Genomic DNA, 71,230 nt, shown 5'->3' on the forward strand with positions numbered 1-71,230 from the left:
AGCACAAATCACAGAGTCTCTTTGATCAGGCCCAATGGGAACCCACTCTCCCGATGGTGACTAAGTGTCCAACGGGGAATCTTCCCAGGAAGAACCCAGGCTGTGGGAGTGGCTGCGGGAGCGCCCGCCCCTTGATGAACTTCGGGCCCTCCCTGCACACTCAGGGAAGCAGCCACTCAAAAATGCAATCAGCATAAACCCATCTGTGAACTTGGACAGCGTGGCCTGCCGCGGAAGCTCCATGTGTTCAAATGAAGAAGGTGACGTCGCACAAGTGCAGACAGATGGATGGAAGGAACTGACAGCTGATCGGGGCACAGAGCTCACATGTTGGGAGGGCCGTCCAGGGTACAAAGGAGTGTGCATCTGGCAGTGCAAATATTTAATCACTAGCAAGGCCTGTGCTGCAGTGGCTCGGGCTCCGCTCACGCCCTGGGCTTTACGTCTGTTTAGCCAACCAATGATTTGTTTGCTTTTCCAGGAGCCCAGAGTGGCCCTTCTCAGAGGGCGGACCTAAGCGTCTGGTCACTCTAAAGGGGTCTTCTTCAATGACAACTGATGGATTGAATTCCCAGGACACATTACAAGCACATAAGCATGACTGGTGGGACCCAAGTTCCCAGACACTGGTCACTTCCAGGCGCCCTGCCCTGGGAGGGTTTCGGACCAGCTCAGCCTTGAACAGTGACAGTCCCATCAGGTACAGCCCCGTGGAGGCCCGGCCAGAACACTAGCCTGCTTGCTTCTACAGCCTCCCACTGCTCTTGTTTTATTCTAGTATATTTTTACTGATTTCAGATTGAAGGGGCGGGGAAGAGAGAGGGAGAGAGAGAGAAACATCAATGATGAGAGGGAATCATTGATCAGCTGCCTCCTGCACGCCCCTACTGGGGATTGAGCCGAAACCTGGCATGTGCCCTTGACCGGAATCAAACCCGGGACCCTTCAGTCCACAGGCCGATGCTCTATCCACTGAGCCAAACCGGCTAGGACCCACTGCTCTTAATAAGGGAATTTCCAACACGTTTCATTTGCCTAAAAAACCATCTGATTGCTTCTAATCTATGATGTAAAAAGTTGCAAAGGCATTAGGAGGGGTGCTGAGCAAATCCAAGAAATCCTGGGAATTGACTCCACGGAGACTGTCCTTGGCTAGGTAGACCTAGGGTACGGGTGGGGTTGGGGGTGGAAGGATAGCATCTCAGCTGTGGAAAGTGAGGGCTGTCAGCAGCTGAAAACCCTATTCGCAGGCTGGGTTTCTCCCATCTTATGAAGGTTGAGAGACTTACCTGATTTAGGAATAACTGACCATGTTCAGCTCAGCTCTCCCCTGTACCTCCTGGGGGCCAGCAGCACAGATAGCCTGTTCTGCAGGGAGCTGGGCCACCTGCTAAGGGCTGGTGGGAGGGGGCATGTGGACGTAGCACCCACATCTCGGTAGCCAAGCTCAACTGTTTGATGCACACAGTCACCCTGCCCAAGCCCCACCCATTGCCCCCACACCCCAGACCCCAGCTCCCCTGTCCTGGCCCCAGGTGTCACTGGGGAGATTACCTTGCTGCAGCGGTCGCTTCCAGGTGACACTACCAGCGAATTATTCCAATCTCCAGTCTGGAAGACAGAAGCACCAGGCTCAGTTCACATGGTTGATGAGGGAGACGGGGTAGCAAACACACTTAGAATATTGTGTGTCGGGGGGAGGGAGTGGGGGAGACACATCACTGATGGTGTGGTCACAAGCACCTGAGCGAAGGCTTCTGCAAGGAGCCCAGGGGACAGAGGTGCTGGGGCCCAAGCTCTCGGGTGCCCTGTCAGCGAGACCTGCCGCAGGGATGGCTGGCACAGCTGTAGCTCACCAATTAGTCAGCTGAAGCCAGGGCTGTTTATCTGCATCTCCAGGGTTAGAGTGAGACCATACAGCAGCGGTTCTCAACCTGTGGGTCTCGACCCCTTTGGCGATCGAACGACCCTTTCACAGGGGTTGCCTAAGACCATCCTGCATATCAGATATTTACATTACGATTCATAACAGTAGCAACATTACAGTTATGAAGTAGCGACGAAAATAATTTTATGGTTGGGTCACAACATGAGGCACTGTATTTAAAGGGCCAGAAGGTTGAGAACCACTGCCATACAGGCATCACCACTGGGTGGCTAATTGAAGATGGAGAGCCTCGTGGGTCTCACGTGTGTTTGATGTATCCTATTCGGTGCTTCACGTGCTCATGCATATTTAGTGTGAATCATGAATATTCAGTGCCTACTCAGTTCCTCTCCCTTCCTATGTTAACACACATGGTTCACTCTGTCTCACATCTTTCAAGCCATTTGCTTCACTTCATTTTATCTATCCTCCTTATTCATTTGTTTCTCTTATTTCTGAGCAGAACAATATATTCTCAAATAATCCAGCAAACACACATGACGTCAGTTCTGTTGCTAGAACAGTAACCCCCAATGGCGAACCCCACTTTACAATTTGCAAAGCTCCTTCACATTCATGATCTTACTTAATCGTGGCCAGCTTCCTGTGAGGCAGGAGTCACCATCCCCAATCAGAAGAGGACACACTGACACAGGGAGAGGTTCACTGACTTTCCCAGGGCCGCACAATCACACTCCCAGTGGGTGGCAGAGGGGCCGGAAGCGCAAGGCATCCAGCTTCAGGTCAAGTGTGTTTCCCATTTCACCAGCCCACCCCTGGATCAGGTTCACCCCATTAAAACCCGAAGCTCTCACAGCAGAACTTGCAGAATTCAGACGTCGCCTCACTGCCCGGCACAGCCTGACCTGAAGAAACCCGCATGCTGAAAGGCTGGGTGTCAGACACACACACACACACACACACACACACACACACACACACAGACACGTGCACGCACGCACACATTCTACAGAGAAAGGATATGCTGCAATGAGCCGGCCTGAACAATCTCATAGGACCATTTCTAGGCAAAACCTTCAAACCTCACTGCATGTTCACCATCTAATGGAGTCCCCAGAAGGCCTCCCTGCAGCTCGCTCCCTCCAGGAGCTCACCCACCAGCAGAGGCAGCGGTGGTTTCAGGGGAGACCCGTGTGCACCCCAGGAACACCAGATCCTTTCAGCTGAACACTCCCCACTCCCCACCCCACCCCACCCCACCACCACCACCAAGGCTAAGGCCACTCTAACAACCTCTGACTTCTCCCTTCTCAAGGCAGCCCGAGACCAGGAAAAGAATGTTCTGTGTCACCCAGAACTGCACCCAGGGAACCCCGGCCACAGACACAGGAGTGAGGCTCAGCTCACAGGCCAGCCTTGTAGCGGAGCCTGAACCGGGGCCAGGTCCTCAAGGGTGTGCGATACCTACCGAGGGTGACAGAGTGGAAAGGTGGTCTGGGGGCCCACAGCCCGGTCCTCGGGCTCCGCTGGAGCACGTGCTACTGCCCGAGGCTGTGAGGCCTCCGCAGGCTGCCTCTCCTGTTACTGCTGTCGAACAAATCGGTCTGCGCTGGGCGAGCAGAATGCCAAGCTCGGTGAAGCGCCCTCTGGGGGGAGACTTGGTGTGTGGCCAATGAGAAGTCAAAACAAAGACAATGATCATTTTGATCATTTTATTCAGCCAGAATGAAAATGAGCCTGGGAAATGAGTCCTTTGTACCAAAGCCCTAAAATAGATGTTTTCCAAACAGAAGTGAAACGTGTGTTTCAGGCATCAGAGCCCTGTGGCCTCTGGTTGGCTCTGGTTCGGGCGCCACCAGCTTCTCCGCCGATAGAGGTCTGGGCCGTGCGGCGTGGGCCTCCTGTGGGTCAGTGTGGCTGTCCCGGGGAACAGCAGGCCGCAGCGGAGCGGGCTCTGCACTGAGCGGCTGGCGTGTGATCACACGTGATCCGCACGGTTTCCGCTGGACCACAGACATGCACGTTGGAGACTTGCCAGCGGTGACTTACACTCGTAAACGGACTCAAGCAGGCTTCTCTTTTATAAGACCACGCTGTGTTCCTGGCAAATTGATCTCCAGCCAGAGACAGATTTATAAGTTCTACAGTCCAATCTCCTCCACTGCGCACATAACCTTCTTAAATAGTTGAGTTGAGAAGTGAGGGAACTGATCTGAGAGCCCATGAACAGCTTTTCGGGAGAAGGGAAAACACCCAGGCTCCCTGGCAAGGCGAGGCCTGCTCCTTCCACCACCTGCTGCCTCGTGGGGCTGCAGCCCGGCCTCGTGGTCTTGTACAAGCAGGAGGAGTTGTGCACGCGGAGGCTCAGGAGGGGCACGAGGACTTAACAAACAGCCCCCACCTCGGTCTGGGTCTGCCCCAGGGTGAGCCACCCCCCACTGCTCACAGAGCTTTCACTGTCACAACCTGAGAGCAACATCTTGATCCAATTGGTTAATCCTTCTGGGAGGAAGAATCCTGACTCCGTCAGAGAAAATGACGCCCAGGTCCCTGGAGTGTCAGGATATGAAGCCCATTCAGAGAGAGTCTGGTAAGCTTTTCAATGGTGGTTTCATGGGGAAACCGTGGCTTCTGCAACATCAGATGATTTGTTTGTAACGGGAAGTCCCATGTCTCTGTAATGCTTTCACTTGGCCATGCAAACAGATACTGACGTTTCAAATGACAGGATTCACCGTTCATTCATTCAATAAATCCCACCTGTGAGTGAGGCGCTAAGCTAGGTGCTGGGGTACAAGAGTGAGTGGGCTGGGTGCAGATGTATCCCTCAAGGAGGTGCATTCAAAACGGGGCTTTAGAAACAAATACACTGCATAATATAAAGAACAGCGCATCAATGTAAAACTAAGCAGAAAAAAAGAGGCAAGGAAAGTGAGTCTGTGTGGGGCTGAAGCTGGCCTTTGAGCTGAGTGGGGCTGGCAGGACACCAATCAGCCCAGGTTCACCAGGCTGGGGGCTGAAGCTGTCATCCTCAGCCCAGCCCCCTGGGAGGAGCCCTTCTGTGGGGCTAGAGCACCACCTGGTGGTGGCACAGCCTCAGCACATGCCACAAATACCGAAAGGAAGGTGCACTCATTGAGTACACTGCCAAATGCCAGAATGAAATCCTGTGTTGTCATCTGATGCTCCCCTTGTGAGGGCAGTGCTGTCCTCACTATTCACCCTCATGACCACCCTGGGGCTCTGGTGAGTAAACCTTCTGCTGCTTCTGAGGTTCAAGTGAGCAGAGGGCAAGGTCCCTTGTCTAACTGAAGATGAGCTTTATTAACAAGATGGTCAGTTTCTCAGAGGTCCCTGGAGCTGGGTCCCTGACACTGGAGACTAGGACAGCCCTCCTGGGGTCACACTTCAAGGAGTGGCTCGTTCAGAGAGGAGACGTGTAGGAAGAAGAGGAAAGTCAAAACGGAGTATGACTACGCTGCTGTAAAAAGGAAGTAACTGCTACCATTTGCAACAGCATGGATGGAACTGGAGAGCGTTATGCTAAGTGAAATAAGCCAGTCAGAGAAAGATAAATATCACATGATCTCACTCATTTGTGGAATATAATGAACAACATAAACTGATGAACAAAAACAGATCCAGAGACAGAGAAGCATCGATCAGATGCTCAAACCTCAGAGGGAAGGTAGGGGAGGGCGGGGGTAAAGGGGAGAGATCAACCAAAGGACTTGTATGCATGCGTATACTAGTAAGCATAACCAATGGACACAGACATCAGGAGGTGAGGGCATGAGTGGCGGTGGGGGGAGGGAGGCAATGGGAGGATAAGGACACATATGTAATGCCTTAATCAATAAAGAAAAAAAAAGTCAATTCAAAAAGCAAAAAAATGGAGTATGAAACCACGTGTGTTCCAGAAATGCATTTCCTAGGAGTGACCATACTCTTTAAAACAAAAATAAGTAAGAAGAGTTGTTTAAAAAATACTATGCTGCCCAATTGAGTGCCTACAACGTGTTGGCATTATTTAACCTTCACGGTGACCCAGTGATGTGGGCTCCATTTTACAAATGGGTAAACTGAGGTCCAATGTCACACGGCTAGGATGTTCCTTCCCAACCTCTCTTCGCTTTCATTCCTGTTGGGTTTTGTAACCCCTCTGTCCTCAGGACCCTGGAAAAGAGGTGGTAACTCAGGCTTGGGCCAGCGACCCTGAGGGCCATCTTCCCAGAGCTCCCGGAGCTGGACACACAGTTGCTGCAAGCCAGGCTGAGCTGGCCCGTGGTTACCTGCCCATAACTCACCAAACTCACTTCCTCCTTTTTCCAATTATAAATATAAACGCATCTATTTCGTTGGGGAAACATCGGATTGAATACCTCGGGGGCTAAAATCATTTCTCTAACTCAGCGTTACAGCAGCAGGAAAGCGGTGCCATTTGCAGTCAGCGGCTGACTGCCCTGCCCCGGGCCCCACCTAGAATCTGGAAGGCTCTCTTTTGGTGACTGACTTTTTATACAAAACAGGGGAGAAGAAGAAAAACATTAAAACCGGGGCTGAAGGAAGGACAGGTATTTCAGCCCCTCTGAGGATTCTTTCCCCCCCCCCACCCCCCGTCCCCCGCCCCCGAGCTTTTGAAAGCCCAGGACAGAGCTCACCCTGCTGTGCTCTGCCTGTTGGGCTGGACTGTGGTCAACCCCGCCTCCTGGACTCCCTGACCTCGCCTGTGTCGGTGCCTGAGGGCTGATCCTCGCTCCTCCTTCACTGGGCTTCTGGTATGCACACTTCCCACTTGTCTTGGTCATGATAAACTTGGCTTTCCACTGCCGGGAATTGCTGATGTCCAGCACTCAGACCTTAAGCACGACTTCATCCTGACCCTGACCCTTCTACCCTTCTATCCTGCCCCAGATATTTACTTGCCCGCCTCCCCCTGCCCCAAGCCCCCAGGCCATGCCCTGGAGTGACAAAGATAGAAAAGGTATATTTGGGTGGGGAGATGGCTTTGCCCCTGCTCACCAGGACTCAGTGTAGAGAGTGTTGGAGGGAATTGTGGGTGGAGGTTCCTGAGTTGCCACAGTGATACATAGACTCGGGGTACCGCATGAGTGGCACAGGAGGGCAGTTCAGACCACCAAGAAGTCAGATTTGGATACAGATCCCATCTGCGCCAAGCAAAACCACCACACTGTAGTCCAAGTATCATGAATGGGCTAATGTTCCCACCTCTCCAACACTCCCACCCCCCAAAAAATCCAAGATTGCCTTCATGGATCAAAGTAGTAACTATTTAATGAAAACAACCATTTACAATGGCAGAATCTAAAAACAGAGATACCAATAAATAAAAGGACATTAAAATCTTTTAAAGACTATAAGTACATGATTATCATTTATAAAATCAGTAATATCTCATGTATCTGACACTTGATGGCAAACCATTTTGCATTTTATCATTTTGAAGAAAGAAAGATTTCTCTAAGTAAAATACTTTTCTATCTCCTTAGCCAGGTCTGGAACGTGCTCTCTCCTTCTCCTACAGTGGCCATCTATCAGGCTGTGAAATTTGCTTTAGTTCTGTCAATGGACACATTTTTCCCATTCTTCAGCCTTTTCCTTTTGTCTGCTAAGGACTTGGAAACCAGATAGCCATGTTTGTTAGGATAGTTTGTAAATTAAGAAAATTTAATGAATGGCTGGGAGGTGCTAACCTATAAATAAAATGTATGGGCTTTGGGAAATGGCCTTTGATCTGGTTTTCCACTGGGGTTCTGGATTGGTAGGGATTGCTATGAAAGCGAGGCGTCACTGTAGTTTAAAAAATCAGATATACCGGCCATCCGCTGATTAAGCCTATGGTGTGGCATGGATTTGTGTTCTTCTTTGAAGTAGGTACACGAAGGATTTCTGGACTGATTTGAAATGGATCTGATAGTCCAGAGGTCGGGTAAACAGACTGACACCTGTCACATACAGGAAGACCCTTGAGAATTCAGGTGTTTTAAATCCCTGGTCTTTCCCCGCTACCCCCAAATCCAGTCATCTGGAGACATTGTCAGAAGACCACTCAGTGACCTGAGATTCCAGAGCCAGCCCATTCCACCTGGACCCTGTCAATTTGGTTATTTTCTGTGTTCTTGAAAGCTCAACATATCCCCATCCCATACCCAAACAGTTGAAACGTTAGCCCGTGCCTCCACCAATCTGTAAATGCTGGTACAGTTTGTCTAAGGACATAGCATTTGCTCCTCAGATCTTGAAACCTAGACTATTACCCCAAATGTGATGACATTTCTAAGGTCATTTAAATTGGACAGCCATGGGGGCAGTATTGTGTAGAGGTTGACACCAACTCTGGAGTCACATCAGGTAACATCTCTGCGTGTGACAAGGTTGTAGCCATAGGGAACAAGAGCTGGTTTTTAGAAGTCCAAGGCAGTCTTTGCTACCTCCCTTCCCTTTCTGCACACTGGCCATCCGAAGGGGAGATCTACAGAAGAGAAGTCTTCCCAATGGAGCCATGGTTCGGAAGAACAGAAAGCGAGTAGAGCATCTGTGTTGTCTCCCGTGGGCCACATGGAGAGTCCTCAGTGAGGGCAGGGGACGCTCCAGCATTCTCAGCAGTACAGAGTCATCATCTGCCACTGGACATGATGGGGAAGCAAATTACGGTCAGTGTAGCCCGGCCTCTGACCTTCCATTCAAGGTGCTTCGTTTCTCAGCCTGACATAGAACTTGGGCTTCCTTCCCCCTCACTCGTGAGAAGCCATGGAGACGGGACATTAATGAATGGTTTAGCCAGAGGGACCACACCATCTGGTAATAAGTATAAATCAACCTGAAACATAATCAACCTTGACTTCTCATGGTGCCTGTGAATGATGACAGCCGAGATACAGGCTGATTCTGTATTCAGTTCACAATGCCTTTCCCCCACCCACCACCCCAATGAACTCAATTTGGCATGCTCGCGACAGCTGTGTGTGCAGGTGTGTGGACCGACCGGGTAGCAGAAATCCATTAGAGCACATTCTACATGTTTACATTTATAGGCCTATTTGTCTGTCAGCTTTATGTAGGTGTGATGAATGGTGCCTCTAATTCACATAGAGGGGACTTCTGGAGAAACCACTTGGCAGGCCAATTATATCCGGATGATAATGCTGCTGCTGGTGATGATGATGATGATGAAGTAAGTTACCAATGATGTCAAAGAAAACCCCAGAGTGAAATTCCAATCAGTTGGCTGCCACTCCCTGGAGGACTCCTTGGATGGCCCTGAGGATCTCCTCCTCATGAAACCAGAAATGGTCAGAGCCAGAGAGGTTCTGAGGGAGCACCTAGCCTAGCCCACTCATTACTCACACAGGGAAGCAGAGGCCCAGAGATTTAACATGATTTGCTAGTTACAAGGGTGCTGTGAGTTCAACCAGGTCTCCGTTCAGTCTTCCTTCCACTGTAGCACCTTGCATTGCTAGCCTGCTCAGGCTGTGGGCTGTTTCAATGGCCCATTCATGCTGTCCCATTCTCCCAGCTCAGAGCCTGCACTGTGGAAGCACTGCTTGGGATCAGGAGGTGACCTTGCAGAGCTTAGGTGGGGATGGGCTCCTAGGAGTCTAACCATTGCCCCTCAGCTGAATCCCACCTTCACACTTGAATATGGGAGTGATTGAGGGGAAACACATGCTGAGGGTCCCTATATCCTGAAAAGGTATTCCACAAAATGGACATTTGAGGTCAAAGAAGAAACTCCAGCTTTTAGTAGGCCCTTCCTAAGCAGCCCAAACAGAGGATGTGTTTTAGAAAGAAAGAGCAGACTCCAGACTGCAATGTCTTTGCAGCAAACACCACCTATCACCACATCTGGCACATAGCTGGTGCTCAATAAACCCACACAGTTTGAATGATCAAGGAAGACAATCAGTGTCTGGCACAGATGTGTCTTCTCCTCAGCATATCACCTCATTCACTCAACAAACATTTGTCAAGTACCTACTATGTGCAAAGCACTGTATGAGATTCGAGATAAGGGCTCAGAGACTAAGTTAGAATCTCTTCCCATATGGGGAAGGCTAAACCAACTCCTGGAATGAGGTTTACTTCTGGCTTGTATGTCCTGATCGTTTCAGACTCACAGGTTCCCCATGCTCTACAGTCTAGCCAGGATTGTACTTGCTGTTCCTTCTGGCCTGGGCCTTTCCTGCTCTCCACTCTGGCTGCCTGGCTCTATCTCATCTTTGAGGTTTCAACCTCAGTGCCAGCTCTGCCTGAAAGGCCTTTGTGTAACATGCTACCTAGACCATCTCTCCTATGACTGTCTGTGCTCAAGCTCATTGCTGGCCCAGGTCTTCACCCTCTGGGTCCATGCAAGCGACTTTGAAGTTCCTCCCATGACAGAGGAGAAGGCCAGTTCCCCATCTTTTGGAAGCGGGCTTGGCCACGTGACTTGCTTTGGACAACAGAATGAATTGCAAGGCACGTTGTCCCTGGGTGTGGAGACCTTGCATATTTCAACTCACTCACTTTTGCTACTGTCATTGTCCTGAGAAAGGCAAGCCTTCCTCAGCGAAGGTGCCAGAAAAGCCCCCGGCTCACCCACAATCACTAGCCAGACAGCTGAGTCCCACTGACTCCCAGCATGGGACTGGGGAGCTAAATAAGTGCTGTCGTCACCACTGAAGTTGTGTGGATTTGTCACATGGCATGATCATGATCGTAGTCATTGGGTACACTGAGTCAGTCTCTTGTTCCCTTCATATGTGTGAAGCACAGAGTGGGTGCTCAGTACATATTTGATGAATGAATGAATGAATGAATGAACTGAATTCAGTGCCACATCCTGACCTCAGTAGAATAAAGCCAGCCCCACCCCCCCCAAACCCTTTTCCTTCACAGGAGCCTGGCCCTACAGTGGCCTTTCTACCTTAGGTGATGTGATTCAACCCCATGGAGAAAGTCTTACCTCTGGCTTCTGGAGGTATATCCCTTTGCCATCTTGGGTTAAGTTTTGGAAGACACCTGTGAAAATGCAGACAAAAGAAACACAGCTAATATAGGCCTATTTGAAAATATTATGAACTAGGTCCCCTCACCTGGGAACCCAATTGTGGAACCACATGTGGCCACACTTATTATAAGTGAGCTGCCTCAAACCTCCGCCTCTGGAGAAGGCAGGGAGCACGTGAGTGTGGGTAGATGCAGCGGGACTCGCAGGCACATAGCCAGCGTTCCTACCGTTTCTGCACTAGCAGCTGTTCTCCGGGGATCCTGCCTGAACTGGGGGCAGGGGGGCAATTCACGAGCAGTGCAGAGGAAGCCCCGCCTTCCCTGCTTCCCAGCAGCTCACTCTCAGTCTTCTCCGCTCGCAGCATCAAGAGGACGAAGCTGACAAAGTCCATCTGGAGCCTGGGGCCGCCAAAGCGGATAAGCATCAGCAGGCAGATGTCATCGCTGAGCACGATTCCTGCAGAGAACACGGACTCCTGCCCTCGGTGCCGGGGACCTCACACCCAGCTCCCCTCCCATTTGAGACCCTTTATTTAAATGGTCCCTTCTCTCCTGGGCCCTGAATCCAGAAAGCATGGGGATCTCCCTTTATGGGCTTCATTGTGAATTGTTTCATTATTTAGTCCATTCATTTTATTTCATCTCCACTCCCCATTCCTGCTCCCCTTGGGCAACCAGCATGAGGATCTTTTCATCCAGAGGGTCACTGGCCTTCAGGGCAGGGGGCAGTCTGTCAGGGTCAAGACCCTCTGCTCTGACGCCTCGTGGTCTTATAGTTAAACCCCAGGCTACCTAACTTCCCTGAGCTGCACTGTTTTTCCTCTGTAAAGTGGGGGGAGAACAGGGCATTGCTGAAGATGAAATGAGAGGGTGGATGGGCACCCCTCAATAACTGTTAGCTGTGATTATAGTGATGGTAATAAATGTTTCTGCTGTTTGTAGGTCCACGTGTTTGGATCTCTGAACTCAGGGAGTAACTGTGCATTAGAATTATTCCAGAATGCCATGTACTCCCCCCACCCCTCCTGTGTGTGCCCTCCAGCACCAGGTGCCCGCAGGCCTACCTGCATCCTTCGTGGCAGCCCGCAGCTGGGACCAGTTCAGGCATCCTGACCGGTTACTGTCTTGCTTGTGGAAAACCGCCTACGAAGACCTAAATGTTAAGGGAGCCAGGCATTTCCAAGCACCACCCGAGAGCCCCTCTGTGCCCAGTGTCTACGCTGCAGACACAGTTGGGAATGTAGGCTCCATTGGCAGGGCCTGCTCCCAGGATAAGAACATGGTGGAGGGTTGATCCAGGATCCCACCACCTCTCCCATCTCTGCTTAAGGTTCTGAGAAAGGGAGCGGTCTTTTGGTCATGGGGGATAGACAGTCTGGGTATGTGTAAAGGTGTTTAAATCTCAGCCCAATATCCAAACTTTGAGGGTCTTCCAACTTTATGACTCAGGAGACAAGGGGGAGAGTTGTGAGCAATGATTGGAAAAGTAGGAAGGAGCCAGCTTATGAAGGACTTTGATGGCACGCTAAGGAGTGTGGACTTCTTCTGAGGGCCATGGGAAGTGATATGATCTCGTGTGGGCTTTAGAGAGTCAGGGGACTAGTGCCACAGGCTCTCTGCGGTTGCCAGGAGAGAAGGTCTCACTGGAGACAGAGTCGAGAAGATCGGGTGAGTAGTTGGGTGTAAAGGGCTGAAAGGGAGAGAAGTAAGTACCTTATAGACTTTGCAGGATTGCCTTTTCTGCAACATCCTACAAGGAGGTGTGGTCAAGATGTGTTCTTACCTGATAGAGCATCAGCTGCTTCCACAGGTCCCTGAATTCCTGGATGCTCACGGTGCCTGATGCATTAAGCTGGTAGCAGAGTTAAGTCAAAGCTGTGAGGGGAGTTTCACCTATGCCTCTAGAAGCGGGGATTGGCCCTCCGCACAGCAGTGTGCAATGTATGGACAGCCCCGTTCAAGGTCAGCTATCTCTAGTGGCCTCCCCTTGCCAGAGAGTCCAGCCCAGGGCTTCTGGCCCTTGCTAGGAAGTACAGAAGGAGCTGAAACACAGCAGCACGGGGAGAAGTGCTGATGGTGGTGGCAACAGTGACAATGACAACAGCTACCATGTATTTAGTGAAGCAGGATATTTTGAGTTGGCCAATTTGAGGTGATTTAAATTTTAAAAGCACACAGTAACACTTTTCATTATTGCTAAAACCAAGCTATGGAAGGAATTAGGTGGTTCAGGATGCTTCTTATATTCAGTCATTTTATGAAAAGTTAACAGCTTAGTGGTTGGCTGTGTGATTGTGTCCTGATACCCTTGCATTAGGGAGACAGGCTCCTTTATTGGTGTGACTACTTTTTCAACTGGTAGGTGAGACAGGTGTCAGCTGGCCCATTATGGATGATGAAATGAGGGCTCAGAGAGTCTGATTGCATCCAAGTTCATGCAGCTGGAGACAAGGCTGGGACCTGTTCCAATGCTAGGACACTTGACCTCCATCCCATGCTGTCCACGCCCTCTGCAAAGTTTCTGAAAAGACTGTGTTTTGTATTTGCAATGTCTCCCCACCACCACCACCCACACACACACATATCCTTCCTATGTGCCTATCTTTTTAGTCAAAGTGTCCACTTAGATAGGCAGAAGGTTTGTTAGGAAACCGCAGGGCTGAGAACCAGGAAAGGCATTCCAGCTAGTTGTTGAACTTCCTGAGCTCCATGCTCCTGACCTGTAAATGGGGGCAGCCCCTGCCTAGTCACCAAACAGAAAACTTAGGATCCTGAACTCTTGTTAAGTGTCCTGTAAATCTAGAAACTAACCACCACCCTGCAGCTGCCTCATCAGCACTATCAGTCTATTGTTATCAATAGTTTATATTGATCACTGTTTTTGAAGACAGACCTGCCCCAAGCACTCTACATAGCTTGTTCCATTTGCATTCTCCCACTGATCCTACCAACCAGGCTTGAATCCATCTCAGGCTGTAGATGTGGACCTTCAGGCACTCTGAGGCTGAGTGACTTGCCCAAGATGACCCAGCTGGTACGCACTGGGGTTGGGATTTACACCCAGGCAGTCTGGCTCAGGGTGGAGCTCTCAACCAGCAGTGTGCATCTTCCCACAGACCAGAAAGGATACGTCCAGTAGGGCCAGGATACCCTGGCAGGCATCGAGGCTGAAGAGGGGCTGTGTACTCCCCAGACCTGGAGAGGAACAGGAAGAGCACATGGGGGCTGGCCCAGGACGGCATGACATGGCCCTTTTCTAATGGGACCAAACAGTGCTGCCTAGGCCAGCCACAGGTTTCAGTAACCATCATTTATGTGGGAAGGGAAGAGACAAAGAGCCATGGAGAGAGGGGAGGCTTGGTGGTGATCTCTGCACGCAAGTTGCATTAAATCCCTGTGGAGAACCCCAATTGTAGCCTGGCGTTGCTTACACAGTGGGGCAGAAGAACTCACCCCATGTACCCAGCAAGGGCCAGCATCAGAGAGCTATGGAGAGAGATTTGAGATCAACTTGTTCAAGCTCCCACCTAAATTAGAGATGCTTTCCTCAGATGTCTTGAGGATGGTCAGTCAATTATGGGTCTCTCATGGATGGCTAGTTCCATTCAGGAGACACCTCCTAAGTTAATTCCAAAGGAAGCTCCTATAAATTCCACTCACTGGTCCTCATTCTGCCTCCAGCAAAGTATAAATAGGTATTTGTCTCCTCTCAACATTTCTCCAACGGTTCCCCAGACCATATGGTTTCTAAACTCTCATCACCTTCTTCTAGACCAGTGGTTCTCAACCTTCTGGCCCTTTAAACACAGTTCCTCATGTTGTGACCCAACCATAAAATTATTTTCGTTGCTACTTCATAGCTATAATGTTGCTACTGTTATGAATCATAATGTAAATAAGTGATATGCAGGATGGTCTTAGGTGACCCCTGTGAACGGGTCATTCAACCGCCAAAGAGGTCATGACCCACAGGTTGAAAACCTTCGTCTAGACCTAGTGAATGGAGGCCTTTCCTCGGAAAAGGCCAGCATCTCTCTAAAGTACCAAGCCTGAATCGCATCCTTCAGATGCAACTTGGTTAAGTAGAGTATATATGAAAATGGGTCTATCACTTGCAAATTTTTCATTCTGCATTTTCCAAATTATGTTTCCAAGGAAGATTTTCTGCATATAAAGAGCTTTGAGTTCAAACAAATTTGAAAAAGGTGCTTTTCTCCATTCACCAGACACCTTCGTACATGATACGTACTGAGGGGCCAACACTGAAATTTTGATTGACACAGAATTTCCCAAGTGCAATTGACCACAGAACCTAATCCCTTCTATTTCATGAAACACTTACTAAAACCTCTTGGTTTCTAATGTTTCTTGGAACACAATTTCAAACACACAAATCTAAATGCTTCCATTAGGTACAGCCTAAATCTGAATTAGCACATTTAATAGCAACAATTTAAAACTATCAGCTCATGTTAAGCTCGAGGTCACCTAAATTAACCAGATATCATTCCCATCAATTGCCACAAAATGAGGTCTCTTCTGTGAGGAATCTGTGCAAACATTTTTTTAAAAGTAACAAAATGGTCATTCTGAATGATCATCCTGACTTCATTTCATCTTTTGGGTTGGGGCACAGCTTGTAGTGAATGTTCTGAATTTCAATTCTGCTGCCTAAGATAATAATTCCTCCCAGCACTGTGCCATCTGTACATCTGGTCCACCTGCCTTCCACGTCTGCTTCCCAACCACTGATAAAAGTTGAGGAAGTGAAAGTGGGGGGTGGAGGGGAAGGGGTCGAGGGGGAGGGGAGGGGCAGAATCCAAAGACTTTCCCCTAAACATCTAGATACTCAGCTATAACAGAGAATGATCCCTCTGGTTTTATATTTATACTAGAGGCCTGATGCACGAAATTCGTGCAAGGGGCTCAGCCCTCACAGCCCTGGCTTCGTCCAGAAGGTCGTCCAGACGGCCGTTCCACACGGTCGTTCCACTGTTTGGCTGACCGGTCTAATTAGTATATTATGCTTTTATTATTATAGATAACTTTGGGGAATGGTGATAAAACTTGTGAATACATCTCATATTGCTCCTTTCAAAGCCACACATCATCCTTTATTGGGGGAGACTTTACCAAATTCTCCACTGAAGTTCACAGTAGTTCCCTGACCTATCAAACCAGAACCCTCTCAGAGGAATGAATGGAAGCAATCTGTCTGTATATCCCTTGGAAAATCAATTTGCATGCTTGTGATCAAGGCATTTGAACCATTTTTTTAAATAATTGATTTCAGAGAGGAAGGAAGAGGGAAAGATAGAAACATCAAAGATGAGAGAGAATCATTGATCGGCTGCCTCCTGCACACCCCCTATTGGGGATGGAGCTCGCAGCTCAGGCATGCGCCCTTGACCAGAATTGAACCTGGGACCCTTCAGTCCGCAGGCCAACACTCTATCCACTGAGCCAAACCAGCTAGGGCAACATTTGAATCATTTTTAAAGTGCATTCTTCTAGATCAGCGGTTCTCAACCTGTAGGTTGCAACCCCTTTGGGGTCGAACAACCCTTTCACAGGGGTCGCCTAAATACATCCTGCATATCAGATATTTACATTACGATTCATAACAGTAGCAAAATTGCAGTTATGAAGTAGCAACGAAAATAATTTTATGGTTGGGGGTCACCACAACATGAGGAACTGTATTAAAGGGTCGCAGCATTAGGAAGGTTGAGAACCAGTGTTCTAGGTAATTTCCCTGGAATTTTTTTTCCAATTGGAGGAGAGGGAGAACTCTTGTATTCTATCATTTCTAGCATCTCTTCTGGTTCTTGTACCCTAAGTACACTTTGAGAAACCATCTGGAAGTTATTTCAAGCCCTGAGTTATACAATACCCTGGCCTGTAACTTGTTTGGGTTTGAAGTCTTGTTTTCATATAAAGAAGAAGCAATCACATATGCGAGGTAGAAAATAACCTTTAATTTTTTGGCTTACTTTTTTCATTTTGAAGTTTATTTTCCTCCTTGGAGAATACATGTTACTCTCACTCAAAATATACTTATAAATTGTTTTTATATGAACTTTAAGCTTTCCTAATGATGTATCCCAGGCTTCATCTGACAGCCTCCTCACCAGGTGATGTGCTCCCTCCTTCCAGATGTTACAGGTTGATCCACTTAAATATGAATTCATCAGAGCGCTCCCTAGTGGACTAGTCAATATTTAATATTTATTTTCCCTGTTGAGGAAGTGGTTATAGTTTTTCCACATGGAATTTATACGCCAAGAAGGAAGTACTCAGCTATTCTTCTCAAACTAGGAACACAGCAGAAATCTTCATTTCCACTACCATCTGTCTCCTCACTCAAACTCAGCAAAACAAACAAACAAAAAAGAAAACTAGTTTCCAAGCTGCATAAATTCATTTACTGCTCTCTCAGACCACGGCACCCACCCTGGTGTAAGACACGGCTGCTCAGGGGACCCGCACACAGCAGTTCCCACATTCCACCGGCGGAGAGGGAAACAGACCCAGAGTTCAGAATGGTGTCCCTGAGTCCTGCAGGATGCATGACTCCAAAGTACTCACCCGACCAGGTCAGCTGGTTCAGGATCCTCTGCAGTTGAGCTGCATTTATTTCCGGACACTGAAATGAAAGCAGAGGGACAGGAGAAAAATCGTCATTATGGAAGGCTCGCTAGATGCAGAGGGGCCCAGTTCACAGGGGCTAGGACATCCTCTCCAGCATCCGCTCAGAGTGGCACAGATGCCATTTCTGGGCAGAATAACTGACACCATGATGTTGCACATAAGGAATGTGACTAGTCATGGAATTAAATCTGGAATTTCGTAAGAACTTTTACAATAGTTTTTAACTGGGTGCCAAGCCCAGAGCACCCCAGCTGGGCAGGACTCTTAAGAAATAGCCTAAGAGAGCAATGGCTTCCCATCTGGGTTCTATAGAGATGCTTTATGAGCTGAGCGAACAATTTGGTTTAAATTTCACTCCTAATAAAATATCTTCAGCCAAGATATTTTAATTTTAGATTTGTCAGAAGCAATTCTTTACATTAACATTTAACTTGAAATTATGTTAACAAAATACAAAGATCACAAATTTAAACTTATCAAATGGATACATATTCATAGTATACAATTTAAAAATTTTTTAAAGTATGTTCTTATTGATTTTAGAGAGAGAGGGAGGGAGAGGGGGCGAGAGGAACATCAGTTGGCTGCCTTCTGCACACCCCCTACTGGGGACCAAGCTTCGCAACTGGGGAACAGAACCAGCAACCTCTTGGTATATGGGACAACGCTCAACCAACCAATTGTATATATGCCTAGGCAATAATATACAACTTTAATCCATTTTAGATATATTGGTATTCTCGATGAGATTTCATTACATAAAAGGGCAGCAGCAGAACATATTTGGAAACCCCTGCTGTAGAGAAAAACTTTTATAAACAACACATGTTAAATTTTGACTTATCGCCTCTGGCTACATTAGGCAAAGCACCATGGGTGAATGTGAGAGAAGATAGGAGGGCAGGAAAGATATTAATTAAAGCCACAGTGTTACTAACATGCTCTTCCATTTTTAATGAAATCGTGCGGATGTCAGACCCCAGATGTCCAATGTCTTTCTCGCCCCATTTCCAAATAGATTCCGTGTCCTGCAGGTTAGGGACACACAGGCCTCTAGAGCCCTCCACACTCCCCGCTTCCTCTGGATCCGGATCAGCCCAGGGAAAAAACGCAAGGAGACCAGGTGTGTAGCCCTGGGCCCTCCACCTTCACAAGGTCCTCTTACCAGGCCCAGCCCCTCTCCAAAAATCCACCCAAGAGGTCTTTCTCTCTGGGCTTCCCTTAATGTCCCTCCTCAGGCCCCCTGGGCTTGTCATTGCCCCACCTCCCCACCCTCACTACTGAGTTCTGACTCTGCTATATTCCATTTTCTCCTACAACGAATTAGTGTAGCCTCCAAGAACAGATAGGCATTCTGCAGGAGCCTTCTGGAGACAACAGCTCCACGCATTTGTCTAAAGCAGAGGACTTGAATAGAAAGTGGCAGCTTGGAGAAGCGGCCCGCCGAAAACATTTATCCGGCCTGCCGGGTGTTTTTGCCGCTGCTGCCTGTCCTACTTATTCCATTTTCTCCTACACACAGTGCGCATGTGTGGAATGTCTGAGGGACAGTGAACTGGCCCCCTGTTTAAAAAGTTTGAGGACCCCTGGTCTAAAGACTAAGGACTTGAATAGAAAGTGGCGGCTTGGAGAACAGGTCACCTTAAATCACAGTTCATACACAGGGTCAGGCAGAGGCAAACACATACTCTGTGCCATTATCTGCTCCACTTTGCCCCTGCTCTGCCCACTTCTGGCTACCACACCTCTTCAACTTGCCTTTTCAAAGAGTTTGGTGAAGACTTCATCATGCCCTTCAGTTTGGTCTACAATTTCCTACAGGAACAGACACATAGAAAGACATAGTTATTCACCGGGATACACGAGCTCTCGTACACTCAACTCATGTCTCACAGCTCCCAGGCTTCTGAGATCTGGAAGTTTGACCTTGAGCACTGTCTTAAATTTTCTACCACAGCATTCACACAGCCCTCATTTCTCTAATTCTTGCTGCCTTTGGGGAAGTCGCAAACAGTGAAATGGGCAAAAGAAATACCAGGTAGAGAGAAGCAGAAGAAGGTAAAGGTATAACTCATGCCCCTGGGGCTCTGGGCCCTTGAAGACAGGACCTGACCAGAAGGGCAGTTCTGTTGGTGCAAAAACAGCAGAACCTGGGTACTCTTAGGGCACAATAGATAATGTATCATACGTGCCACAGAGTAGGGTCTGCAAGATCTGAGGACTTTCTCCCCAGCCCTGAACATGAGGGGAGAAACCCAGCACCCTGGCTTGGTAAACAGTCCCAGCCATGTGGAACTCACCCGAATACTCACCTTAGAGAAGACAACTCCGGAATTGCTGCCAATTTCACTGAGGGAAAACAAAGGAAAGAATTCCTCCTTAGGAATCATCATGGGAACCTTTTGGCCAAGCTTCTCCCTCCCCCCGGGAACTCTTCCCAGTTCTTTAGCTGACGTATCATGTGGGCGTCCAGCTCTCACACCTCACCTCCCACTTCTCCATGAAGTGTAGGTCCAGACACACAGCACGCACACTGCTTATATCTCCCCACATGCCCGGTGCTGTTTCTCATCTCATGCTTTTGCTCATGCCAAGCCCTCTGCTCAGCACACCCTTTACTTCCCCCCACCCTCATGTAATGATTCCCACTCATATCTTAGATTCTTGAGACCAAGTCAAACTATCAATGGTCAAAACTGGAAATGAAGGAAAAAACTGGATTCCAAGCATTGAAGGGCTGTCATGGCAAGACAATCATAGGCCAAATACTAAGTTTGGCTGGGATATGTACATATTGGTTTACCTGCACATACCCGTAGTGGCTGGGCTTGCCGGCTGATGACAGCCTCCCCTCATCTCAAACATCCCTGTCATCCCTTAGGAGTCACCACCTCCCAAAAGCCACCCTGCTTTCCCCAGGATCATGGAAGGTTAGCTGACGCTCCTTCTTGATGCTCTTCTAACACCCTGTGCCAATAAATGCATCCACTGGACACAGTATAACAAAAATAACTGCTCATGTAACTGTGTCCTTTCCAGACCTTGAGCTTCTGGAGGACAAGGGCCATGCCTGTGCCTGTTCTGTCTTTCTCTGTAATGTCTAGCAGTGTTCATGTGTTAGTAGGAAGAGAGTGGAAGAAGAAGGGAAGGATGCCCTCCATGTAGAGAGCTGCCCTGCTCTCCTGATCTCCCAATCTCTCTTCTGTATTGGCCACAGAGACCCCATCTGCTGCCTCCCCACCTCACGCTGTTGATCGTCCCTGGCCTGAATGGGCCCGACCTCCGGGAGAGGCCTGTGCTCTTACTAGAAGATGTGCTTCCTGGAGAAGACTCTGAGGACGAACTCCGACTCCTGCTGGGCCTCCGATGTGCAGGGCACGATGAGGTACGTCCCCGGCTCCAGCCACAGCTCCTGACTCACTTCTTTTTCTGGGAGAAACACTTCAGGAAAACTCAGGGGGGTATTTTGCAAGAAGAACTCAGGGGGCAGTTTCTTCTGGTCATCATGGAACTGTAGATGGAAGACAGAGGGCACCAGTTGAAGTGAATACCCTGGGCTTGTGGCCAGGAGCCAGGAGTCAGGTGGCCTCTTATCTGCCAAATCCCACCTGCCCCAGTGGAGGATGGGATAAAAGAGTGAGGAGCTTGGAGATGAAGACAGAACATATTAGGAGTGGGCATCTTTGCTGGAACCTTCTATGGGGCGGAATGAACACCTACCAGTCGATTTGCCATAACAGTGAAAACAACATCCTACACAAAATAAAGTGAGCAACGTCACCGTCTGGCCAAAGCCACCCAGCTGGTAAGAGTCCCAGTGCCCATGTTCTGTACACTTCCTGAGACTGCATTCGTGCATGTGATGCAAGTTCAAGGTTGATGATGGTCACAGATGTAGATGCATCACCTACCATCTCCCCACCATCATAACAGCTACATACAAATACACTGGACTTCCACATCATCTCAGTGAAAACAGCCTCCTAAAGGGAAAGGAGGACTGGACAGGAGCTCACAAGACCTGAATCAGGGCTCTGGTTCCGACATTGCCTGGATGTGTGTTTTGTTTTATCTTATATTCATATTCTCTCTCTCTCTCTTTCTCTCTCCTCTCTTCTCTTCTCTTCTCTTCTCTTCTCTTCTCTTCTCTTCTCTTCTCTTCTCTTCTCTTCTCTTCTCTTTTCTCCTCTCCTCTCCTCTCCTCTCCTCTCCTCTCCTCTCCTCTCCTCTCCTCTCCTCTCCTCTTCTCTTCTCTCTCTCTCTCTCTCTCTCTCTCTCTCTCTCTCTCTCTCTCTCTCCCCCTCCATCCTCCCTCCTTTATTTCTCCCTTTTTCTCTATTTTTCCTTTTTTGCTCCCTCTTCCCTTTGCTCCCACTCAGGGCTGTGGAGGAAGAGGAGGTCCACATGGGGATCTTTTTTCCAGTGTATATACAGATGTTAACAAAGACACTATCCATCCAAGCAAAGACGTATTTCACAGATTCCACTCAGGGCTGGGGAAACAAATGTATCTCCTGATGACATACGCTTTCTTTTATCAGACAATGAGAACTACAGAATCATCCTGTTGCCATCTCGGCCTTGGCTGCTAGGAATCGCAGAACTTAATTTTATAATTAGCCATACTAGCTGTCCTACATTTAGTTTTCTTGGTAGAATCAACTGCTTACTTATCCTTCATTTATTTATTACTTTTTTTCTTGCCTTAGTAAGTTTTTAAGCGGCTCACAGTTTTGTTCTGTTTATAGTTTTATTGTCGTTGACCCAAATTCTGTTTAGAAATAGTCCTGATAGAAACATGCTTTTTCTTTTTAAATTAATAGGCAACTTAGGGATCACTCAGTTTTCCCACAGGAGGAAAAAAACAAAACCGACCCAAGACACCCAATGCAAAATGGTTTCTTTATAAAAATCCTTTATATTGTTTAGTCCAGTCTGGGAAAATTACGTTTTTCACTCCTGTGTTCTCTGGGGACTAAAATAATAGCTGCCACCCTGCAGAGGCTGGGAGGGATGGCCTGCCTCCTTCACGGAGCCCGCTGGGCTGTCACTGCACCTGAAATGCAGCGTTGTTGTCCTCTGCTCACATTTCTGTCCCATTTTCCAATCCTTTGTCCCTTGTCCCCAAGGAGGTGGGCCGCATGGTCTCCTCATGTCTCATATGTTATAGATCTATTTTACTGTGGGTTTCATAACTCAGGCAAGGCTGTGATTTATCAGCCTTCCTATGCTGTGACAGTCTTCGATATTGGCCCTAGGTATTTGTGTAGGGATTTAATAAATTCTAAGATTTATGGGTTCTGCACCAGGCTCAGAGACCTCCCTGTAGAGGCATAAGGAGTTCTTGGGGCCCTTGGATAGGAAAGAACAGCAGAAGCTCATTCCCGCCCCCCACCCCACCCCCGCCCCCCACCCCAACACAGAGGCAGTTGCCATCCTTGTCAGACATTCTCGGAGCTCCTTGGAAAAGGCTGCTCCGGTCAAACCGAACCTCACAGTGGCTGGGCCACAGGTGGCATCACTCCAAACCAGGGCCAGCTGGTCAAGTGTGGAACTCACCCTGTTCATCTGAAAAACAAACAAAGGAGACCTCGTTTGTCAGTGACTCCAGCTCTTCGCCAGCACAGACTCGAATGGAAGCTGATAGATAAGAAGACTCTACCCAGAGACCCCTTTCCTCCCAGGAGACCTTCTGTTCCAATGACATTTGAGTCCCCATCGGGAATTCTGGAAAAGGCTGCGGGAAGGCAACCCTGGCTTTTTCAGAGAGAAAAAGGAAACCGGTATCGATCGTAAACTATGTGCCGGACACAATGAGCAGCACTGCCACGTGGTCTTTTAATTCTGCTCTTTGCATAAATATCATTGTCCCCATTTTACAGATGAAGAGACTGATGCTCGGTGCAAGAAGATGACTTGTCCTGGATCACATAGTCATTGCTAAGGGACAGAGCCAGGATGTGCACCCAGGTCTGTGGGTACAGACATGAATGGTGAAGAGGACAGGAAGCAGGAAGAAAGGACAACCGCCGGAGACCCCATGCGAGGCCGTGTGCCCCAGCATCCCACCTACCCTGAAGAGGTAGAAGCCGATGGCGAGGTGAGGCTTCCGGTTGCGGTGCCTGTGCCTGGGCTTCTGGAGCAGGGACACCAACACGCTGCAGGGCATCGGGAACATCCTGCCCTCCTGGGGCCTCCAGACGGACAGCAGGAACTGCGGGTTCCTCCAAAATGTGTCTCGGGCTGGAAACAGCAAGTGAGACAAGTCCTCAGCTCCGCCAGCCTGTGGTTCCCCCAACACTGAGAGGTGCATAGATCCAGGGCACCTGCCCCAGGATTCCCACCCGGAGGTTCATCTGGATAGAGTCGGGTCTCTTCAGCCTCAGCTCTCTCCACCCTCACCTCTACCACCCAGTTCTTCTACAGACACACGGGCTGAAAGTTCTTCTCACAGTGCCAGGTGCAGGCTTCCCTACCCATAAGCATCTGCTGCCTGAGTAAGTGACTCTTCAACTAACTGGGGAGAACGTGCCCACGGCCTCCAGGGCATCTGCATTTTAAGGGAACCAAACCTTAGCTTGAGGGCAGCTTCAGCTTGGGGACCACTCTGGTGGGAGGGGGACACCAGATCAGGCCCCCACAGCCTGCTGAGGTCATACCCTACAGGTCCTTCCTTCCAAAGGGATCACTCACCACCTCCGTTGGGGAGAAAGGGACATGGGTCCCCAAAGCTTCCATTTTGAGAATTTAGATGTGCTTGTCTCCTGTCATTGAGGACCTAGAAATTCTTGATCGCTACCAAGTTCTAGGTCAGGTGGTCCAGATACATATGACATAGTTACTAGTCCCACCCTTCCTGTTAAGGGTGGTTACTTCAACCCATCAATCACCTTGTCCTAAAACCAAAACAAGATACAGCCCACCCTGCCCTAACCGGTTTGGCTCAGTGGATAGAGCGTCAGCCTGCGGACTCAAGGGTCCCAGGTTCGAGTGCGGTCAAGGGCATGTACCTTGGTTGCAGGCACATCCCCAGTAGGGAGTGTGCAGGAGGCAGCTGATCGATGTTTCTCTCTCATCGATGTTTCTGACTCTCTGTCCCTCTCCCTTCCTCTCTGTAAAAAAATCAATAAAATATATTTAAAAAAATAAAAATCATCATTCTCCCCTTTAAAAAAAAAAAAGATACAGCCCACCCTTTTCCCATGCATGTGTGCCTGTGGCCTCCTGGCGCTAATTAGAAAAAGGCCCCTCTGGAAATGCAGCCCCTACGGGCTGGCAGCTTGACTGAGATTTCCACGCCTTTGTGCAAATTAGGACCAAAGGTTCCCCATCTTCCCAGGGACACAGAGCAGTCACCTTGGCCAACAGACCCCCTCCCCCCTCAGCCAGATGCCCTCTGCAGAGCACAAGCTGCACAGACATCCACAGTGGCTCTGCCCATCTCCCACCCTTGCCTGGAAAAGCTACCACTATGGACCCAAGAGCCCTGGCCTGCTCCTGTGCACACACTCACCTTGGTGAAACTTTATGGGGCCCCCAGCTGTGGTTCCCTTCTCCCATCTCCCCTCCTGCGAGGTGTATGACCACGTCTGGCCCACGTCGTGACTCAGCAGGCCTGGGGTCAGTTTACAGATGACCAGGAGCTTGAAATGTGCCCTGAAGTCCTGAAGCGTCATCCTGGAGAGGAAGAGGGAACCGCACAGAGATACTTGAGATGTTGTCTATTATCAGGACCAACGGGGAGGTTGGAACAAAGCAGCGGCATCCCAGCCCTCTCCCATCCTCCACGCCCTTGTGCAGAGCCCAGCAAGCCTTGAACAAGGGAGTGGGGCTGGCTAGACTAGTTGAGGGTCCATCACAGGTTGCTGGAGCTACTGAGAAACCCCTTCCTGTGGCTGGAAACAGCCTCATACGACGGCTCCCAGAGCGGAGTGTTGCTGTTTTGCTGGTTGCACTGATAAAGCTGAATTGAGGCATTTATAACCAGTCAATTGACTTATAGATGTCTATTATCAGCAACCTGTTCTCAATCATTAATGGATAAAAATCTTTGCTCCTACTCACTGACTTTGCAATCAAGGCATGCTAATTGAGCTGCCTGATGCTCAGTTCACTTGTCTGGAATTGGAAATAACAGTATTTGCAGGGATCTTGAGTTCAGTGACTACTTCAAAAGAGAGAGAGAGAACTGGAAAGGATGGGCAATGGAGAAGAGGACTCGTGGGAACAGAGTGGATGTTAATAGTAAGGGTGAAAAGCAAAGGCAAAGAGGAACAGAAGGGTCTCATGTCAGACATCCCGAAGCAGCATCAGCTCAGGGTGTTTGGGTGACCCTTCATAATAAGAGGTGTCAGTGGGAGTAGTGCAGTTTGGCTCTGGAGGGCACAGATGAGTGGCGTATAGTTTGGCAAGACTTCTCAGTCCCTTCTTTTCTCATTTCCTTTCTAGGCCAGGAAAGGCACAACCATGGGATGGAGTGTACTGAGTGACACGAGAGCAGAGCGGAAGTGGGGGAGGAGGTGGCCACCCCCACACCCTCCTCTGAGCACCCGCTGAGCTCCGGGCCAGTGGTCACTGCTCTTGTCACAGAGACTGTGACTTTGTTTGCAGGGGCTGTTTGCCCTGCTAGACAGTGAGCCCCACAATGATCTTAGTCTCTGTATAGGACAGTGATGGTGAACCTATGACACGTGCGTCAGAGGTGACACGCGAACTCATTTTTTGGTTGATTTTTCTTTGTTAAATGGCATTTAAATATATAAAATAAATATCAAAAATATAAATCTTTGTTTTACTATGGTTGCAAATATCAAAAAATTTCTATATGTGACACGGCACCAGAGTTAAGTTAGGGTTTTTCAAAATGCTGACACGCCGAGCTCAAAAGGTTCGCCCTCACTAGGATAGGAGATGCCTGGCATACATGGGGTGCCCCACAAATATTTGCAGGATGGGTGACCAAATGTCAGCCAGGTCATTTGTCCCTGGTCCTCGAGTCAAATACCAAAATTCTCCATCATCTTTTTTTCTCAGCAGCACAATCTTCTCCTTGGGGCTCAGTAGTTCCCATGTACTTGAGCTGAAAACAGAAAAGAAATGTTTTCATGGGGAACAAAAGGATTGTGGAGGACATGCGAGACATTCTTCAGTAAATGTTCTATTCACTGAAGGGTTGTCATTTATTCTCATCTTCATGCTGCCTTTGAGACAACTAAGTCTCACATCCTGCATTATAAAAGCAACGTGCAACGTTAATGGATCATTCACTATGAGCCAAATTCTAGGCGAGGCTCTTGACATGTTCTATTTCAGTCAAGGCTAACAACCTTACAAGGTAGGGGTTCTCATTGCCATTTTAGAGCTCAGGAAACTGAGGTTAAGAGATTAAATCACTTGCTTGAAGCCACAAGGCTATTAAATGTCACAAAGCTATTTGAACCTATATTGGAATTATTTCTTTTCAAAGCCCATCATTTTGGACTTCTATTTCTGGAAGAATAAGGCTTTCTTGTATCACTTTCATACCATAAACAACTAAAACAAAATATAAGGAACAACTGTTTTCAAACATTAGATGGCAGGCGGCACAGGATCATGACCCCAAGAGGGGGGGAACAAAGGAGGTGAGTCCTAACATTGCCTAGACTTTTCTGGGCAGTGATGCAGAAAAGTGGACCCCAAAAAGAACCCAGCAGTGTTGCTGAGTGTAGGAGACAGAGTCCAGTGTTGGAAGAGGCCAGGACAGCTAGATTTTGCTGGGCAAAGTGCCTGAGAGAAGGGGGCTACGTGAAGAAGGAGCTCTAGAGAACTTCATAGGGGCTCCCTTGAGTCTTTGGCTGAAATCAAATGGGTGTGTTCATAAAGAAATCCCCATGAGACTGGACTATACACAGAAGAATTTCAGAGCTGACACAAGGCTGGGAATCATTTGATGTCCCACCAGCCAGAGTTGAAAGACCTTGTTGACTACATGGGGTCTTTAGTAGAGATCCCAGAGGGTCAACACCTTAATAGAGGGGTCAGATTACCCCTGAAATAAAGATTTCTATAGCTCTGCCCTACAAAACTTCAAATTATCAAAATTATCCCTGAGTGATTTAAGTATCTGCCAGAAAGAAACTAACATCCTTTAAAGGAATGCAACAAAATTCAACACTCAGAAACTTAAATTTACAATGTCCAACATCCAGTAAAAAATTACTAGGCATATAAAAAAGCAGAAAATATGATCCATGACCAGGGATAATACAGGACAAACAAACCTAGAAATAAGAGAGATAATGGAATTAGCAAATAAAGACATTAAAACACATTCCATATTCTCCAGGTTATAATGGGAATTATGGACATAATGATGAGAGAAGTGGGAGATATTCTCAAATGGAATCTCTAGAATTAGAAAATGCAATATCTCAAATGAAAATATACACTGGATGGGATTAAAAATCTTCATAGCAAGAAGGGGGAAGGACTTTACCACTGGTCTCCCTTTCTGCCTGTGCCCTACAGCCAGTCTTTAGTCTGTAAAGCCCCCATCCTTGTAGGGTTGTCTTTAGGCAAAAACAACCTAAGGTCACTAAATAGGACCAGAATGTAGGGCCCAATTCGGATCTGTCCACCTCTGACTCAGCAAGCCCAGTATTGCATTGAACCATGCCAGGAGAAGAACACTGGGCTAGACAGCAAAGACCTTGGTTGAGTCATGCTCTGAGACCTTAAATAATTCACTTAGTCTAAGCATCAGTTCCTTCATCGGTAAAATGCAGCTAAAAACACCTGCCTTATAATAGCATTATTTGGAGGATTAAATGAGATAAAAATTCAAAGGACTTAGCACAGCGCTGGCCAGTTCTTGATTAACATTTCACCTTAATTACTATAAGAATGAGAAAGCAATCTAGATATCATTAAACCTTTTATAAATGTGAGAGATGGACCTTCACAATCTGAAACCTTTCCTGATCCAAGGGAAGAACACCTTGGAACTTGTGTGCAGACGGCAACCTCCTTTGCAGGCGTCACCTACCCCTTCCTCACCCTCCCAGAACTTCACCTGTCACTCCAGTCTCCTTTCCATTCTCCTTTCCATTCCACCTTCCCCCAAGGGTTCCTCAGCTTGACTAGATATTCAGGCTTGTGGTGGCAGGTCACCTGCACAAAATGAGAAGTGGTTTAGGGGGCTGAGCCGAGCACCAAGGGCAAGTGCTACAGATATCTGGGTGAGATTCACACCTGCACAGGGGACTTTGAAATGGAAGATCAAAGGCCCCTGAGAGTTGGAAGAGGAGACAATGGCTCTGTTACTTACTGGCTATGAGGCATAGGGTAAGTTACTTAACCTCTCCATGACTGTTTCCTGATCTGTAAAATGAAGCTAAGAGCCACATCTGCAATAAAAGATTGAATGGTGGCCCCCGAAAAAGGTGTCTATCCAGAACCTACCAATGTGACCTATATGAAAAAAAAGGCCTTTGCAAGTGCAATTAAGTTAAGATTCTTGGTATGAAATCATTGCCCTGGCCAGGTTGGCTCAGTGGATAGAGCATCGGCCTGAGAACTGAAAGGTCCCAGGTTCGATTCCAGTCAAGGGCACATGCCCGGGTTGTGGGCTCAATCCCCAGTGGGGGGCTTACAACAACAGCAATGTATTCTTTGTGGTAATTAGTATGGCAGCCCTGGGACACTAACACACCTACTCACAGGGATGTTGTGAAGATTGAGTGAATTAACCTTTGTGAAGCAGTTGGAACAGTATTTAGCACATAGTAAGTGCTAAGTTTTGTCAAATATTGTTAAATAAATCTAAAACCAAAATATTAAAATAAACATACAAATGTTAGCAAAAAATAAATTTTGCTAAATAAAAATGAAAATAAATGTCAAGTTCTTGGTACACACGCACACAAATAATTAGTGGGTATCTAGGAGGAAGGAGAATTCAGGTGTGAGTTGATTTCGAGAAATTTGAAACAGAATTAAAGGGAATTGGGGGACTTTTGGTAAGTGATGCTTTCTACAGAATATCAGAGGTTCTTTAAGATTGAACCTACTGATTTCTTATCTCCACACTTTGCACATGCTGTTCCCTCGGCCAGGAATGCCCTTTGCTCCTCGTACAAATCCACCATCTTTCAGGGACCAACTCAGTGTCACCTCCTCTGGAAAGCCTTTGAATGTCTTCTCTCCTAGCTCTGCACCCCTAAAGCCTTTCACCTATGCTTTCTGCTCTCAGTTTCCATGTTCTTCCTTAACATTTTCAGATATGGTTTGTCTCCATACTTGACTGTAAGCTCCTGTAGGCAGAGTCCCTGTCTGATTCCTCCTTCAATGCTTAGTAGAACTAAAAGGTAGATAGCAGTGGGAGGAAACTGGGAGCCTGCTGAAAAGGAGCAAGTAGGAAAGAAGCAGGAATCTGGAGCGAAGTGAAGTTCAAGGAGGGCTGTGAGGCACAGCAGGGTGGATGGCCAGTTGGCTGGGGCTTCCCCGTGGAATGGGAGGTTGGGATGGTGCAGTGATGGTGGCAAAGGCTGGACCTACCACTTGACCCCAGAAAATAGGTACAGAGGTATGGGGAATCCCACTGGCTTTGGCAGGCACTGGAGGACCCACCAGAGAATTCACCCCAGATTAGATACAGATAATAAGATGACCCCAGGTTTTGGCAAGAAGCCGTAGGAGAGGAGAGGGTGCTGAAGGGAAACGGTGGGGGGGGGCATGGTTCTACCCACCTTCCTGATTCCTATGAGAGTGTAGGCGTGACCGTCCACGAGCCCGTTCTCCAGCACCCTCTCGTTCTGTAGAGAGAAGAGAGCACCGTCAGTCCTGCTGGGTACGGCTTACCCAGGGACCTGTTTGGCTAGAGCAAGGGGTTAGGAGGAAGGGGTGGGAGAGACCCACACTGTCCTGTTCCCTTACAGTTTTCATAGCTCTTCAACACCCACAGTCTCGTTCAAGCCTGTAAGTCAGGGTACCACACTTTTTGGGATTGTAACCACTTTACATAGGATGAGCTCAGATTCAGAGCCACTAACTTAGTGCGTAAGGCAGCGGTTCTCAACCTGTGGGTCGAGAACCCTTTGGCGGTAGAACGACCCTTTCACAGGGGTCGCCTAAGACCATCCTGCATATCAGATATTTACATGACGATTCATAACAGTAGCAACATTACAGTTATGAAGTAGCAACAAAAATAATTTTATGGTTGGGTCACAACATGAGGAACTGTATTTAAAGGGCCAGAAGGTTGAGAACCACTGGTGTAAGGTGACACACAGTTGCTGGTGGAGGCACAGCTGAACCCAGGGATCCCTGCCCCACTTTCATGTTCTCGGTTGTTATTAAATTAGACAGTAAGAACTAGCTGTGCTAGTAGAATACCTCACATGTGGCCGACACTTAACTGTCAGCTCCCTTCTCTGCACACTATCTGTGCTCTATAGTAGCCTTGCCTGCCCTGAGGTGCTCAAGTTGAACATCAGGAAGGTAGGTGCAGGGGTTGGCGGAAGTCTTGGGGCTCCCACTGAGGTGAGAACAACTGGTGCCTGAAGAGGGAGGCAGCAGAGAAGGAGGACACCCTGCTGGCTCACAGCCCAGTCTCACCCCTGAGTGGGTCTGGCAGCCGATGAGGGTTCTGCCATAGGTGGCTTGGGTCAGGATGTCCCAGAGGTTTCCAGGGGCTTCTGCCAGTTTGATGGTCACTGTCACCCCACTGGTGAAGTCCAAAAGGGCGTCAGACACCTGTCCACGCTGCAAGTCCTCATAGGAGCCACAGAGCCTGTCCGGGAGGAGAAAACATAGGCAGAGAAGGGAAGGGGCATTTATTCTGCAGCCTGGGATGGTCCACAGGAACCTCGCTTGGTTATTCCCTGGACATGTGTCTGCTAACCCTTCCCCCAACCCCAGGGCAAAGGAGGAAATATATGCTCAGAGTTCTTATCCTGTGAGCAACTCCATCCATTAGTGAAGGCAAATTCCTGAACGCTTGTTCAGATGGGGTGACCCCTACATAAAAGACTCTGGATATGTCACATATATTCACTGAGTCAAGTATCTCACTTGATAAATGTTACCTGCCTCCTCTTGCCTTCCCTTAACATTGATGAGAGAGACAGAGAGAGGGAGAGGGGGAGGGAAGGGTAGACAAAGGAAAGGAAGGGAAGGGAAAAGATTTCTCATGGTTGTCTTACTTAGCATAGGCCTTTTCCAGAAGAGCTCCCCAGAACAAATTCTTGAAGGTGGAAGAGACGAAGACCAGCTGGCCAGCTTCATTCACGGGCAGTCGGTCATCTATCACCACAGGAACCCACCTCCCAAAGTGCCAGAACTAGAAGGAGAGAGTGCCCACTGGTGAAGGAAGGTTATGGTGGAACACAGTCAGCCCAGGAGACAAGGACACGACTTTTCCAAGAACCTTCTTTCCTATGTCCCACCCTAGACTGGGGCACCAGGAGGACACTCACCCGGAACTGAAAGATGCCAGCATAGTTCTTGGTGAAACTCTGATTCAGGGGGACGACCCGGCTCAGGATGTCCTGGTGCAAAGTCAGAGCTTGCAAAGCAGCCAAGAACCAGCAGTCACCTAAGCCAGACAGCACACAGTATCTGCATAGATGCACTGCCCAGGCATGCACACTCTTCAGGTGTCTGCATGGATGTACTGCACATGCATGTATATGCTACAGGTGTCTGCATGAATCTACTGAGGATTTATTACATGCAAGAAATGCCTGGTCCCAATTGCTATCCTTTCTGGACTTGTAGCCTAACTTAGAAGGGAATTATATACTGGGGAGGAAGAGGGTGATTGAGAAAGTGTGATGCAGTGGGGGACATTGGCTGGAATTTAGCCTTGACAACAAAAATTGAGCCATATTCCTGGATCAGCTTTTAGACTCTCAAATGTTCCATCCTCAGGAACACGGACCCAAACACAACCAAACTTTCTAAATTCCTGTCTCTGTAACTGATTTTTATTCTTCTGGGAAAGCCTCAACCCTCTGGACTCCATTTCCCTGTCTGTAACATGGGTATCACTACACATGTGCCTTCTCTCATGGCCAAGGGTTGTTTCTATTACTCTAAAAAGAATCTTGGCTTCAGAACAGGCCTTCCTGGACCCTATTCTGGGGCATCTAGTGACAGGTGTGCCAAGAAGGAATCATTGCAGGGACTAAAGTAGAGTGAGCACATCTTGCCAAGACAAGACTTTAGACCTGTAAACTCGTAATGAAGATTATCATCTGGCAGGGTTTTTGTGTGTTTGGGTTTTTTTGTTGTTGTTTTAATCCTCATTCAATGATATTTTTTCCATTGATTTTTAGAGAGTGAGAGAGGGGAGAGACAGAGAGAGAAACATCGATGTGAGAGAGACACACGAACTGGCTGCCTCCCACACATGCCCCTACCAGGGCTGAGGATCAAGCCTGCAACCAAGGTACTTGCCCTTGATGGGACTTGAACTCTGGACCCTTCAGTCTGTAGGCCGATGCTCTATCCACTGAGCCAAACCAGCTAGGGCTATGATTAGGCAGGTTTTGGCATCCCCATGCATCCTGGTAGGACCAGTTGTTACCATTTTCCCAGCAAAGGACACAGCATGTCAAGGTAGAGTTCAGGTGGCCATTTCCCCCATTGGAATCTCTTGATCCTCCTCTTCCCCTTAGCCAGGCCAGGCTCCCAGCTGCCACGTGTGTGTCTCCAAGGCTGTGCAGACTCACCTAATAATCCCTGGCACAGATCCAGCCTTTTGGCCTCGGCAGAATAGAAGTGGGGGTTGATGTGCAGTTCCTACAGAGACAGATGGAATTGTCCTTCTGACCAAAAGGTTATTGGAGCCACAGTGACCATTGGGTCCCATATGCCCAAACTGGACATATGAGGACATCAATATAAAATATGTATATAAAAAATCAGGGCTGTCCCAGAAAGTCTGGTATTCAGATTCTGTCCATTGTACCTCTTATTCTTTCTTAAAGCTCATGTAATTCAGGTCCTGGAGAACTCTGTGTGGATATTGAGAAATAGCACTTGTACCAAAAATGCCTTTTCTTGGAGTTTCTATTAAAAATGGGAGTACCTCTTAGAGGGGGTATTCTGTTTTCCTGGAGGTCTTCCCATTCTTATTTTCCTATTTCTTCCTGCCCCTAACCCCCCAAATAGTGGCCTTTCTCGATTTCTGTGCTGAGATGTGGCCTGGGATGGGGTGAGAGATTTAGTGCTCCAGGACCTGCACTAAATCCCTCAGTCTTTGTGGGCACAGCCCACTCAGATGCATGACAAACTCTATATCAGCAGTTCCCAAGATTTTCTGGGAGAAGTAAAATCATGACTGCCCCCTAGGAGATGCACCGGTAATCTTACACATAGTAGGGACTTAATAAGTCTGGCTTTGATGGTTATGGCTGATTAGGAGAGAGAAGAGAGGAAAATTGATTTCACTAAATGTGTTCTGGGATTTACATGTAAATCAAGTTTGCGGGAGATTAACTGTTTTTGAACACATTGAAAAGTTGCTTTTAAAGAAATTGTTGATGCATTTATAAAGTGAAGAATACTTTTGTAGTGATTAATAGCTTCTTTCTTCTTTTCTAATTTTATCTTTATTGTTTATAGATGTTCCCTTTTCTCCCCATTGACTACCCTCCTCACTCTCATTGCCTCCCCAGGCCTTCACCCCACTATTGTCCATGTCCATGGGCTTTAATTTGCATATCTCACGAGCCTGATTTGGGGGGAGTGGCGTGTGAAATGTTAAAATGTGTCACTCTGGCAGATGGCACTGGCTGTGACTCAGGATGCCATCACCGAGGAAGCTAACCAGTACCTTACTGTATTTGGCTGCAGTTGCTCTTCCCATTTCTGGCCCGAGGGGGAGCTACATCTTAGACTCCTCCCAAGATCACTCCTGTTTTTTCCTGGAAAATGGGTGCGTGAGGACTTACCCAGTTCCCGTCTCATGGGGATCAATGGCAGTAAGACTGGGTATCCGAAAGCCCTGAGCCCTCGGAAGGAAGGTCTGGGTTGACACATTTTGTGTGTTTGTTCGGCAGCCCCCGCCCCAGCCCTTACCGTCGGCCTCCTCCACTGCAGGTGCCCTGGGAGCTTCTGCAGCAGGTGCCCACTGCCGATGGAGCTCAGGGTGGCTGGGAAGGTGTCATCTTCAAAGAGGCAGCCGTCCCTCAGGCACCTTTCCTGCAGCGCCTCATAGTCCTGTCTGGGGAGCTGTGGAGAGGCCCCCACCGAGTCCTTCTGCCCTCGCTTCCAGCTCCTTTGGAAAGATGACCACAGAGGCATAGCCAGGTGTGGATAGGAACCTAATGGGTCTTCCTGGGTGGTCTCGGTTGCTCCTGAAACAGAAAGCAGATGTTCCATTTACTCACTTCCTGTTAATGCTTTGTCATCCCCATAGAGAGGAGGAGGAAGATGGAGAGAATGAGAGAAAGAGAAATTAGCCTGTGAGAAAGAAACAAAAAGTAGATGCACTAGAAGCAGCCCACAAGCATGTCTGTACCAAGACGTACTCCTATACATTGTAGGGGTGACCCAACGGTCCTCCTCTCCATTTTTCAAGATCTTGCTTAGCCTCCAAAACCCATGTTGAGCCCCTCCTCCAGGAAGCCTTCCTTGCATGCCTGGCCTTCACTGAGTCCCCCCTATTCTGACTGTCTATTGACTCACCATTTACCCCATAGAATACTGCCCTCTAAAGTGCTTCTCAAATTATCACTAGTGAAGGGCCTGTGTTCTTTTATTTCCAATTTGTCACATAAATTTAATGAAAATGAATTAATAGAAAAATGAAATTTATAAAAGGTATATAAGCCCTCCTTATTTTAAAAACATCAGATTCAACAGAAGTAAACTTACTGCATCTCATGACAAGCCTTGGTGCCTTGTGGGGCTCATCACAAGATCAAATTTCAGAATGAGGCCACACACACAAATATCTTCCTTTTGTAAGTATTCCTAAGTCACCTTAAGGAGTGTCTAGACCAGGGGTCCTCAAACTTTTTAAACAGGGGGCCAGTTCACTGCCCCTCAGACCGTTTGAGGGCCAGACTATAGTTTAAAAAAAACTATGAACAAATTCCTATGTACACTGCACATATCTTATTTTGAAGTAAAAAAACAAAACGGGAACAAATACAATATTTGTATTTGCACGTGGCCGCAGGCCTTAGTTTGAGGACCCCTGGTCTAGACCAGTGATGGCGAACCTATGACACGCGTGTCAGAGGTGACACGCGAACTCATTTTTTGGTTGATTTTTCTTTGTTAAATGGCATTTAAATATATAAAATAAATATCAAAAATATAAATCTTTGTTTTACTATGGTTGCAAATATCAAAAAAATTTCTATATGTGACACGGCACCAGAGTTAAGTTAGGGTTTTTCAAAATGCTGACACGCCGAGCTCAAAAGGTTCACCATCACTGGTCTAGACCCAGGTATGGACAGTTGACAGTTCTTACCAGTCTTCTGTATGTTACAAGCTGGGGGTGAAATTGGCGCACTCCCAGATTGCCACAGCTCTCTACAAAGGACCACATGGCTCTTGGTCATACTTGGAAATTCATTTGAACTGTTATAAGTGAACCGTGTTGGAGCAGGCCCATAAAATAAGACTATGCAAATGAATAGGGGAAAGCTAACTGGGGCACAAGATATTAGAGGGTGTCGCCTAAAGGCATGCTGCCTGTGCCGAAGAGTTCTTTCCTTGGCCCCCCAAGGGTGTGAAGACTCCTCGGTCATGTTCTTCACATCAGGATCCATTTGCTCTCAGCAAAGAGCAGGGCAGAGACTCAATCTTCACTTTTTCTGTAGTGGCTATGCTTGTCTTGTGTACAGTGTTAGGTGCTAGGGAGAGCTTTGTGATGGTGTGAAAAGAGGGTATCCCTGGTACCCATGATCCAGAGGAAACCTTTGAGTGCTAACCAGCTGGTAAGACACCTGAGTCTGTTCCATACCTTGAGTCCTTGCACTGATGTTCGGTTCATTCAGATATTTACTGAGCACCTACTATGAATCCATGCTAGACACATACATCTGGCCCTTGGTCCACCTAATAAGGATAGAGTGTGGAAAGGAAACAAAAGATATAAGAACCATGTCCTTGCTCACAGGTGCTATGAACATGTAGCATTCTCCTAGGGATGGCTGATTTCCAGAGAGTTCTAGTATCCTGCCACACACCACCAAGTTGTCTGAGGTGAAATTGGAATAGAAACCTAGACTCCTAGCACAATGGCTCTGTCTGCATGATAGAAAGCATTGGATAGAAAATGTGATCAATTCTACCTTCTTGACAGTTGGAACAAAAGAACAAGACTAACGATGGGCCCTGCCTGCTTTATCCTGGTTACAGATGGCACGTCTTCTGTGTAATAGATGGTGCTCGGTGGTCATGGAAAGCTAGAGTTAGAACTAGAAAGCCCAGGAGAGGTCAGGTTTGCCACGTTTTACCTGGCAAACCTGTAAAGCAGGCCCTTTACCCTCTCTAAGCTGGTTCCCTTACCTGTAAAATGAAGATGACACATACTGTGTCTACCCTCAGGACTCAAAGAAGATAACAATGTGAAGTGATTTACAAAAACTTTAAAGCAAGATTGGCAAACTATGGTCCCTGGGCCAAATCTGGCCCACCCCTGGATTTTGTAAAAAAAATGTTATTGAAACACAACCATAGTTACCTGTTCATGTAATACCTATGGCTGCTTTTGCAATACACAGCAGCAGAGTCGGGAAGCTGCAACAGAGGTCATGGCCCATAAGCCTAAATATTTACTGGCCAGCCCTTTACAGACCAGTTTGCTAAAAGCACTCTCTAACTCAGGTAGATGGCTGTCGCACGGATCTAGGCACAGGGGTAAGCTCTAGGTAGGAATGCACAAAACAAAATGTGGTTAACGGCAGCTATCGTTAAGAACTTATTTTATTGCAACAGAATTTTATCTCTAATTGATTCATTGATTTTTATTGTTTTTTTACAGATGCTTCACATTCCCATGTTATTTTCGTGTCACAAATAGTCTTGAAGGTGTGGGCTGCTTTTTCTCTCTACTACAGTCTCTCATTCATTTTTTAGATGTGATGACAGCAGACATTCCTGGGCAGCTTTTCAGTGGTTTCATGGCTGCCGATTATGAATAGGAACCCTCCCCCGCCCCCATCTTTAAGTACAGACCATGACTGGTTCATAAAAGAGGAAATGATTTTGCCAAATTAATGGTTTAAAAGGACCTTGAAAATTTTTACTATTTAAATATTTGTCGACATTTGATTTAATTTTTCACAGAAGACCCAAAGCACGGATCCTCATTTGTTAAAACAGACATTTGCCTTTCAGGAAACAATGAAGAATGTGGCTGACTATGAGCTATCGAAGGCAAGAATATTTTTCGTTGATTTTTTTTCCGGATTCTCAGAGCCTGGCATCATATCATGAATTAAACAGATGCTTGATAAATGTTTGCTGACTGGCTGACTGAACAAATAAATAGATGGGTGTTTCGTCATTTGTGAAATGTGAAGAATGATAAAGCCTGCCCTCCCCGCCCCTCCTGACACGAAGCTGAAATGAGATAAAAGATGTCCACCATTTGGCGGCTCTCTATTGTTCTGATTATGTCCCTGAGCACTGATTTAGGTTGAGGCTTGTGTTCAGAGGCCTCCTTAACATCCCGCCCCTCTTCTGGTCCGGACTTGTTTTGGGGCTCCTTTCTGGGAGAGGAAGTTCTGTGGGGTCCAAGGCAAAGAGCCTGAGGAAAAAAGTAAAATCAAGGTCAGCCTTCAAGGAGGGAGTCCCCAAAGAGAACATGCTCCTTGGGAGTAGACTGGGAAGAGTGATAGATCCTCCCTTCCCCCAACTGGTGGGCGGAGTATGACGTAACCTGCAGCCTGGAAATACCTGAGTGACTAACCATGTACCTTATATGGACTATACATTGGACCACCAATCCACACCTGCCAAATACCCTAAGCCCTTGTCCTATATGGACAATGCAGTAAGCCACCAAGCAGTGTGCGCCGAGTACACTAAGCCCCCACCCCTTCCCATTCCGCCCCTCAAAAGGCGTGCCCACCCCTGCACGTGCTGCTGTCCTCCCCTTGCGAGACAGCCCGGCAGGTCCTTCTCCTCTAATAAAGCCTGTAGTCCTGGTTTTCGGCCTCTGTCTGATCTTTCAAAGAGAAGAGGCAGGAAGCCCCCTGCCTTGGCGGGTGATGCTGGGGGAACCTCCGGGCTGACTGCATGCATATTTGGAGATGTAAAACCTTGGCTGGGGGAGCTCCCTACCCACTCTTAACTGCCCCATCTTCCATCTGACTCCATGAGACACTGCACAGCCACAAATCTCTATAGAAGCACATACACCTTGACACTCCCGAGCCTGTGTACACCTTGAGTTGCCACGCAGTGGGGGCAGCTTGCCTTGAGCTTAGGAACATTCACTTGGCCTTGTGTGGAAGCCAGACCTGGCGTCACTCCTTGCAGGTAAACCTCAGATCAGGCTAGAAGGAACTTGGTGGTTGCTGTATTCAGTGCCCTCTGTACAGGGAAGACCTCTGCGCAGGCCCAGTGGGCTCGTGGCCAGCTCAGCATGACCAAGGTGAGCCCTGGGCCTCTCTTAGGCATATCCTCTTCTTTTCTTTCTTACTGGCTCCTCGAGCAGCACCTCAGTGGGGTCACTCTGTTCCCCTCAAGCCTGCTTCTGTCTTACAGTCGTTCCCCACCCAGGAGACACCAGCACCCTAGAATTAGGTCATTTCCTACCTTTATTTCTCCATCACCTTCCACACTTTTAAAAGACCAACCCTTTTGATTTTTCTCCTTTCTAAACATTTCAAAACACATTTGAATAGGAAAGAGTTTTAAAACAGATGTAAATTATTTCCTCTTGTTTTTCAGGAGTATTTACATCTTAAAGGGTCAGACATTGAGCTGCATTACTAGTCAGACTGAGGGAGCTTTCCCCTGTTCCTGAATTTACCATCTGAGTGGCCCTGTCACATCACTCCCCTCAGATCCCATAGCTCATGGCCTCAAACCCAAATGGTTAGGGTCTCAGTGTCCTGGCCCCTTTCTGTATGAACAACCTACAGCTCTAACCTGAGGTCCCTTTTACCTGCACACAAACAAGACATTTCTTGCTCCCTCTGGTTTGAATTGCATCCATCCTTCAGAGCTCAGTTCAAGTTTCTCCTCCCCAGAGCCTTCTCTGGCCCTCCAGCCCACTTTCTCTTCTCCTCACAGCCCAGGTATCTTACTGATATACAGATGTTTGCATCTCAAAAAAGGTATTCCAAGGACCTCTGAGCTTGTGTGACAGTCAGAGAGACAGAACCCAGCTGCCACGAAAGAGCAATCCTGAATCAGTGATGACTTAGCACTTGCCCTTTGTTCAAGTGCGTGAACTAGGGAGAAGGTGCAAGGTAACAGTGCACCCCCCACTGACCCCCACCCCCAAAGCTCAGTCCAGGACTTGAGGAATGGATGGCCTTGCATCTTAGGCTATGATTTGTGCTACTCCAGGATATCAACCTATGCAGTTAGAAACCCAGGCAAGACTTTTCAAAAAGTGAGTCAATCAAAAACATCTTTTAGGAAAAACTATTTGGTAGTAAATATTAAAGCTATTATATGACATAATAATTTCATTACTGGGTATTACCCAATAGAAATGCTTAAATTTATGCACCAAAAGACATGTACAAGAATATTTATAATAGCATTATTCAAAATAGCCCCAAACTGAAAACTACTCACAGCCCATGAACATGGATTATATATTGGGGTACAACTACTCACAGCTCATGAACATGGATTATATATTGGGGTACAGTCACACAGTAGAATATTCTACAGCATCAAGAATGAACAAACAAGAACTGCATGCTATAATATGGATGGAATTCACAAACATAATACTGAGTGAAAAAGTCTAGACACAGAAACTCTATGATTCTCTTTACATAATTTTCAAAGAAAAGCAAAACCGTGTTAGAAATCAGCTCAGGATGACCCTTGGGGTGGACAGATTTATCACAAAACCGATTATACCACTAACAGTTAAATCAATTCTATTATTCTCTATTGATTGTTTTGATGGTCAGGAGAGAGGTTTAGAAGGGAACTGGTAGATCCAGTTCATTTGAACAAGGCTTTGTTGAGAGCTCCCCATGGGCCAGGTGCTGCCCTAGAGGGAAAGGTACATGATGAACTAGAATTTCTGCCTTCAAGAGTCACAGGCCAATAGCTGGACTCTCACTCTAGAGAGAGCCCTCTTCTCTTCACGGCCATGTGCACACTCTGTTGAATGGCTGGTTCTCAACCCATCCAAGAATCCTTTCTAGACTTTTCTAGAGTGGACTGGAAAGTCAAAGATACTCTCACTCTGTTGATTCTGGGAGATCTCCCCAGACCCCAATACCTAGGTCCACCCACTAGCTCAACTATGAATACAGTTCCAGCCCGAGCTCCCATATCTGACTATATTTGACTTTTCTGGAACAAAAATGTTGAACACATATCTAGGCTGAATCCCACCTAAACAAACAATGCCTCCCTCTATCTCCAGGAGAGGACTGGTTCTAAGCTGAGCAGACTGCTTCCTCCAGTGTCATCAGCAGCTTCAATTAGTGATTTTAGTTGCCCAGAGGCCAGAAAACTGCTCAAACCAGAGTGATTTCTAGCTTTCTCATCTAAGCGAGGGCCCCTCCAGCCCCCAGCCCCACAATGATAAGTATTATGTGAGGGACCATTTCGCTCTCAACTTCTCATCATTGTCATCTTCACATATGATTTCACAGAGGAAGTCAAACCAGCCTCACTGCCCATTAACACTCAAAGAGCAACCTTTCTCCTAGAATATTAGGATCCTACAAGGCCCAGGCCACCTCCAGACCCCTTCCAAAATTGAGGAGGCTCAGAAGACTCTTGGCAGGGTCTGAGCTCTAGGAAATGACAATACCTGGCAGTATCAGTAACTCCAACAAATTACCATTTAATAGAAATCAGAGCTGACAGGGCCTCAGGGATCACTTAGGCCACCACCACCATCCTCCCTTATTTACTGAGAAGACTGAGCCCAAAGGCCTGAAGTCCATCCCTTCAGATCACACTGGTAAGCAATAGCGAAGCTGAGAACAAAAGTATCATCTCCAGATACCAGGGCTCTTTCCAGAAGTACTCTGACCTGCAAAGTTCAAACCAGGAGCAGCAACTGCTTTTCTCACCTCCTGAACCCAGATTCTGCAGAGCCCCCTGGGAGCTCTGGGCTGCATTGGACACACCCTCAGAGCTAAAGAAATTTACCTGCACAGGTGATCTTGCTTCTTTAAGCAACTGGACAGTCTCTAGTCGCAATGCAGTCAAAAGCACACTGCCCCAGACTACCCTTATATATATGGTCCTTCTATGCACAAGGGCTTGGTCAAGAGTCTGAGTTCCAGCCTCCAGAGCTTTGGTTCCTTCCTATTGTGTGTTCTCTGGAAGGGAGGGGAGCCTTGGGGCTTTGTGATGGCATCATACAAATCTAATGATTTCCTTAGAATAATCGCCAAACAGAGCTTGTGCCAGTAATGCCTTAACAAAAAAGAGTTAGTCATCTTCAGCTTTCTGTTATGACATTCTATGACTCCGGTTGGGACCTGCCTTGAGCAAACATTTGAAGGTCCAGTTTGTCTCTGGCTTCTTGACCCACTTCCAGGACGGACAGGTGTCCCACTTCCTGGTACATAACTTTCAGAGTCCAAGTGCCCTACTTAAGCCTGCCTTCCCCACAAACCTAGGCCACTCACTAAATATCTCCTTTCTTTTCCTCCAATCACAATTCTCATTCCTCAGGGCACTGAAAAGCAATTTGAACTAATTCTCAAGGATGTGTGATTTGCTCACAAATCCCTAACCTTAGCATAAGTATTTGCACCTTTTAAAATAAGACTCACCCAAATGAATCCCTGATTACTGAAATTTCAGGCAGTGAAACGATAAGTGAAAAAGTCCAGTTGAGAAATACTTTAGGTGCCCAGTATATTAAGTAATAACTGCTCACAAGTGTCCATTTACGCTCACATGGGTCCTCTGTGTTATTTCATTAGACTCACAATAAAAATAAACTAAAACTGTTATGTGTCCAACCCAACTGTAAATGGGGAAAACTACTGAAATACTGTGGGTAAGCTCTGAATACTTCATGCATTGATTCCATGTTTTGCAGATACAAGACTAAACAAGAAAATCATTAGATATTATAGCTCTGGCAAGGGTTACCTCTGGCCACTCTACAGGTAGGGATTTGTAGTCCTGGTGGCTATGGCAGCACCGAAGCTCATAACATCTATTGGCAGGTTCTACTCTTCTCTGATGTTTTGTACCCACTTGATTTTTGTTCAGTTGACTGTATGTTTTCAAAACTAGGATTCAACAAGGTAAAGAGAAGGGATTTGATTTGTGAATGGGAGAAAGGATAACCAAGTTCAGCTGAATGAAAGAAAAAATTGATGGTTCCATATATAACTTTCGAGCATTAAAAATTGATCCTCAAACCAAGATAATAAAAAAAGGCTTTGTGGGCTAGCTCATAATAAAAGTCGCTTCCAAGGTTCCAAAGTAAATTCTAAGACCTAAGTTATTAATTCCTTCACATTCAAAATATTTTCTCAGTGTTATGAGAAAAATAATCGTTAAGAAATTCACTATGGCCCTAGCTGGTTTGGCTCAGTGGATAAAGCTTCGGCCTGCGGACTGAAGGTCCCAAGTTCGATTCAGGTCAAGGGCACATGCCTGGGTTGTGGGCTCGATCCCCAGAAGGGGGCATGCAGGAGGCAGCCAATCAATGATTCTCACTCATCATTGATGCTTCTCTCTCTCTCTCTTTCTCTCTCTCTCTCTCTCTCTCTCTCTCTCTCTCTCTCCCTCTCCCTTCCTCTCTGAAGTCAATAAAAATATATTTAAAAAAGAAAGAAATTCACTATGAAGTTTGGAACTATAAACAGAGAAGCAATTTTTTTCCACAGGAGGATGTTTTCCTGTTATCAGAGAGCTAATTAGAATTCAAGGACATTTATTTCTAACCCATAACCCAAGTGAACTCATATTGACACACTATGTTATATCTGAGAAGGGCTCAGGGATTCACTGGAAGTCACACCGACCATGAACACAGGGCAGGCCTCAGGACACGGTGGTCTGGGTGAATGTGAAAAATGCAGAAAATACACCAAGATCAAGCTTCAGGCAGGCATGCAGGCAGCATCAGAGAAGGTCCAAAACCACATATCTGGATTCCTGGAAAAGTGGAAGAGGTAGGGCTGACCTCAGCCTCATAGAAACGGGGGTCCTAGACAAGGAGCCCGTAGAGGTGTTAGGATGCAAGGCAATTGCTTGGTCATAGAAAACCAAACAAGTAAAGAGCAAACTTATCGAAACAGACGTCAAGGGCTCATAAACTACTTAAACTGGGTCCTGGATATTTCCCCAGACTTGCTCCCTAAATCTTGGTTGGAGAAAGTTGAATGGAAGCAGAGCAGGGGCTCCCTCCATCATCCTCCCTCCTGGTTGTTGTCTTCTCTGGTCTCTTGGCCAGGGGAGCAGGTTTGTACAGCACTTGGAGTTCTGCTGAGGCAATCCCTGGGACACACTTACACATCACAGGTGCATAACACGTCAGTTAGGGGAGTGGTACATTTTGGTATTTCTCTAGCAGGTACATGAAATGTCCATTAATCTGGCACTCTCATCACCCCTTTTTTAACCTCCTTTCTCCCATGATCATTGGAAAGTATCTGATCACCGCATATATGAAAAGATTAGTAACAGTTTAATTGTCAAGTGCCATTGATTCAATTACAAAATATGGACCTGGAAGCATAGAATTTCATTGATTAACAATAAGCCACAGAGTTGGGTGGGGGAGATCCTTCTGGCAGGATGAGCCTTCTGGTATGCCCAGAAATCACATAATTATGAAGTTATGGACTATTCCCTCACACAAAGACTGTCGAAAGTGAGAAAACAAAAAAAGGTCTACAGTATGGTTTGATTTTTTTGTTTCTTTTTTAGTTCCTAGTCTGGTTCCCTGACAGATAAACATGCTGTCTAGACGTTTTTTTTTTCTTTCAAAGTCTCATAGTGTACATCTCTTGTTTTTAGCCTCTATCCTTAATTGTGTTCTTGGCATTATTAAACTTGTTCAAATCGATATGCAATTCCAAAATGTATTTGTCACCATTCCTCTTCCTGACCCTTCCTTTGTCCCTGACATCATTTTCCCTGAGTGTCTTACGGTTCTACCTCTATGGATCTGTCTGTTTTGGCTTTTTTGTTGGTATGTTTACCTTGTGACCTGACCTGTCTTTCTTGGCAGAAAGTTTGCCATCATGATACTCGTGACAGGGAAAGGTGACTGCTGGGAAGAACAGCGTGGTTTCCATGTTTCCTTCTAAGAGGTGATGGCAAGATTTCTGTTAGGAAAGAAGTCCCAACAAAAAAGAAAAAAAAAAGGAAAGAACGAAAGAAAGGAAAGAAGTTCTGGTGGTAAGTAAACCATGAATAATCCCAGGGGTACAAAAATAAGAAAGCCATGGTGCCTGATACCTCAAAGATCATGCAAGGATCTGAATAGCGTCCTAAGTCAGCTTAGGATGCTGACTCCAGTAATAGCTCCCGTTCCTGAGTTGACTCATGCAAAACCATCTAACGTGATATCTCTGTCAAGGTCACAATCAAAGGAATCCCTCATATTAACAATCACATCTATCAGCCATCCTCACCTTGCATTCTCCTCACATAAGGCACTTCTCTATATCCAAATAACAACAGGCTTTCATGAGAAGTTGTGTGGGCTAAAGCTTTCAACAGGAAGATGACAGATTCATGCTGAAACATGTTTTCCTGCTACAGTTCCGTGGAAGGGCTGTGTGTGCCTTTAAAAACGTAAAAGATTGACTATCCCTTTAACTGAAAGCATAAGGTCTGACAAGCTTTGGATCTCGGCTCTCAGGAATGAAATAGCAGCTCTGAAAGCATTGGTCACCGAGAGGGCCCCATATCTGGCCTCCCAAGTGCACGGTGGGTTTTGCCTTGATCGGCCCTTTCTGGAATTGGGTGTGTTTGTGTTCTAGAAAGAGCTTACCTTTGGAGCCAGATAAACCTGAGATTTGAACCCAACTTCACCATGTATTTGTTGGAGAGTCATTAATGTACCTCCAAGGCTCTCATTTTTTAATATCTACAATATAGGAGTCATAGCTACTTCCCAAGATTAGTGGAAGGGTTCAACTATCTACATTGTAATGAATACAAAACATTTAGTCCAGTGGATGGTACATAATGAGCACTCAATACTCATTTTGTTAAAAGAATAATAATGATTATTTTATAATGATAGCCCGGAGACAGGAAGGTTTAAGATTATGCACCAGAGGATGGTAATTGAAATCTTGTACATGGATAATGTCACAGTAGATATAGGGTGAGTGAGTAATAGATTGATTGCTTTTGGCTCATTCTATATCCATAGTTTTTGCCCTTCCATGTGACAGCCCTTCGAATATAACTTTGAAGATTTTAGTTCCTTTAATTATTCACAACCCAACATAGTGACTGTTGTCCAATGCCACATCAAGCCACATCTGGGGTATATGAGTCAGTACAAGACCTTACACTTCATAAAAATGGTCGTCCATCCCCCGCTCTGCCTCATTTTTGCTACTAAGCTTCGGTTTCTCTATCTGGGAGAATAATGGCACTTTGCACTGTCGCTGTGAAAATGAACTGAGTAATCTATGTGAGAACACCCAGCGCAATGCCTCCCATATAACAAGCTCTCAGCTAGCGTTGATAGTCGTCATTTCCTATGCTGACCTCATGCAGCTGGTACCTCATAATTATTTTGGGCAACTACATCTCAGTGTCGACTCACATTGAGTTTGCTGTATATTAGATCTCATGTCTCTTTAACATGTGAATTCTGTCCCATCCTGTAAAGGAAGCAATTTTCAACTGCTGTGCCACAAGAATTTTTAAAACATGCACTACCTGACTATTTAGTCAGGGACACTGACCTCTTTTCTCTTAGATTTTCAAATTAAAACAATGACAGCAGTCAACACAACAATTCGTCCTGTGTGAATGTCCTGTCTTGAATCATAAATATGTCATGTAATAGGCTTGCATCTTATTGGTCACATCACATAATAAGGTTGCATCTGATTGGTTAATTCTTGGTACCAGAAATCCTCATATACAAGTATAGGCACCTGATTTTTTAAGAACATGATCTCACTCATATGTGGAATACATAGCTATCAACAATTACTTTAAATGAAATGGATTAAATGCTCCAACCAAAAGACATATGGAGGTTGAATGGATAACAAAACAAGACCCATACATATGCTGTCTACAAGAGACTCACTTCAGATTGAAAGACACACACAGGGATGAAGAAAGATATTTCATGAAAATGGAAATGAGAAAAAAAAGCTGAGTAGCAATACTGAGAGCAGACAAAGTAGACTTTAAAACAAAGGCTATAACAAGAGACAAGAAAGGACCCAGCAATTCCACTTCTGTGTATTTATCTGAAGAAACTCAAAACACTAAATCAAAAAGACATATACATCCATATGTTTATTGCAGCATTACTTACAATAGCCAAGATATAAAAGCAGTGTTCATAAATGGATAAAGAAGTGGTGCATATATACAAGGGAATATGATCCAGCCATCAAAATTTTTAAAAAATGAATAAAATCTTGTCATCTGCAACTACATGGATGGATCTAGAAGGTTTTGTGCTGAGTGAAATAAGACAGAAAATACCATATTATTTCATTTATATGTGAAATCTAAAAAACAAAATAAACAATCAAGCAGATACAGAGAGCATTTTGATGGTTGCCAGATGGGAGGGGCTTGGGGGAACGAGTGAAAAAGATGAAGGAATTAAGAAGTACAAATTGGTAGTTACAGAATAGTCATGGGGATGTAAAGTACTGCATAGGGAATATATATAGTCAACAAGATTGTAATAATTATATATGGTGTCAGATGGGTACTAGATTTATCAAGGTGATTACAGCAAGTGATATCCATGTCTAATCACTGGGTTGTACACCTAAAACTAATATAATATTGTATGTCAACTGTTATTGAAAAATAAAAAATATTATTTAAATATTTATCTAATTCTTTATTGCTAGTATACAGAAATGCTGCATTATTACTTTGCTCCTTTTTTTAAAAGATAGATTTCCAACTCTACAGGATTGAGAGCTCGATGTGTCAACAAGCCCTCAATAAATTAGATATTCAGGGCTGATGTTCAGTGGTGAACAATATTATGGCTGTACTTGTTACTAAAATATTGAAACATTTCTACAGTGGAACCCTCTTTCTTTCCCTCTGGTACCTTGGCCATCCTGGACTTTCCCTCCAGACTGACCCACATTTCCCCAGTTCCAGACACTAGTGATGAGGTTTAATATCTTATGTTTATAGGACATCCATGTAGCATCTTTTATAAAAGCATTTTTTTTGTCTTTGCCAATTTTTTTTCTGTTGGAATGCTTTTTCTTATTAATGTACAGGCATTAATTATATATTTCAGAAGCTCTTTTGTTGGTTTTATGCATTGCAATATGTTTTCACTCTCTTTTGTACTTCTACACCTAGCTCAGCTGGGGCCTCAAGCCCTGTTCCACTGGAAAGGTAGGTGTCTGTTATGGTTGTTCTATTCCTATCCATGTGAGTTATTAAATATTTTTAATGTTATCTCTTATGCTTATATTCCAATGCTAACATAAAACCAAGGGTAAGTTATTAATCCAAGTGGTTTCTTTTTAAAAATATTTTTATTGATTTCCTAGAGGAAGGGAAAAAGGGATAGAAACATCAATGATGAGACAGAATCATTGATGGCTACTTCCTGCATGCCCCCTACTGGGGACCAAGCCTGCAACTTGAGCATGTGCCTTGAATGGAATCAAACTTGGAACCCTTCAGTCCGTAGGCCGATGCTCCATCCACTGAACCAAACCGACTAGGGCTCCAAGTGGTTTCTTACCCAGAGGTGCAGAGAGCTCAGAAGGAGATGATCAGCTCTGGGGTTCAAGGAGGAAGCAGGAAATCTGAGCTGTAACTAAAGAGCTTCTAGCTAGCACCCATCTCTGATAATCCCTGCCCAAATCCCTTCAGCTTCCCCAAGTCTACTCCTCCACTTGGAGCTCCCACAGGCACCTCAACCACACATGCTTCAGGCTGAACACATCATCTTTAAATGCTAAATCTGTTCTCCTCCTGACTCCCCTAATTGGTGGAAGAGTGTCTCCAACCATCTCTCCCTTACAGTAGAAAATTCAGAATCATCTGAGACTCCGACTTATCCTCATTTCCTCTCTATTATTGCTTACCAAGATCTGTCATTTCTATACCATAAAAAATCTCTCTTGAATATGACCTATTCCCCAATCCCGATGACTGCTGTCTCCTAAATTTTTGAATAGTTTCCTAGCCTGTCTTTCGGCCTCCAGCCTCTTTGCTCCCCCAGTCCCTCCCCCACACTGCTACCAGCATTAGCAGTCCCACCTGGCCCATTAGCCTACTCTGTTTCTTCATCTGTGGAAGGGAGTGTGGGGGAGCCATCTGCCTTGGCATGGAGGAGGGTGAGAATGGAGCTAATACAAAGCAGATTGACTTCGAGTTGGTTTTATTATTGCATTGAAGTGCTCTATAGACAAGTCACTCCTTTTGCCTACACCTGGCCTACAACTGTTCCCACCCACCCCACCTCCCTTCTCTTTGATAATATGATCTGTCTCGCAGAGCTTCCATGAAGGTCAATGCAACCGTGCTCACTGAGAACTTAGCCCAGGCCCCTGCACAGGGTGAGCACTTAGTTAATGTTAACGATGATTAGTAAAAACATTATTTTTGGTTCCTTATCCCCTATATGATTCCTGTTTGGGCAAGCAAAGCCCTTCTGGCCTCAAATACTCCCTTCCACCCTCCTGCACCCTATACTCTAGCAAAACTGCTTATTCTGCCTTCACCAAACCAAGTTCTTCCGTGTTTCCATGCCTTTGCAAATGCCCTTTACTCTGGCTGGATGTCTTCCCTCTTCTCTGCAGATTCATCATTTAAGATCCAGGTCACAGTCATGCTTTCTGTGAAGCCTTCCTCAAATGATCCAGAGAAAAGGAATACCTCCTCCCTCCTGTGAGCCCATGGCTCGCCGCTCATTGCTCATTTCTCCTCTCTGAAGCCTGCCTGGACTGGAGCTCCCAGAAGGGAGAGTCTGTATGTGCTCATCAGCTTTGTATCCAGTCACCAAAATTGCTGAGCCCATATTACCAGCTCAGTACTGACAGGGATTTAGCTTGTTTTATTAGAATGAATGAATGAATGTGAATGGTTTTGGCTTCATCCTAGACCTAGCAAGAACTTTGGGTAGCTACAGTTTGGGTCCTTTTGTATAACCTGGTATTGGACTCTTCTTTCCATGCCCCAAGAAAAATATTCCCTACCAGGGTACCTGCCTTCTTAAGGAATGGAACTCAGGACCTAAGGAACGCCCTTTTCAAAGTAGGGAGAGTGATGAGCAGCTCAGCTCTGTCTTCGCAGCTGTCCCTGAGAGGGCGCTGTTCCCAGATGAACCCTCCGAGGCCTGGACTGAAATACCGGCGCCTTCCCACAGGATTCAGCATCCCTGGCTTCCCAGGCAGCAGCCGCGGGTCCCCAGCGGAGCATCTGCCCACAAACATGGCTGCGCCCTGCTCAGCTTCTCCTCGCCGGGACCCGCCGGCCGGGCCGGCCTTGCCAGTACTCGGGGACTTCCTCCGGGAGCCCGCTTCCTGCACCGCTGGCATTTAAACCGGCGCCTGGGGCAGCGGACGCCGAGCTGACCGCGGGCTGGAGCGCCGCCGCATCCCCCGAGCGACTGGGCTGGGCAGGAGCGCAGCCGAAGCACCCCCTAGCTATACCCGGGTCCGAGCAGGAGCGGTCTGGGGGGAGAGCCCGGACCCCGGCATCTGGCAGTTCAATTACAGGTTTGACTTTAATTTCCAAGATCGCGACCCTCCCGCCCAGCCCCGATCTTTCTTCCCTCCCTCCGGCCTTGGTCGCTGGATGAAGCTGGGGCTGGGCTTGGTCCCAGGAGCTTGGAAAGAGCGCGTTCTCCGCCCCGCGGCGTTGCTCCGGGGACCTCCGAGCCGCGCGCCCCGGTCATGGTGCGGCTGAGCCCCGCGCTTGGGTGAGGCGGCGGCGCGGTTCCGAGCCCAGCGGGCCCGCCCTGCGAGGCATTTTCCCCCGAGGAGCCAAGGGCACCGGACGCGGGGCTCCGCGCCCTCCTGCTGGGCTGCGCGCAGGGGGCGAGCAGCCGCCGCGATGTTCAGCTGGCTGGGTACCGACGACCGCCGGAGGAAGGACCCCGAGGTCTTCCAGACGGTGAGCGAGGGGCTCAAGAAACTCTACAAGAGCAAGCTGCTGCCCCTGGAAGAGCATTACCGCTTCCACGAGTTTCACTCGCCCGCCCTGGAGGATGCCGATTTTGACAACAAGCCCATGGTCTTACTGGTGGGCCAGTACTCCACTGGGAAGACCACTTTCATCAGGTGAGCCAGCCCAGGGCGCCCCCGGCAGCCCCACCCTGCCCCCAGCGCTTATGCCTTCCATTCACTCCTGGTGCCCCCTCCAGGCTGGGTACTGTCTTCTCTCCACGACTCTGAAGAAATCTTGCATGACCATGTGTCCAAAGCCTATCCCACCATTTCACTGCTGGTCCCCCACCCCCTCCTACCTAATGCCTCTCCACTGTACTTAGAGCCCTGGCTCAAGTGGTCAGTTTGAAATGTTAAAAACCAGAGCCATCTTATTCTTCCCATTTTATGGATGGTGAAAGCAAGGCCCAGGAGGCACGAGCGAGAAATCCCTTATCCCAAGAGTCCCGTGTGGGCATGTCTTACACCCTCACTTTTTAGGGACATGCCCTTTATGGCCACTTCCATTTCCCTTGCCTTTTAAAGGCTTCCGCCATTCACGTAGGGGCTTTACAGTTCCAGCTGAAGAGGTGGGCTGGGGACCCTGTGGCTCCCCTGCCTGGTAGCGCCACTTGTCCTTCTATCATTTTCCTTCGAGGAGCAGAGCTCCGACATGTATCTCTTGGAGACTGGACAGAAGCAGTATATCCAGAAAGTGCATGTTGTTTTTTAAAATCTTTTCCCTTGTTTGGTCTTAATGGCTCGGTAATAATATTAAAGTCTTTTAGAGGAGGAAGGGATATTGACGATTGTCTCATCCAGCTTAGCGGGTGAGATAACTGAGACATGGAGAGGGTAGATGCACTGTCCAGAGGCATCTCCCTGGGGGGAGGCCAATGTGGGATGCTGGTCCTGGACCCAGGGAAGGAGGTGCTTGGCCAAATGCCTGTGACTTTGAGGGTGAGTCATCCATTCTCTTGAATTGAGTCCTTGGGCTGGAGAGATCCGCCAGAAGTCAGCGTGTCCACCTTGCCTTCAGAGAGGTCCGCATATGGGCCCCTAGAGGGATGAGAATCCTTCTTATCTTTAGACAACAGGCTTCTCTCCAGTCCTCAGGCCCCACATCCTTCAAGGCCAGCCATTTTCCTTGGCCTCATCTACAGCCCTGGCCAAGCCCTTGGTGCTTATGGTCCTCTGTGTTGAGAGGCAGGCTCCTACAGCGTAGCGATGGGTCCCGTGGCCTCCAAAAGTCAACGGTGCTCATCTCTGCCGGGTTTAAAGCGGGGTGCTCTTGTTTCCATTCCTTGACTGAGCACCTGCAACACTCAGCTCTCGTCTTTGATCGGCAAGAAAAGCAGCAACGGGAACAGTCTGGTTATTGATTCTCCAGATACAAATGTTCTCTTAACGGTAAACTTTCATAACACACCCTTTCTGCAAGCTGCGCGTGCCCCACACTAACATGTGGTGTCTGAATAGACCACCAGATCAAGTTCGCCCTTGGGTAGGCGGATAGCCTTGGGCTCAGTTGCTTGGAGAAACTGAGTGATTTCTGAACAAGTTTGGTACCCAGGTTGGGGAGGGGGAGAGGTGGGTGGGCCGGTTGGCTTTTGGATCTTATATTGTTGGAACTACAAGGACCCTTCCCTATGAATTGAACCCATTGCTTCTTGACTTTTTAAAAGTTAGTTCCTCCTTTGAAAATCTGATGAAAGCTGCACTTATCTTTAGAAAAAAATACACATACATCACAAATGTATATATAATTTTGTGGGCCTGAGGACCACCGTGGACTTCAGGGCAAGGGTTCTGATCTAACCCATCTCCTTTACTTTATTACATACCCATTGCTGCCAAACACACTCGAGAGGTACCTGGGTTCTGTGCACGATTCCTTTGTAACCTGTGTCCTTTCTCTGGCCTGTATTATGCCCCCACGGGAAGTCCTGGCCATTAACAGACGGCTCCTGCCTTTGCAGAGCCTTCTCTGGCCCTCTGGACACACCTTGGTTCTTTAGAGCTTCTCTTTCCTGTAACAGCAGCACACACAACGGTGCCTTAGCTCCTGGGGCCTCGCCTGGGGTCTCAGCCACGGGAGGTTCCCCGTATTTGCAGAATGGGAGGGAAAGTGGGGAAAGGCAGGTGTCCCTAGGGTGCTGGATCTCCAAGCATCAGACCGGTTTAAGGGCCTCTGTCTGAGACTCTCTCCTGGTTTCGCCTGAGTCATGCTGGCTGTTAACTGGGTCTCAGAAAGTGGCAGGGTCGAGCTACCATAGATTATTCATTATCTGAGGGAAACAGGAAGGCCGGGAGGGGCAGATCCCTCCGCTTCTTATCCTCCAAGTACAAGAGTTCTCTCTCCCCACTCATGTCAGTAACTGAATTTAGCTCATGCATCAAAAGCCGCCTCCCCTTGGGGGAGAGTGGGCCAGCAGGGCAGGAAGGAGGGCTTACAGCACAGGGACGCCTTCCCAAACCAAATTGCATGTTTTCCTTCCTTGTCATTAAATCCACTGAACAGTTATTTTCTTTAAATTGGAAAATGCAGAGAATGGATGTACGGAAGAAGAAGAAAGATCACCCATAATCCCACAACTCCAGGGAAACCATTTTAGATATCATTCACATGTATATACATATGTACATATTTCCAGTATGGTTAGCTATTTTATCACCGGTTAAGATCATTCATAATGTAATTGTGTATGCTGATTTGTTTCGCTGACAGCAGGAGCATTTCTCATGTAAGTTTAAAAATCTTTGTAAGCATTCTTTTCGAGAGCCTCGTGCTATTTCGCTGTATGTATATGCAATTATTCACGGCTCCAGTCTACTTCTTTTGAATGTCTTAGGATGTTTCTGATTTTTCTGCTATTGCAGTATCACTCTGAATATCGTTGTGGGTAATATTTTTCCACACACTGACTGTTTTCTCAGAGATTCCCAGAAGCGAAGTCACTAGGCCAAAGGTTATGCAGCGTTGTGTCTGTTTATTTATTTTATTTACTTATTCTTTTACTTTCAATTTTGCTATTCAGAGTCCTATTGCTGAATTGCTCTCCAAGAGGGTAAGTTGGTATAACACCCCTCTCCCAGGCTGCACCGGGGTAGGAAGGTGCGCGGGGCGTAGATTCTCAGGGTGCCCTGGCCTCTCCGTCCTCCCCATCCCTGCTTCCTGCCTTGGACACCATGCTTCTCCCCTCCATCCCAGGCTGAGTCTGCGAGGGACCTTTCTCTCCAGAATAGAGACTGGCCTCTTCATTCCCAGCCCCGGGCCTTTGCCGCGGGAGTGCCCACCCACTTTCAGTTATATGTACTTGCCGCAGGGTTTATTCCTTTTCTCAGGAAGAACATGCAGAAAAGGGCATTCTTCTAACAACTAATTAATGGGCTATGATCTCTGCCTGAAATAACTTCTCTGGCCTACGGCCCGGCAACCCAGAGTAATAAAATAAACAATAAATTGGCCTGGTGGCTGCTCCCTCCAACACAGGCTGCCTGCTCGGAGTACAGTAGCTCTGTGTCCCTCGGGCCTGGCAGCCTTTCCCTGCCTCTGCTGTTTTTCTCCCTTCGCTCTTCCTTCCCCTGGCAGGCAGCCTCGAATCCCTCCTCCCTTGCCCCATCTGGCCCCCTGGTCACAGAGGTGAATAGCCGGCTGGTCCCAGGGCTGTGGAAAGCCCAGCGCTCTCAGGGGCCATAAGGGAGGCCAAATAGAGGATTGGGGGTCGGGGGTCAGGCCTAGGGCTCCCAGAGCCAAGCTGCCTGTGTCTGCACAGGGAGGTCTGGGCTGATCTCAAGGCTCAGGTGGCCCTTCTACAGCATGACTTGGACTCTGAAGTATGAGCACACAGTGGGAGCTGCTACTAGCTGACCCTTTCAACCTCTCCCTCTTCTTCAGGGGGAGGTTTGAATCCTCCTCAAAAGTGACTCAGCCTTTACCTGTGGCTGCTCCATCCTCACTGCCTAGGCCTCACCCCGTACATTACAGCATCACCATCCCACCCGCTTCCAGGTAGACCCACTGACCTCTGCCAGGTCTATCCCACCAGGCACAGTCCCTGCAACACCTCTGTCCTGTCCACCCTGAGCTCAGTGGACATCCTTTTCCTGTCAGGGCTCGGATCTGCTGGGCCCTAAGTGAGGCTGGATCCACCTGCCCCAGGTCCAGCTTAAGATCCGCCTTGGAAGTCAGGTGTGTGGAGGGCATCAGGCGGAGCACTGCCTGGGACGGAGAAGGACCCTGGAGAAGGGGCCCCCCCATCAGGATTGGCAACGAGGCAGACCGGGGTCAGCAAACTGTGGTTCGGGGGGAAAGGGGGCTCCTTGGCCCTTAGGGGGTTCGTAACAAAATACCGACTTCTGCTCATGGGCCACGAAGTTTCAATCACACTGTACGTGCGCCCGCACGTGGTATATTGTGGAAGAGCCACACTGAAGGGGCCAAAGAGCCGCATGTGGCTCGCGAGCCACAGTTTGCTGACCACGGGGCCAGACCATGGATAGAACACAGCCTGCTCAGCAGAACCTGGGCTCCAGCGGACACCAACAAGAGGCCTTGTTAGCAAGATCTATCCCTCCTCTTTCCTCACCTCTATCGTGTGAATCATAACAGCTGCCTCCGATGGTTACTCGGGCTTAGAAGGGGAAAGGACCAATGTAGCTCATTCCTTTGCAGGCACTCTGCTTGGGGCTTTATCATTCCCTCTCCTCTTTCTGGGTCTAGAAAGTGGATTCTCTAACCAGAGGCTTAGAGGCTGGCCCTCAGGAGGTGGGGAAAGCCCTTGTCGGCCCCTCCCACAGCCAGGATGAGGGGGCGGGAGGGGGGGTGTGCAGGAAGAGTTGGAAGAGGGGCCTGAGCCACAGTGCTGGGGAGTGGGCGGGGAAGGGGAGGGGAGCGGGAGGCTTGGCAGTGTGGCCACCTGTCTTTGTGCTGGGGTCACCTCATCCGGTGGCAAAGGCTGCTGTGCCCCAGGGACAGTGGTGGCTGCTCTGCTCTGAGGAGCACAGAGCTGACTCAGACCTCAACTGCACCATCAGGGGTCTCCCCCACCTACTCCCTCATTTTGTGTCTCTGGGGTGCTTTACAGTCTCCCTAAAACCCCTGAGGCTGACAGGGCAAGTATGATTGTTGGGACTTTGTTTAATTTTATTTTTCGTTTTAATTTTTTAAAAAATCTTTAAAATGTTTGAGAGTATTATAGATGTTCCCCCTTTCTCCCCCCATTGCCCCCTCCACCTGGTTCCCACCCCATCCCAGGCCTTCACCACCCTATTGTCTGTGTCCATAGGTAAGACGACCAAAGATTCAGATCTATAACACGAATACCTATGGTACAAGGCAGAAAGTGATATGTGCCTTCAGAATCTACTAAAGATATGCAAATTAACAGCTATGTGATTTTCTGGGAAGAGTGTAAGTCAGGGTTGGGATGACGGCATGAATCAGTTAAGGCCTCACTGAGGCGGCATCGGGACTGGATTTGTAGACTCTAGAAATGCACTGAGTACTTACAGGCAACAATGAGGTGTTTGTTTCCTCTAATTATTGTCTCTTCCAATGTGAGCAAATGTCTGGTGTAGCCTTTGTTTTTCCCAAACTCATGGGTGTCATATCAAAACCTTCAAGCCGTCCCTTTGGCTAGTTAGAAACCAAGGATTATCTCCTTTTTTATAAACCAGGGAAACAGCCACTGGGCTGTTGGGTGATATGTCCAAGGTCCTATCTGTGATGGAGGAGCCACCCAGGAAGGTGCCTTCTGGGCTGAGCCGAGGCAGAGGGCCCAGCCCACGGCAGCATGTTTGCGGAGCCCGCCCCTCTGTTCCCTCCGTGGCACCGGCCCAGCGGCAGCCCAGCCGAGGTCTGGCCCACTGCTCTGGAGAGGGGTACTTTGGAAGCAGACTGCGTTAAGAGTCTTGGCTCCATGCCTCTCCCTGGGTGCTTAGGTCACCACTAAAGCAGACCGCATGCTTAGAGTGCCAGGCAAGCAGGACACACACACACACACACACACACACACACACAAATGAGGAAAATGCCATGAAATAATTTACTGAGTCAAAACATACAGAAAAGTGGTTCTCATAGAAAAAATCAGCTTTGTGTAGGACTTCCATACACCTATTTTATGGTTTTAGTATTTACTTGTTTTTCATTCGATGGCGGGGGATGGCATGGGGGGGGGGGCGGAGGGCACAGCGCACCATCTTAGCTCTTACCATTGCTAAATATTTTCATTTGGCCATGAACTTGGGCAACCTATATCTCAATTGACTCCACTGCAAAACTGAAATAATGCTGCCATCCCACAGTGCTTGTAGGGTCGATTCAGTGGAATAATTTGGGTAAAGGTCCCAGAAGAGCACCTGCCACTCAGCAGCCCCTCCTTACCCCTGCACGTCCTGGTCTCAGCCGTTCCCACCCAGGCTTGAATTCACTTGGCTTTGTGTCTGCTGCCGTGGGAATGGTTGCGCCTGGCAACAGAGGCGATTTGTATCACTTCCCACAGAGCAGCAGTGATGAGATCCCTCAATAGGTTGTCCTTTCCGGACACAGTGGAAGCTTTGTGAAGGGGGCACTCGGTGCTGCAAGCCATACCCAAATGTTCCTGAGAATTTACCCGGCTCCGGTTCTCTGCCCGGCCCCACTGTGTCCCTGGATGTGCTGGTGACTTTTCTGGACTCTGTGTTCCTCCAGGCCCTTGTGTGGTCAGCAAGTTTGGGCTCATGTGGGTTTAGCCACAAGGGCAGGACAGGCGGCCCAGCCTCCTGTCTTTGGCTCAGACAGACTCAGGCTGGGGCTCCGGCTCATCCCGGGAAGTGGCCCTGTCGTGCTGGGAAGTCACCCTTTGATCATCTGATCTCACAGCACGTCTCTCAGGGATGGAATCTGAGCCGCCCGGGTCAGCAGGAAACTCCATCACTGCCATTCGGCCCTGTTCAGTCTGACTGTTCTCAAAGCTGCCTCAGAATTGCTTCTTCCCACTTCTGTCTGTGTCAGCTTTCCCTCGAGCCTTTGGTCACCCACCAGCCCCTCCTGCCTCAGAACTCACACTTGCCACCGGACTACAGGGCTCCGCGTAGGGCTTCTCACCCACGTGCTCACGGGGCAGGGGCTCCTGGCACACAGACAGAATGGATGGGGTTCCCCTGGCATGGTGTTGGTTCTCATGAAACGTCTTCCCAGGGAAATCTGGCTTTACTATTTTTAAGTCCCAAGAATGTCCTTTGAGAGCCAGTGGGCCTAGGGCCTGCTCTGGTCACTCGATAGCAACAGCTTTTGCATGCCACGCGTCACTCATTGAGGCCTCGCTGAGGACCCCTAGGGCAGGCGTGTATGGAGGTGAGTGCATTGCTGGGTTTGTGGGACCCAGAGCCTACCTTTCTCCCATGGCCTGGGCCCTGGACGGCCTCCTGCCAAGCCATATTCCTTCGTGGCCTTCTTGTCCCATTCCTCATTCTAGTCCCATGTGGGGCTCAGCCTTTTTGCATTTCCTGGTCAAGAGGAGACCTACGGCAGGAAAGGAGATAGTAACGGTAGTGGTTAGGAACATAAATTCTCAAATCCAAGTGACAGGTTCAAATCCGAGCTCAGCTATTTACCGATGGCATGACCTGAGGCAAATTGTCTAACCTCTGTCTCCCGCTCTTTAAAATGGAATGATAAATCTGGGTGCCAGGCACTGGGTTAAGTGCTGAAGGACTGTAACTAGTTTAACCCTCCGAACACCCTATGAGGTGGGCTTTCTTATTAGGCCTATTTGACCATGAGGGTCATAGTACTCACCTCAGAGTAGATGTAAAGATGAAATGAGATAATCCATAGAAAATCTAGAACAGTGCTTGGCACATCCCAGGTGCTTGATACATTGGAACTATTACCTCCCGTGTTATAGAGGGAGGAACTGAGGTTCATAGAGGCCCAGTGCCTTCTGAAAGGCATGTCCCTCCTGGTTCAAAAACCAGGCCTGCTGGCCCCGGGCTGCTGAGATTCCCTGCCTCTCCTGTGAGGGCCTGGAGGAGGAGGCACATTGAGAAAGCAGGAAGCGCTCGCCCAGTGTGCAGCTGTTGGAAGTCTCCTCATTCATAGCCGCAGTGCCAGATTTCACAATGGTCCTCTGATGGAGGAAATCCTGCTTCACACCCAGACTGTCGGGCTGGGATGCTGGAGGGAGACGAAGGGCTTCCCCAGGCCACCTAAACCCTCCAGTGTGTGCCGGCAGCAGGTGGAAGGGGAGCCTTCTGGGCACCAGCTTCTCTGTTGGCTCCCTGGGGAGGACCCATAGCAACCTACTTAAACTGCCTGAACCACAGAGTCATGTAACAGCTCTGAACCCTTCTCGGAGGCACGGGCAGGGGACCCATGAGCCAGAAGAAACCCCAGCGCGTCTCCCTGGCCACCAGCCTGTGAGCAGAGCAGGACCACTGCTGCAGGCCCACCTAGGGGAGGCATGGGATGGGCGGAGCACTTGGGCCCTGGAGACATGGCCTCTGGTCCCAGCTCTGCCTGACCTTCGGTGGGGCCTGGATCAGCTCTCTCTGCGGTGACTTCCTCAGGGTAGAAGGCGGTTGAAGAGCAAAGGATTTGGTGTTAGATTGATTTCGGTCTGGGTTTCAGCTCTTACTATTAGCTATTTAACTTGGAGAAAGTCACATACCCCTCCCAGGCCTCCATTTCTTCAATACCTACCTAGAGGGCTGCTGTGAGACCCAAAGGAGATAATGTTCCCAAAATGATTGGTGTGCTGCCTGGCATGTGGAAATGCTATGGAGTGTCAGAGGTCTTATCAGTAAAATGGGAGTGCTGTCAACCCCAGCTGCACATTTGGGTCACTTGGGGAGCTCCTAAAAAAGCGCCCCGCCTCTGAGTGAATGGGTCAGAACCTCCGGGGGTGGGGACCAGGCACCTTAGCTAGAGCTCCAAGGTAGCTCAGCTGTGAAGCCGGGGTGAGGACCACTGGTCCAGGAGGTCTCCATGTTCCCCTCCCAACTAACAGCCTCTGATTCGACCTCTCTTCTCCTGGGGGCCCTCGAAGTTCAGGAGGTTCTCAGCACAGTGAGGGCTCCCCCAGAGTCTGTGTTTGTTGGTCAGTACACCCTTAGCTCCTCGTCCATCATGGTCTTGGAAGATGCCCCTGGGACTCTCCTCTGGTCAGTCCCAACCGGAGGCAGTTCTGGGCTCCTCCCCTGAATCCAGCCTCATGCTATTTGGGCCCAAAGCTGTTCTGAGCTTCTTCTAAAAGACTCAGTTGTCTTTAGGAGCTGTTCTCTTTGTTCTCTGGCTCATCATGTGCCTTTGCTTTTGACTTCTAAAGGGGGCTGTTTAGAGGGGCATGGCCTTGGGCTGTCACTGCTCTGGCCAGGAGAAGAGCAAAGAAAGGGACCTGGCACCTAGAGAGTGGACCAAAAGTCTAGAGGGAATGGAGACCCACTTTTCATAATGTAGCTGTCACACTGGCTGTATTTTTTTATTTTTACTGATTTCAGAGAGGAAAGGAGAGGGAGAGAGAGATAGAAACATCAATGATGAGAGAGAGTCATTGATCGGCTGCCTCCTGCACGCCCCCTACCGGGGATCCAGCCCGAAACCTGGGCATGTGCCCTGAACCAGGAATTGAACAACGACCTCCTGGTTCATAGGTCGATGCTCAACCGCTGAGCCACGCGGGTCAGGCACACTGGCTGTATTTTCGTCTCATGTATGAGCTAGTTTTCTATTAAAGGACTGACTAACCAGATAAATAAATAATGACCCGTGGAAACCTGGCAGAGTCCATGGATGCTCTAATTCTAACCAAGTCTTTATGCAGATCTGCCAGCAGGTTACCTTCAGTTGTAAAGTCTGCATTAATCTGTGCAGCAATCACTGTCCGCCCATGCTCCAGCCCCGAGCCCAAACCTTGCATTTTTTCCCTACTGACTCGGGGAGAGGAAAAGGTAAGAACCAAGAAGAACAGATTTGGTATTTTAAGTTCAGTGGTAATCCCACCTCCTCCACCATGTCTTTGAAACCCTGCCTTGCAGTCCTCTCTCCCTGCCGAGAAATCTCGTGGCTCTGGACCTTGCCCTTCTGTCCTGCCTTGTGGTAGATGCTCAGTGTTGATCTACCAGCAGCATCCCTGCTTTATGACTGTGCTCCCTCTGCCAGGTACCTGCTGGAACAGGATTTTCCAGGCATGAGGATTGGGCCCGAGCCGACCACCGACTCCTTCATTGCTGTGATGCAGGGTGAGGTGGAGGGGGTCATCCCTGGGAACGCTCTGGTGGTGGATCCTAAGAAACCCTTCCGGAAACTCAACGCCTTTGGCAATGCCTTCTTGAACAGGTGAGTGCAGAGGGGATATACACACTGACTTTTCTTCTTCTTCGAGTATGAGAAGGGAAAGCACAGGGCCGGGTCTTGGGAGGCGTGGTGCCTTTCCCATACCTAAAGGCTCTCTTGATTGTCCCTTCCTTGCTCAGAATGTAACTGAGCCAGTCACTATAGAGTAGGGATGTGGGAGCTGCAAACGTTAGGCTGCCTCCTCCTGGTCAAGGAGCAGGGAAGGGTACCGCAAGGTGAATCACACACACACACACACACACACACCCGCCCCGTATATGCACCTCCTGCCAGTAAGAGCAGAGAGCACTCCCAGCCTTTGCCTGCGCTGCCAAAGGGATGTGCATCCAAGTGGAAGGAGGCAGAGGAAGGTTTTTCTCTGTTCCTGGACATTGTTTTCCCTTGGTGGAACGAACCCTGGACTTAAGGTGGAAGTCCTGAGTTTGAGCACTGACTTTCCTCCTAACCTCATTGTGTGGCCTTGGACAGGTCACAAGTAAAAGCCTACAGACACCAGAGTTGTTGTGATGATTTGAGTGAAAAAGCTCTAGGGAATGCTTGGTAGGCTGATCCAGGTCTTCCTGTTTCTGCTTAACCTGATCCCCTGATTGCACTTTTTCTATAAACCCACACCACATGTTTGCATGAGTATTGCACTGGAAATTTTTAAACTACTTTCCCTAATTGGAGGTATTTAGAGGAGAGGGAAAGGCTATATAGGCTTTGGCTTCAGACAGACCTGGGTTCAAATCCTACCAAGTAGCACCATGGATCTCAGACAAATTACCTAACTTCTCTGTGTCTCACTTTTCTCGTCTGTGAAATAGGATAATACTAATACCCTCCTTCGAGGCAAGAGCACTGAGATGGTCTTGTGGGAAGTTGGCATTTGACATGGGTGATCAAAGATGAGTGAGGTGACACTGAAAGTGTAAAAACGACAACAACCCAACATTCTAGGCAAACAACATTCCACCCAGAGGGGAATGAAAGAATGTGGCTTAGTGCAGGAGCCCTGTGACCAGAACTGGAGAAGCTTCGTGCTTTTCTGACCATGGGCTGGGGATCTGCCAGGCATGTCCATGGCAAGGGCAACAGGAGAGAGGGGCAGCTTACTGCAGCTACTCACAGGAGGCTGCACCCCAGACCTCGGGTGCCCATCTCTGTGCCCCTCAGCCAGCCTTCAGAAGCCTACACCGTGTCCCTCGTCAAATTCCCGCCCTTCTCCAATCACCTCACCTCCTTCTTATAGCATTTGGCCTCCCTTCCCTTCTAGAGAGAATGGGAACCAGTGGTGTGTACCCAGATCCATCTCATTGTTTGTTCAGTCTACCTATAAACAAGTTCATCTGCCTTTGTCCTCACTTCCTCCACCCGGGGCGTAGAGAGCTGTGGCTTCTCTTGTCCTCACAAGGTCTAACTCCTGCCACATCATGTCCTGGGCTACGGGACATCTTCTCAGGGACCCTCCCCATCAGTGACTGCTTCTCCTTCTGACCACTTCACCCTGCCTTGGCTCCTTCCCTTCACACAAAAATCTCCTCTTGAAAACCCTACAGCAGCTCTCTCTCTCTCTCTCTCTCTCTCTCTCTCTCTCTCTCTCTCTCTCTCCTCACAGCCAAGTTTCTTGGCTTCATCTCCTCGTGTCTTCCTGTCCCCCAGCCTGTGGAATGTAGCTTCACCCTACCACAGCTGCTTGTGTGAAGGTCACCGTGACTTCTTAGTGATCATAAGCAGGGCCTCTTTCCACCCTTACATTACCTCTTTGGTATTTGTCTCTCTTGACCACCATCCCCTCTCCTCCTGCCTCCCTGGCCAGGCCCTCTCTACATCCAGTCTCCTCTGTGTCCCCTTTTTCTCTGGCCCTGATGACTTGCTGTCACCCTTAGTTGGCCCATCATCACCCCCTGCCCTTCTTACTCCATATGCTTGGCCTGGGTTTGGCCTCAGCCACAATCCTGGCCCCAAATACCAAATGACAGAAACCCAGCTCAAACTAGCTTCAGCAAGATGGGGGATGTATTGTAGAACACTGGGGTGTGCCATAGAACCCCAGGAGCAGAATGTGGCTGGGTCTCCAGTGTAATGGACAACATGGGCTTCGACAGGACAGGGGCTGTGTCACTTACTGTTCTACCCCCCTTATCTGGGATAGTGCCAGGCATGTAGCAGGCACTCCATAAATATTTGTGGAACTGAACTGGACATGCTGACAACCATCATATCTGATCATGTCATTCTTTGGCTTAAAGCATTCCAATGGGTTTCTACTGCCTTCAGTATAAAATCCAAAATTTTAATGTAAGGCCCTTTGTGATCTGGCCTCCTGCCTCCTCCCTGTCTAGCTTCATCTCTGGCCACTCCAGCCTTCCTGTCCTCGCCTCAGTGATGTGTACCCACAGGAATGGTGCACATCTCTCTCATTTCTATGCTGCGTTTGCACCTACTTCTATTAGTTACCTGGGGCTACTACTCGGTGCCTTAAAGCAACAGAAATGTGTTATCTCATAGTTCTGGAGGCCAGAGCTGAAACCAAGGTATGGCAGGGCCATGCTCCCTCAGAAGATTCTAGAGGCGCATCCTCTCTTTCTTCTTCCCTCTCCTGGTTGCCCAGGTGTTCTTGTTAGTTCTCTGCGTCTTCCCTCTGTGCATGTCTGTCTTCACATGTGTTCTCTTATCTTATAGAGTGTTGTTTTATAGAATTTTACACCTGAGATTTACATAATGTTATTAACCGGTGTTACCCTAACTTAATTTTAAAGAAGACACCAGTTTTATTGGATTAGGGGCCTACGCTACTCTAATATGATCTCACTTAACTAATTACATCTACAGAGACCCTATTCCAAATAAGGCCACATCCTAGACCCCCTGGGGGGTAGGACTTCAACAGATCTCCTTGGGGGACAAAATTCAACCCATAACACTGCTCTTTCACTGTTACCCCTTATCTCAGTCTGGAGTACTGTCTTCTCTCTACTACCCATCCACTGATACACACACACACACACACACACACACACACACACACACACACGCTTCCTGCCTGCACTCTTATCTGCCTGGCAAATGCTGATTATCTTTTGAAGTCTTAGTTCAAGTTCGGCCTCCTCTGTGAAGCCCTCCCCCCCCTTTTCTCCCCATGTGTCCTGCATCTCTGCCATTTCACATAATATACGTGGGAGAGTAAGACACCTTTTTAGCTTCCACCAAAAATGGCATATGAGAGAGAAGGCTGAAGTAAGAAGGATCTAAGTTAGGTTTACCAGCGTGTATGTTGAGACTCCAGGATGTAACACTATAAATGTTTCCTTGAATAAGGCTTGACTGCTATCCTAATAGCAAAGTTTGATATTTGGATAGCCCTTTGAGGCCTAAACAAATGTTTCTGGGTGGTGTGACCCCTTCATCAAGGCCCGTTCCAGTGCCGCCTCCTCCAGGAAGCTGTCCTGGACTCCATCTCTCCACCTTGAATCTCCCCAACCCTTCGCTTGGCCTCCCTCGGGTTGGCCACGTGCATGCCTCCTCTCCTCACCAGACTGGGTTCCCTGGGAGCAGGGCTCAAGTTCTGGACATCTTGGTGTCCCTGACAGCAGGGGTCACAGTGTAGGACCCTGGCTGCCCAGGATCCCCCGGGAGCTTCCTCAGCATACAGGTCTTGGGCCCAGCATTGGGGCTAAGTCTGACCTGGAGCTGGGCGTCTGCATGGGAAGGCAGCCAGGTTTCTGAACCTCTGCCCCTGGGCAGGGAAGGTGGGCATGCGGCTGAAACAAGGGTGTGTGAGGCAATGAGAGGACAGTGGCTCACCTCGGACTCCTGTCGACCTTGCAGGTTCGTGTGTGCCCAGCTGCCCAACCCCGTGCTGGAGAGCATCAGCATCATCGACACGCCAGGCATCCTCTCTGGGGAAAAGCAGAGGATCAGCCGAGGTAGGGTCGGCTGGCTCTGTGCTCTGTTCTTCCTGGTATGTTCTCTCGCTTCCATACCAGGAGCGAGGCCTCCAGGGCCTTGCTGTCCCCTGATGAGCCAGTGCTGCCCTGTGTGCTGTATGGGATGGTCCGAGGCAGTGGCCAGGGGACAAGGGTGGGTCTACTGTGGCTCAGGAGATAGCTGGCTTCTGTCTTCTCCTCTGTAAAAGGGAGACATCAGTATCTGCCTTTCCTCCCTCATCGAGGTTATTCATGCTCCAAGCGACACCTAACGCGGGCCGGACCCTGGTTGCTTCTGAAGTCCCTGCAGTCTCCGCCCCGGAGCTTGCAGCCCTGCAGGGCCGGCGGGCGAGGCAGAGAACTTCACCTCCACAGCCTGAGGACAGCATGCTCTGGGCCCTGGAACGGGAGCTGGGATGTGAGAGCACTTTGAAAACTGCTCACTCCAGACAGAAAGGGGGTAATCGCTCATGAGGGAGGCCGCCCCCAGGGTGGTTAGGAGCTAGAACTCGAGCCAGACTGCCAGGGTTCCAAGCCTGCCTCTGCCACCTCCTGGCGGCGTGAACTGGGGCAGGTCAGTTTGCTCTGGTTGGTTCAGCTGTAAAGTAGGGAGAAATAATTCTATCTACCGGATAGGTTGTTTGAGGATTAAAAGAAATAATACAGATTAAGAGCCTTCTGCCTGGCACATAGCAGTGCCCAGTTAGCAGGAGGTGTTAGAGATCCTCACCATCATCATCACTGCCTTTTACAGCTAGACCGATGCTGTTCAAAGCTAAAAACAACTGCTCCCGGCTCCTCACCCCCAGCCTCCCCAGCCACAGCGTGCTGTGTGCCCCGGGTGACACCCTACCCTCTCTGTGCCCTGTATGTCTGGCAAGAAAAGCAGACGAGGCACACCCTTCCGATAGCGGAGCTGGGAGCTGGGCTAGAGCCAAATCAGCACTCGGCAGTCAGCATCCGGGAAGGAATGGCTTTGGCCTGGGCAGCGGCTGGAACTCTCGCCTCGCCCTGAAACCCTTAGCTGGCTGTCCACTTCCCTCGGCCCCTGTGCTCTGTGACCCAGACAGACAGACAGGTGTGTTCTGCAGGCTGCCCATGCTGCAGCAGGAGGCTCGGACCCCCGTCTGCCTGGTCACGGCCTGCCAGGGCCAGCACCCGCTCCCCCAGGCTGCACTGATTCCCATGGGCAGCCTGTCTCCTCCAGGTGGCTCCGGAGAGCCAGACTTCAATCCCTAAAGGTGGGTGGGCCTGCACCTGCAGGGCCAGTGCCGCCTGACAGGTGGGTCTGGAGGTTTCCAAGGAGGCTGGACTCAAGTTCAGAGATGGGGGTTTAGGACCTGCGCGGCTCTCAACAGCTCACATGTCCCCCTGGGTCTCACTGTTCCCATGTGTAACGAGGAGTAACGACCCATCGTATGACCTTGTGAGGTCCACGGATGGTCATAGACAATGGTCATCAGCTCTGGGTCTGGATCTCAGAGCGCTCCCTCCTTTCCCCCGACCTGCCAGCCAGGGCCACCGCTCCGCAGCCCCAGGGTCATCTGTGTGCATGGCCTCCCTGCAGCTGTGGGTGCACAGCCTGTGCAGCTGTGTGTGGCCGCCCTGCTTCGGGGATCCCTGCCTTCCTCAGCTCCCGTCCCATTCCATGCTTCCTCTACCCCTCTGCCTTCTCTCCTGCCTTCATCTTCAGGCCTCAGGGGCTGCCCTGTGCAGATTGGCTGCTTGGCCATCTTCCTATCCTCTCCCATCTCACGCGACTAAGCCCCACCTCTGGGAGAAGTGATGCCCCATGAGTGCTGCCCAGGCCAGTTTGTTCGCTGCCCTCCCGTGTCCAGACTACAAGTGCAGCTGCTAGCAAAGCAGCCTGTGGTGGAAACCGGAGCTGGGCGCTGGGCCGCAGCACTGCATCGTCAGCCCGGGCAGTGCTGACTCAGCTCTCCAAGGAGACCAGGAAATCGGGGGAGGGAGGATCACACACTCCCAGATGTCAGGGGACCCCAAATGAGGAGGGTTTCCAGTATGCAGAGTCCCTCCTCCTCCTTCCTCACAGAGCCGTAGAAGCTGGAGGCTCCAGCTTATACCTACACACATAAACATGCACGCTCATATACACACATCCACACACATGTACATCCACACTCATATACTCCCACACTCATATATACTCACACTCATACCTATATCCATACACATATACAGCCACACTCATATACACCCACACTCATACATACATCCATACACATATACATCCACACTCATATACACACATCCACACACGTATACATCTACACTCATATACACCCACACTCATACATACATCCATACACATATACATCCACACTCATATACACACATCCACACACATATACATCTACACTCATATACACCCACACTCATACATACATCCATACACATATACATCCACACTCATATACACACACCCACACACATATACATCCACACTCATATACACCCACACTCATATATACCCACACTCATACATCCATCCATACACATATATACCCACACTCATATACACATCCACACTCATGTGCACCCACACACATAAACACCCACACTCATATACACCCACACAAATATACACCCACAGTCATATACACACATCCACACACATACACCCACACTCATATACCCACACTCATATACACCCACACTCATATACACATCCACACATACACCCACACTCATATACACCCACACTCATATACACATCCACACATAAACACCCACACTCATATACACATGTGCACACACACACCCCCAAGTGTGTACATAGAACCAAACGCACTTTATCTGGCTGTGGTCTGGGGCCCTCAGGGCTCCGGGTTTGGTCACAGGGCAGATAGGCACTTCTTCCCTCCCTTCAGCCAGCCCAGGGCAGGGCAGAACCTCCAACCCTGCTCAGGGGGGTGGGGAGCCTGAAATCCAGGCCACATTCTGCTGCGTCCAAGCCTCGTGCCTGGCACAGGGCTGTGTCTCCCAGAAAAAGGCACCCTTGTGACATTGGCAGAGCCTCCATTGGGCCCCATGTGGAAAGTGAGCTGCTCCCAAGGGCTCCCCAGGCCTCAGGCTTCACGGAGGAGGACTCAGACCCCAGGCCAGAGCTGGACAAAGTGTGGTCCTTGCTCAGGGTGTGGCCTCATTGCCCAGGCCTGGGGTAGGTGCCTTGCGGGGTGGGAGAACGCAGGGGGCACCCCAGAACCTGGGCCTGGGAGGTCACGCGCAGCAGTTGTCTCCGGATGGAGATGCACTAGGTGGGCAGCAGAAGGGCAGGGAGGCATTCCGGGAAGTGACAGGATGTGCCCGGCCCAGACTCATTACTGGGAAGGAGCAAGGAAGCAACAGAAGTGGGTGGGTCCCGGAAGCCTGAGTGTCCTCTCACTGGGGAACCGCATTTCCCGGCTGCTCAGCTAGAAGTCCCCACCGGCCCCACCCTGCAAAAGCACCCCCCGGGACATGGAGCTCACATCCCGCTCAGTAAGCCCCTTCCTGCACAGGTGAGCTCAGCAACTCTATAGCAGGTGAACCCCTTGCCCAGGTCTCAACACTGCAATGGGAACTCCGGCCTCCTGACTCCCAGTCTAGTGGCTTCTCAGCCCATTTTCATGGAGGTGGGGAGTAGGCATGAAGGCAGACTCATCCCCTGGGGAACGTTGGAGGGTCTGGGCTGACTCTCACAGCCCTGGCTCGTCCCTGGCACCCTTGCTGGAGCAGGGCCGGCACTTGGGGGCCTCCTGGGCCTCACTGGGGCAGCAGGAGAGTCCCGATGCCTTCCAAAGGGCTTGCTGACAGCCCGCAGGCTTCTTCTGGAAGGTATACAGTGTGGCATTTGTTTCCCGTAGTCATCTCAATTCTTCCCACTTTTTGGAAATCGATGCCTTGTTATTATTTTATTTTATTTTAAATCTTGAAAGAGATTTGGGGGGAGGCAGAGCAGGACCATAAGTAACTGCCTGTTCTGAGGGCTCAGCCCTCTGGGCTCAGCCTGGCACATGGCTCTGAGCAAGAAGGGAAGGTGGACAAGAGTCCAGGATCTGGTTTCTAGTCCCAAGTTTGCCACCACCTGGCTGTGTGAGCTTGGGCCAGCCCCTTAACATCTCTGTTCCCTCTCCCTTCCCTGTAAGATGTGCATGCCCTGTTAACCCCTGGCATCAGCAGAGTTATGAGGATCAATGAGATTGCGTGGCAAATGTGCTGCCTTATCCCCTGAATTTCTCTTTAGACTGCGAAGGAAGCCAGTGGGTCATTAAGGAGCTGCCTTGCTTATTGGGTTTGTCTCATTGATTTCCGCCTGCCTGGCATTACTTAGGAATACTCTCATGCCAGTCGGCTGGAGCCTGGGGGCCGTGGGGAGAGGCCCGGGTCCCTGCAGGCTGCCCAGTCTCTGGGCCGGGCGCCTGCAGTCCAGGTCTCTTGGAGCCAGCGGACTTGCTGTAAGCAATTCCAGGAAGGCCAGCTTCGCCCTCCGTCTCTTGGGGCTCGAATCTCCCCCACCCATAGCCATATCTTATGTCATGAGCCTCAGGCTGCTGCAGGTGCTCTAGAGCTCTTGTTATGGGTCTGAGAGCCATTCCTGGGACCAGTGAGGGAAAGGGGGCCTGTCACTGGTGTCCTGTCCACCCCAGGCACTGGGGCGGAGCCTCCCGACTCAGCACAGCCCCTCCCTCTGCAGTCGGATCCTGTTGCCGTAGTTCTGCCACTGACCCCTCATTAGTCAGTTGTTGTCCCCATTTTATAGCTGAGAAAACTGAGGTTCAGACTTGCCCAAGGCCACACAGTGACTACATGGGAGAGCCAGTCCCATGCCCTTTTCCTTATTGGCTCCGGCACCTGCCTTTCAGCTGCTCCCACTCCTGGCTGTACATAAGCCGAGTCTAGGGCACAATTAGCCAGTTAACTGCCATGCATCCAAAACGGAAACCATCTCCACACTCCACAATATTTTGAATTTAATTGCATACAAAGGGTTAAACACCCGTCCTGGAGGTTGCCCTGATTTTCTGAGCCCTCTGCCCCCTTCCTGCCCACAGTTCTGAAGGACTGCCTTTGGGAGGTGGGAGCAACCAGTGTACCAGGCTATGCCACAGGGACGATTAGAAATAGCCAGGAGCTATCCCTGGGGCGGCGCAGGCAGGGGAGCAGGTGCTGGCTGCGGGCTGCAGGCCTACCTGGAACGGGAATGCACAGGCCTCCCAGGCTCTGTGGGAGCTGCTGGCTGGGCCTGTGCAGTGGGGAGGGCAGGGCAAGGCAGGGTAGAGCGGGTAGGCAGGGATGTGGCCAGGTGCTGGACTGCTGTCCTCGTGGCATGTGCAGGGAGCACAGTCCTGACCCCACCCCTTGCCTGCTGTTTAACTCTCACCTCATCTTTGAACCTGTTTCCTCCTCTGGAAAGTGGGAATGGTACTCCTCACCCCACCTACCTCAGAGGGTGCTGTGAGTGTGAAATGAAGTCAAGCTGTAAACATCTTGCCAGCCGGAGCAAGCACTGGATCTGGGGCTAGAGAGCTATGTACCGCGCCCCACCACTGCCTCCTACAAGCAGGGTGGTCCTGGATGAGTCACTGGGTGACTGTTTCTAGGTGGCACTGATACTATCCCTGCCTGGTCACTGGGCAGAGCCTGGCGCCCAAAGCACTTTCCTAGGCCCTGCTCCTTGATGGAGAGGGCTGGTTTCCCCGAATCAAAAGACTAAATAGGACTAATGGTGCTAATAATAATTAGCATTTATTGAGCAGCTACTATATGCTGGGCTTTCAGTGTATTTAGTCCTTATAGTTCTCTTAATGAGGTACTATCAGTATGCCCATTGATAGATGAAAACGCACTGACTTGGAGACACAGAGTAACTTGCTCAAGGCCAAATCGTGAAAACAGTGGAAGAACCAGAATTTGAACCCAGATCTGACTCCCAAGATGGTATTATTTCTCCTGCACC

The 71,230-nt window shown here is 48.7% G+C and overlaps 2 protein-coding genes across 2 annotated transcripts in view; one reads left to right on the top strand and one right to left on the bottom strand.

The window, feature by feature from the left end:
* Positions 1–9,129: 9,129 nt before the first annotated feature.
* On the bottom strand, positions 9,130–44,979 carry CAPN14 (calpain 14). The gene is made up of 22 exons (XM_023758629.1): positions 44,897–44,979; positions 34,616–34,814; positions 33,265–33,334; positions 32,008–32,126; positions 31,735–31,871; positions 31,148–31,322; positions 30,277–30,342; positions 28,602–28,699; positions 26,553–26,627; positions 25,062–25,225; positions 23,622–23,785; positions 23,108–23,116; positions 20,854–21,059; positions 19,861–19,897; positions 19,307–19,363; positions 17,486–17,543; positions 14,028–14,092; positions 12,681–12,749; positions 11,962–12,040; positions 11,238–11,354; positions 10,854–10,909; positions 9,130–9,183 (listed from the first exon to the last, which is right to left on the bottom strand). Exons 1-22 carry the CDS (start codon positions 44,977–44,979, stop codon positions 9,130–9,132), a joined length of 2,157 nt encoding a protein of 718 aa, XP_023614397.1.
* A 5,467-nt stretch (positions 44,980–50,446) lies between these two features.
* EHD3 (EH domain containing 3) overlaps positions 50,447–71,230 on the top strand; it is a 25,366-nt gene continuing 4,582 nt past the window's right edge. Inside the window, exons 1-3 of the mRNA XM_006094344.3 lie at positions 50,447–51,159; positions 61,169–61,345; positions 65,174–65,271. Of these exons, the coding sequence (XP_006094406.1) occupies positions 50,933–51,159; positions 61,169–61,345; positions 65,174–65,271 (502 nt within the window). The 5' untranslated portion in view covers positions 50,447–50,932. The remainder of the gene's footprint in view (positions 51,160–61,168; positions 61,346–65,173; positions 65,272–71,230) is intronic.

The sequence above is a fragment of the Myotis lucifugus genome, unplaced genomic scaffold (assembly GCF_000147115.1).
Source record: "Myotis lucifugus unplaced genomic scaffold, Myoluc2.0 scaffold_134, whole genome shotgun sequence".
Classification (NCBI taxonomy): Eukaryota; Metazoa; Chordata; class Mammalia; order Chiroptera; family Vespertilionidae; genus Myotis; species Myotis lucifugus.

Excerpts from the sequence above, each read along its gene's own strand:
- CAPN14 (XM_023758629.1), bottom strand. The coding sequence starts at position 44,979 with ATGGAAACCACGCTGTTCTTCCCAGCAGTCACCTTTCCCTGTCACGAG. Across the intron at positions 31,323-31,734 it reads CTGGAAAAGGCCTATGCTAA|GCTCTGTGGCTCCTATGAGG; the intron begins GTAAGACAACCA and ends CCTCCCGGACAG. Across the intron at positions 28,700-30,276 it reads CTCTCATAGGAATCAGGAAG|GTGACCTGCCACCACAAGCC; the intron begins GTGGGTAGAACC and ends CATTTTGTGCAG.